The 72,089-nt window shown below is 39.9% G+C and overlaps 1 long non-coding RNA gene across 1 annotated transcript; it reads left to right on the forward strand.

Annotated features, from left to right (window-relative positions):
* Positions 1 to 15,931: 15,931 nt before the first annotated feature.
* Positions 15,932 to 33,334, forward strand: LOC142170746 (uncharacterized). The gene is made up of 3 exons (XR_012700193.1): positions 15,932 to 16,581; positions 31,785 to 31,910; positions 32,994 to 33,334. It is a non-coding gene; the product is annotated as an uncharacterized LOC142170746 (long non-coding RNA).
* Positions 33,335 to 72,089: the final 38,755 nt, after the last annotated feature.

A 72,089-nucleotide genomic window follows, 5' to 3' on the forward strand; every position in this document is an offset into this window, starting at 1 on the left:
CTAAGACCCTTTTCACATGATTTTTATCACTTGATGGAAGATCCTCCCACCAATCTATCAATAATGGTGGTATGTTACGGACCATGCCGAACCTAGGACTTCGTGCCTCATTTTCTAGAAAACAAATATGGTTAGGCCTTTTACTCCTCCAGATTTGACTATTTATACAACAATGATTAGTGTACTGACACTTATTTTCTACAAAATTAATGCACAAAATCGTGGTTGCGTCCGTTGGGATTATGGAAAACCCAATGGACTTTGGACGAGGCTTGTCTTAAAGGGTTATTATGTGGATAAAATATTAACTCGGCTAGGTTTGACCATGATGCATGTACAATTATTCAGAGTAAGGTTTCTATAAAGGTCTAGACTGGTATCCTCAAGTGGACAACTTGAGGGGAAAAGGCACGGAACCATCGACTGCACTATTGATCAACTAGTTTTACCACAAATAAGCCTTTCCCAATTTAAAGGGTGATATATAGGAAGGGCGCAAACACTCATCAAACGTTTCTATAGGATTGATTACGCACGAGTGGAATATGATGTTGAGCATGATTTATGCAACAATAAATAGCATGTTGTCACGTATTTGCATGTTAAAAAAAATAAAAATGATATATGCAGCATTTAATAATTGAAAGATGTTTAAGCAAGAAAACAAGGAGACAAGTCAGTTTATGTAGTAAGGAAATCATAAATGCTTGAAAATAGACAATTAAATCTAGATAAAAGAGGAAGGGGAAAGGGTGCACACGTATTAACAGAATAAAGCATGCTTAAGACTAATTCACAAAAAGCAAGTTTGTTATGGTTAGAGCCTAATTATCCCCAGCAGAGTCGCCATGCTATCGCGCCCCCATTTTCCTCGCGGAGTCTGGTTTTCGACATTTTTGGGACAACTCCTTTCGTTTTGGAATTGGGTATGAGATTTGAAGAGTCGCCACCTAGCGGATTAAGGTACCTAGAGCAAATAACTCAAGTACTAGTTTACATCACCAGAGATTAAGTAAGGGCTCAAAATTACCTTGAAGGGAAAGTGTTAGGCACCCCTCGAGGTCCACAATGGTGGGTCCCGACCAAACTCAATTTAAGCGAATTAGTCTTTAAGGAAATAAAGCAGTTTAAACAAGTAGAGATTATTTTAAAACGGGAATTAAAGAGGTCCTAAGTTTATTAGACTATAGGATCACTTCCATGCAATACTCGGTAACCTTCCCCAAATTGAGATGTTACACGTAGCATTAGCGCACTGGTCATTATCTCCTTTGCTACCCAATTACCCTCCCCTTTTCCAATTATTACCTAAGCGTTCTAATAACATCCAGTACGTTCCCTATGCATGCACTGCCCGTCCCTTACCTCTGGCATTGGAGGTGTTTAGGACCTCTATTTAATGTGGTTCTAGACCTACCTATGTTGTTTAAAGGGAGAAAACTAAGCGACAAACAAAAGACAAGTAGGACTGTCACATCAGGGGCAATTAAGTCGGCTCATGTTAACCTTCACAAATAGCCAAACAAATGCACGCTGTTCAAACAAGCAATTTTAAATGAGTTTAGGATCCTATAGGAAAGATATATAAATGAGCACAAATAGAATATACAACAGTTTTATTAAAGCGAGCATATTTCAAACAAGCAATCACAATTTTTAGACCCAGAATACAGGCTTGCCTAAGTGATAGTCGGGCAGAACCCTATAGACATGGTATCTAAGCTATAAACTAGTTACTGATTTTAATTGGCAGATTTTATCTTTAAATCCTATAGGCATGATTTCTAAGTGCTGAAACGGGTTACAAACATTATTCCCTATAGGCATGATATTTAAGTATTAAGACTAATTTTATACATGTATTTCCTATAGGCATGATATCTAAGTGTTGAAACTGATTTTGCACATTCCCTATAGGGATGATATCTAAGTGGGTAAGGCATCAAAAAGTTTCCCAACAAGTTCAATAAAGCAGATCCTATAGAAATGATATCTAATACACATATGGAGATTTGAAAATATGGTTCTTGATGCAGAAATGACTAACTAGAAGCAGGATTTCTAGGATGCAAAGTATGAAAATTCAGGATTACAAATAATGAAATAGGTCCTATAGGCATGATTTCTAATGGTATGCACATGTGGTGTCACAACAATCTACAGGCATGATTTCTACCCAAATTTGATAAAATATATATAAAACTCCCTTATAAGCTTTTACTAATAGCCCCATATCTGTTTTACAAAGATTATTACATTATTACAGACTAATATGAATGAATTACACAAAGTTATCTATAACACTATAGAAAGCTTTGTCAGGGAAGCCAAGCCTTCAAGCAAATCTGATGTCCACAGGTAGTTCATAACATAAAATAGGCTTCTAGAGTGTCAAAGTTCCCAAGGGCCTTAGAGACCCCAAACAATGCTCATACCAGAACCTTTTCAAAGAAAAAGTTTTGTAAAGAGTTTGGAAGGCTAGACCTAGTATGTCAAAGTTCGGAAAAGTCTCATGAACCCTAAGTAGTGCTCACACTGGGGGTTGCAGGACATGCGTGTTGGCCCAAGAACAGGTGAAGTTTTGAAGAATGACAAATAAACTCAGTCATGGACCAGGTCCATCATGTGAAGCACAGTCATGATTAGTATATACATGTGAGATGCACGTGAAGGAGATAAGTCCCACTAATCAAGCAGCAATATCTCTTGATCTGATCAAAAAGGTTGCATATTGGATAAGGGAGAAAGTCTCCTTATGTGAAGAGAACACAATCTGGATAAAAGATAGTGTTGGAGTTTGTCTTGTTCAAGGACTCAACTTTGATGGAAGATCAACAATTAAGTCTAAATCAAACTCTAATCACTAACTCATTAAATAATAGTGATTGTTCTTTTTTACAGGTATTGCACAAACGCAGAAGTTAAACTAAATTGATAGTAAAAGAGCAAGGCGATTTTGCGAGCAATTTAAGTTAGATTTGAGTGTGCACTCCTGAAGCTACTTGAACGAGATAGAAGAACCAGTTCCATTGTATTTTTTCTTATTCTAGTTCAATTGTAGTAGGTGGTTGAAAGTTGTACCTTTCCAGCTTTCATAGAAGCAATTGTATTAGGTACTTTGAGAGTTCAAGTTATAGGCTAACTTGAAGTTGTCGCAACAGTTAGAGGCTTGTTGCTACAACGGGATTAGAGGTAATCCTTAGGTTTAGAAAGAGTTTTGTAAATGCTATTTTGGCTCAGTGATTTAGTGAAGTGTTGGGGAAAATCCTACTAAGTAGTAGGCCGTGGTTTTTTCACCTTTTGAGCTGGGTGTTTTCCATGTAAAAATCTCTGTGTTCTTTATTTTATGTGCTTTTAATTCTGCAAACAGTAGTATTTAGAACACCTAGAAGACCCTAGTTCTTCTAGATTGAAAATTGGGTACCACACAAATCACCCCCCCCCCTCTTGTGTGGTATTGACGCTTAAAACATCAATTGGTATCAGAGCAGGTTATCCTTGAAGAGGCTAACACCTTAGGAAAAGATCAACATGAGTGCACCACCTGGGAACTGGGAAGGGAAATTCACTGCTAGGCCTCCACTTTTCAATGGTCCGTACTATTCTTGGTGGAAGAACAAGATTAGAGGAAAGGGTTCTTCAAGAGGTACAACTTTCAACAAACCAAGGGCTCCTGAGAAATAGACCAATAAGGGCTGCTACAAATATGGTAAGGCTGATCACATGATCAAGAACTGCCTTCAATGGAAAATTGAGTGGAAGAAGGAAAGGGCTGAACGAAGGAGCAGGAAAAAGGAACAGGTTCAACCAAAAAGGAACAAAGGATTAACAAAGGCTATGGTTGCTGTCTGGGGAGAAACATCAGATGAGGAATCAGAAGATGAAGTTGGAGATGAAAGGTTAAATTCCTGTCTAAAGAAAGGTTGTATGAGCTATTGCGGGATTTCATTGATGAGTTTGAGATAATTAACAATGAAAAGGAAGAGCTGTCTTGGGAATGTATGATCCTAAAAGCCAAGTGCGAAAATCTAGAGTCTAGGGCTAATGAGAGTGAAAGTGAAAATACTGAGTTGAAGAACCAGGTTCTTGAACTTGACACTAGTATCCTAGAACTTAGGTCTGAGAACTTAAAACTAAAACTAGGAATAGGAAAGAAGAAAGCTGATTACACTCAGCTCACCCTAGAAGAAAACTTAGGAAAAATGAAGGATGAGTTATACAGGAAAGATGAGCAGATAAGAGTACTAAACGAAGATCCAGGGAAGGTAAAACATGAACTAGACAGAACTTGCAAATGGAACAAGGCTTCTAATGCACTCTCCTGGCTACACGAACATCACAGTAGCAACAAAAGAGGACTTGGTTATAGAACTCAAGCACCTAAGTGGGACCCTAAAAGCAAGTACCTCACTCTTCTTGAAAACAAAATTTGCACACATTGTGGCAAGACTGGACATTACAAAAATGAATGTAATGTAAAAGAAAAGGCCAGTCAAAAAAACAAAACCTTTGTTCAAGAAAAAAATAGGCTGCCTAGGTGGGCTAGAAGGAATCTGATTTATCCCTTTGACCATAGAAAGGGACCCAAACTAGTTTGGGTTCCTAAGACTAACCCCTGATTTTTGTTTGCAGGTCCAAGTGAAGGGAAGCAGCCAAATATGGTACCTGGATAGTGACTACTCAAAACATATGACTAGAAGCAAGAACCAGTTCCTTTCACTTAAGGACTTAAAGGGAGGCAATGTCTCCTTTGGAAACGGGAAGAAATGTGAGATCATTGGGGTTGGAAAGGTAGGTAAGACAGACTATCACTCCATTGAGAATGTCTACTTGATAGATGGCTTGAAATATAGGCTTATCAGTGCGTCACAACTGTGTGACAGAGATAACCTTGTAGCATTCACTTCTACTAAATGCTTTGTGATTAATCTTACCATTGACAAGATTGTTTTGCAGGGAAAAAGAGTTAACAATATTTACATTGTAGATTTGTCCACTCTCTCAGAAAATGAACTAACCTCCCTAAGTGTGCTGGATAATGATCCCCTCTTATGGCACAAAAGACTTGGTCATGCCAGTCTGAATCAGCTAAACAAATTGGTCTCTAAGGACTTGATGATAGGGTTACCTAACATCAAATTCAAGGAAGACAAAGTTTGTGAGGCTTGTGCAAGAGGGAAGCAGGTAAGATCATCCTTCAAAAGCAAGAAAATGATAAGTACAATCAAGTCGTTGCATCTGGTCCATTTAGATCTATGTGGTCCAATGAGAACCATGAGCAGAGGTGGAAAGAAGTAAATAATGGTACTTCTTGATGACTATTCTAGATTTACCTGGGTACAGTTTCTAACATCTAAAGATGAAGCATATGACATGTTTACTGCCTTTGTTCAAAAAACTTAGAAAAAAGAAATCAACTTGCATCAATTAGGTTTGATCATGGAACTTAATTTAAGAATGCTAAGTTTGCTGAATTTTGTGATGAAAATGGTATAGATCATAACTTCTCTGCCCCCAGGACACCTCAACAAAATGGAGTAGTTGAAAGAAAGAACAGGACTCTTGAAGACATGGCTAGGACTATGCTTCTTTCTAGTAAATTGCCCCATAACTTCTGGGCAGAGGCTGTAAACACTGCATGTTACATTATAAATAGATGCATGACTAGACCTCTTGTAGAGAAGACTCCCTATGAGTTACTTAAAGGGAGAAAACCAAATATATCCCATCTTAGGGCATTTGATGCAAGTGCTTTGTACACAACAATGGAAAAGACTCCCTAGGTAAGTTTTATCCCAAAAGTAATGAGGGAGTATTCTTGGGATATCCGTCACATAGCAAACCATATAAAATGTTCAATAAAAGAACTTTGTGTGTAGAAGAAAGTGTACATGTAGTATTTTATGAAACTAACATTCTTTCTGAGAGACAGGAACGTGAACATGAAGCCATTGGATTGGTAAAGGATATAACTGAAGCCTCAGCACAAGTCTAAGTGGCACCAAAAGAAGGAACTGGTGATGGAACAGGTGCTTCCATCCAGGGCAACCTGATAAGGGGAACTAATCAAGGAGGAATTTAAATAAATCCCCTAAAAGAACTTATTCATGACCATGTTCCTCAGAAATAGAACATAGGAGAAACATATAGCAGAAACCAGTTGGTTGTGAAACCTCACAAGTATCAAAATTCTCATCTTATTGAGAACATTATCACTGATCCAACATCTGGAGTCAAAACTAGATCACAATTAAAGAATCTGTGTGCTTTTGATGCCTTTTTATCTCTTATTGAGCCTAAAATTTTTGTTGAGGCTTTGCAGGATGCAGATTGGGCGATTACCACGCAAGATGAACTCAATCAGTTTGAGAGAAGTCAAGTATGACATCTAGTTCCAAAACCCAAGGACAGATCAGTCATTGGTACAAAGTGGGTCTTCAGAAACAGACTCGGTGAAACAGTTACAAGAAACAAGATAAGACGGGTGGTCCAAGGTTACAACCAAGAGGAGGGCATAGACTATGATGAGACCTTTGCTCCAGTTGCAAGACTAGAGGTAATCAGACTCCTCATAGCCTTTGCAGCACACATGGAATTCACTCTTCATCAAATGGATGTCAAAAGTGCCTTCCTGAATGGCTACTTGAAAGAAGAGTGTTTGTGAAACAACCTCCAGGGTTTGATAGAAAGGAATATCCTAAGCATGTGTACAAGTTAGACAAGGCTCTCTATGGACTCAAGCAGGCCCCAAGAACATGATATGAACGATTGTCCAAATTCTTGCTGGAGCATGGTTACAAAAGAGGTAAAATTGATAGTACCTTATTCTTAAGGGAAAAAGGTAAGGATCTCCTAGTTGTACAAATATATGTTGATAACATAATCTTTGGGGCCACTACTGATAAGCTAAGTAAGGACTTTGCAAAATTAATGGGGAGTGAGTTTGAAATGAGCATGATGGGTGAGCTTAACTTCTTCTTAGGCTTACAGATCAAACAAAGTCCAAATGGAACCATGATCCATCAGCAGAAGTATGCAAAAGAGCTAATAAAAAAGTTTAAATTAAAGGAATCTAAAGAAATAGACACACCCATTGCAACTGCCACTAAATTGGATGTTGATGAACCTGGTTCATCAGTTGATCAAAAGTTGTATAGGGGTATGATTGGTTCACTCTAGTATCTTACTGCTAGCAGACCTGACATTGTTTTCAGTGTAGGGCTTTGTGCTCACTTTTAGGCAAATCCTAAAGAGTCTCACCTGACTGCTGTCAAAAAGATACTAAGATACTTGAAAGGCACCACTGACCTATGTGTTTGGTATCCAAAGGTAGCAATTTTAATCTAGTAGGATATGCTGATACTGATTATGCAAGTTTTCTAGTGGATAGGAAGAGCACCTCAGGTGTGGCACACTTCCATGGTTCATGTCTTGTGTCATGGGCTACTAAAAAGCAAAATTTTGTGGCCTTGTCAGCTGCTAAAGTTGAATATGTTGTTGCTGCTTCTTGTTGTGCTCAATTGCTATGGATCAAATAGCAGCTGGTAGATTTTGGTATAGAAGTAGGTTGCATTCCTATATTCTGTGATAACACTAGTGCTATAAGTATGACAAAGAACCTGTTCATCATAAAAGGACTAAGCACATAGATGTTAGGCACCATTTCATAAGAGACAACTATGAGAAAGGTCTGATCTCCATAGAATTTTGTGCTACTGATAAGCAAATTGCTGACATCTTCACTAAAGAACTGAATAGAGAAAACATTGAGAGGAACAGGTTGGAATTAGGGATGATTAAGATCACGTAATAGGTCCAGCTCAGAATACAAAAAAAATTATTGAGAAAAAATATTTTGGCTAGGAATTCTAACTTTGTGTAAATATCTATATTAATTCTTACTCAATATCATACTTTAATTAGTATACTCCTATAACATGTGTATATATGACTCATTGATCTCTTACAAAGTTTTTTCTATTATGGCATTTGAGGCATGTTCAAGAGAATTCTAAATGAAGAACCTGGTTCATCAATATGAGTTCATATGAAAGCTCAGGTATGGTTTCAATACTTTGCACAATTAGAAAGATTAACAATTCAATCATGAGCAGAAGTCATATACTTGCCAAATTCCTAGAAAATTCTATCCGTTGAAGCATTGAACCAGTTTCGTCCATTTAGAACTCTAAAACCGTGATTTTTGCCAAATATCTAGGAAAGCCAAATAATCATTAAAACTACGGAATTACAGTTTGATTAGACTTCTATTTGATCCTTGAAAAGTTGCAGTTACTGAATTAATGTCTAATTCTTTTTAAATAAACACCACATCTCTAATCTTCTTCATTATTCTAAAATCGTCAAAAATTCTCTTCTTCAACTCTAATTGCTCTCTTCCCCAAAATTCCAAAATTAAATCAAGAAACGAACAAAAATGTCTAACCCACAAGATCATACCGGTTCTCCTCCACCAACATTACCCTCAAATTCATCCTCATCTACTCCTCCTAGTGAATCCCCAAAATCCAGGTTTCGAAGACAGAAAATGTTGGCTCGAAAAACTGTAGCTTCTGGGGCTCTAAGAAAGGTTTTAAATGAATGGTTGAAAGCTAGCCAAGTGAAAGAAAGCCCAGCTCCAAATTTTGATTCCAGTTCTGAGTCTGAATCCTTTCAATCTGCAACAGAGGGGGAAGGACACAGGTCTTCTAACTCTAAAAAGACTCAAGAATTCCCTACTGAGGTAAGTTCATCTGTTGTTGACATCTTTGAAACTATGTTTGTTTTAATTGGACCCATTAGGGATGTTAAGTTGGCTGAGACGAGTAGGAGTGGAGGTAAAAAGAAGTCTGAAAAAGAAAATAAGAGAGAGAGTGCATGTGGTAAAGAGAGGGGATATGGGAAGGGAGCAATTCTTGCTATATATGGGGTTGCACAAGAGAGGTTAGAAGAGAGTGGCATGAAGTCAGGGGAAGTGGGTTTGGGGAGGCTGCTGAGGGGTTGGTTCATCTAAGCAAAAGGAGAGATGAACCCATTTCATCTACCGAAGAGACCTTAGCTGATCTACTGAGAATGATTGGGACAAGTTATGACCCAATGAAACACAAAGCTTCCAAACCAAAAGCCCCAAATGTACCCAAGATATCCAAGAAAAGAAAAACTTCATCCCCAAAACCTACTGCCTCTTCAATGCCTAAGGTAAGAGCCACAAGAAGCAGGGTAAAACAAAGTGAAGCTGACTTACAAAAGGCTCTAGAAGAAAGCAAGAAAAAGAAAATGGAGAAGGGAAAGGGAAAGGTTGCAGAATCCTCTGAGGTTGTACAGGAAGAGGAGATGGAACTGGTCCATCAAGAAAGGGGTACAACAGTGGAGGTTCCTACAGTAAAACCTAAAAGGTCCAAGACTTCTTCTAAGAAGTCTTCTTCTGTAAATGTGTCTAATGAACTCTCACTAGCCAAGAGGACAAGATTTGCAGTGAAAACTAAACAAGCAAAAGTTCCAGATGATGAAAAATGGAGTGGAGAAGAAGAAGAAGAAGAGGAATCTGAGAAGGAACAGGACAAGTTTGTCATTTTTGGCATGAGAAAATTTTTTAAAGGTAGATTGTTGAAGGACCTGGTGGAACCAGGGATGATGAAGTTGGTTGACACTTTAACTGCTCAAGGTTGGAAGGACATAGTCCTACAGATGGATGGGAGACTAGCCAGAAATGAACTAATTGAGTTCATGGCTAATGCTGATGTTAAGGATGGGGTTGTGAGTAGCTTGGTAAAGAGAGTCCTAGTGCAATTTTATGCTGCGAAACTGGGAGAAATTTTGGATATATCCTCGGAAAGGTTTGATGACTACACTAGGAAAAGGTGGCCATGCCTGGACTCCCTACCTACTGCTTTTCATATCACTAAGAGGTTCTGTGATTCAGAGGATGTGAATGAAGCCAGGGCTGTGCAGAAAAGTGAGATGAGGGCTGAGCACAAGGTTGTGTTTGAGTTTGTCAACAAGTGCCTACTTCCCAGACAAGAGAGAAGACATACTGCAAATTACATGGACCTAGTTCTTATGGAGTGCCTTGAGAGCTAAAAACAGATCAACTGGCCTGCTCTCATTGTAAAATTGTTGGACAGGGTCATCAATGGCTCCAAGGCTCATGCTAGTCCATATGGCTTCATACTGACCACTGTTCTGGACAAACTGAAGTACCTTTGAAGAAATAGGAAATGGCATCAAGTAAGGAACATTTTGGCATTAAGACTCTTCTGGCTTGTGACTATCCAGTAAATGCCATCTCAGTTGAACTTGGTTCATCTCTGAAGACACCCATCAACAACAAGGTTAGGACTTTGGTTTAGGATTGTCGAACTAAGGATGCTGAAATTTCTAGGCTCAAGGCTCGTGTGGCTGAAGTGGAAACTGAGAGGGATGACCTTAGAACTGAGCTAGCAAAAGAAAAGGAGAAGAGTGATGGAATCCTTCAGAATATGCTGAACCTTCTCCAGACTCAACCCTCTAGTTCCTCCATGCCGTAGGTCTCCTAGTACTTGTCTTCTGAACCTATCTAGTAACCCCAGTGAACCCCAATGCCCCGAATTAGGGATTTTTCTGTTTTTGCTCATGTTTCGAAAGTTTTTCTTTCTTTTTGTGGACTGTTAATGGCAACATATCATGATCAATGACAACACCTGTTTTCTCTTGTTCTATGATGATTCTGACCTTAATAGTTTAAATATGTCTGTTGATTATTTATAATTGCACCATGTATTCACTTGTAGTTGCCCCAGTGGCCATGAGTACTTATTAAAATATGGAATTCACACTGTGTATGCAACTTTTTGATGATAACAAAAGGGGGAAGAGATATTGTGCTTTATACATTATTCTGAATAAGTGATATTTATAACCTAATTAACTTGGTCCTTGATGAGAAGTAAATTTTTTAAGTCTAGTGTTGATGGTTAATCTAAGTTTACAGGTCTTTTAATCAGTAAAAAGCACAGAGTTTGTCATCATCAAAAAGGGAGAATTTGATGGCCCAAGAACAAGTGAAGTTTTGAAGAATGACAAATGAACTCAGTCATGGACCAGGTCCATCATGTGAAGCACAGTCATGATCAATCTATACATGTGAGATGCACGTGAAGGAGATAAGTCCCACTGATCAAGCAGCAATATCTCCTGATCTGATCGAAAAGTTTACATATTGGATAAGGGGAGAAAGTTTCCTTATGTGAAGAGAACACAATCTGGATAAAAGATAGTGTTGTAGTTTGTGTTGTTCAAGGACTCAGCTTCGATGGAAGATCAACAATTGAGTCTCAATAGAACTCTAATTACTAACTCATTAAATAATAGTGATTGTTCTCTTTTACAGGTATTGCACAAATGCAGAAGTTAAAAGAAGTTGAAAGCAAAAGAACAAGGCGATTTTGCAAGCAATTTAAGTGAGATTTGAGTGTGCACTCCTGAAGCTACTTGAATGAGATAGAAGAACCAGTTCCATTGTGTTTTTTCTTATTCTAGTTCAATTGTAGTAGGTGGTTCAAAGTTGTACCTTTCCAGCTTTCATAGAAGCAATTGTATTAGGTACTTTGAGAGATCAAGTTATAGGCTAACTTGAAGTTGTCGCAACAGTTAGAGGCTGGTTGCTACAACGGGATTAGAGGTAATCCTTAGGTATACAAAGAGTTTTGTAAATGCTATTTTGGCTCAGTGATTTAGTGAAGTATTAGGGAAAATCCTACTGAGTAGTAGGTCGTGGTTTTTTTACCTTTTGAGCCGGGTGTTTTCCATGTAAAAATCTTTGTGTTCTTTATTTTATGTACTTTTAATTCTGCAAACATTAGTAGTTAGAACACCTAGAAGAACCTAGTTCTTCTAGGTTGAAAATTGGGTACCACACAAATCACCCCCTCCCCGATCTTGTGTGGTATTGACGCTAAATACATCACCTAGATAGCTAAGAGTAAGAGTTTAAAAACACTATATAAGGGTAGGGGTAGTTTTATGAAAAGTAGTTTATTTCCAGAAGTGAATAGAAACGAGTTGCAAGCAGAACAAAACCATATTTCAGCAGATTGATTCAGATATAGTTACCAAAAATTAAATAATCAAAACAGGAAAACTGGAATAATATACAGAACATAGTCACAATTAAGTCAAACAAGGTTTCACATTGCCGGAGTTGACTTAGTCTAGTAACTATTACTAAGTGGAGTTACATAGACATGTATTTAACAGAGTGAAACATGCTGAAGTCAAATGACTAATCATACAACCATACAGAAAAGGTAGCATATAATTATTGAAAGAAGTACACAGAAACCATGAATTGATCAGGAACATGCTAAGGTAAATTATCAGCACAAAAAAAAAACAGGACAGGAATTGGGGCATGCTAGTTGAGAAACAGGTGAACAAGTGTCATGCATCAAACAGGAATATGCTCAAGTATACTAACCATACTAACATTTAAAATAGGACAAGTTAACTGGAAGTAAGTCATGCTAGATAAGAGAGCAATAAACAGGAAAACATGGGGGCAAAAAGAAGCATGCTGAAGTTTAACTACATAGAATATAGAACGATAATAGAAATGGAGGCATACAAGTTAAGGAGATAGCAAATTGGAAGGTGAAGACGAATGAAATCCAAGAGTCTATCCTTGGATTTTAGCCGGCTAGACAGTGCAGCAATTCAAAGAAACTTAAGTTGTGCAAGTGTGTAAGTAAGAGTTGTGTGTGGATGTTTTTCTTTGTTATTCCGCGTGTTTAAAAATCAGAATGGTGAGGTTTATATAACATTCAGCAGAGTAGAACAAATAAGGCAAAGAAAATTAAGAGTTCGCAAATATTGTATGCAAATCATCCAACCAGTTGACTAAGGATAAACCCAATCAATTAATACGACAATATCCGGGAAATATCACTTAGATTAACAAATAAAAAATCTCAGAAAGATACCAATTTTAAAAAGAAAATATAATTTCAAACCCTAATTAGGCAAATAAATCAATTAATCAATTTATTTAACTGGGCCAAAGTGAACGGGCAAGAATAGTGAGACAAATAATCGAATAATGGAAAACTTTAAGCATATCAAAACACAGAGATGAAACATCAAGCAAAGAAATTAGTCGAACAGTAAAAAAGAAAGGCCAGAGTTGAACCTTTAAGCATTTTAAAACATTTGCAAAATCTTAGAAGATGAAACCCTAGTTTTAGAGGAATACTAAAATTGGTTAAATAATAAGAAAACACAGAATATTTTAAAGAGAAATATCAGATAAACTTAAAATCATCTCAGATCTACAAAGATCTGAACAAACTCGAGTGGAAAGAGACTAGGATTTTGAAATTTGAACCAAGGTAAGAAAAATCCATTCTAGAACCAAAGGTTTAATAAACATGAAGATAACCACAGTGACAAAGATAGAGATGAACACATGCAGGTTCATCGAGAAAATGAAGAGTTGAAGCCAAGTCTGTGTTGAATCTCTTCGAGATTCCATTAAACAACATAGAAATTGAATAGCCAGTAGAGATATGAGGCTGGATGGGGCCTAAAATCAAAGGGAAACCCCATGGATTGAAGGGCTTCTAGTGATGTCAGGCTAGTGTTAGGGGAGAGTTTGAGAGAGAAGAGAGGAGGGGGGATTCAAGGGCGGAGGGGCGGAAGAAATGATTTTTTAATCAATCCACTAGGCAGTGCCTTGGGCTAGTTTTTATTTATATAATAAAACGAAAACAAATTGTCATAATGTCCTACAAAATGAAAGGAATATACTTTGTACTCTACATGTAGCCTATTATCAATATCGAGCATTATAGTCAAAATTGATATCACATTAATGCTATTAAACTTTTTAAAGCAAAAAACTAGCCCAAAGATGTTCATTTTTGCATTGTATCTCTGATCCATTGAGGCCTCATTCAAATGTGTAGCATGGTGATTGCATTTGTAGCCATAATCTACATCAATTTCTGCCCAGTTCTGTGAATTGCAGAAATAGCCACTTTCCTTGTGTATCACTATCATCGTCCATCTGTTGTTGTAACTTGATCCATTGCCTTGTTTCTTTGATGTTTTGATTCTTGCCATTCCATCTCTGTAGTCCCTTATCACATGCCTATAGTCGTTTCCAAGATTATGCACTTCCCAGCACTTACCTTTATAGCCCATTTTTGCACTAACTTTACTTCGATTTTTGAATGTCCTCCATTGCTTGTTTCTTATAGCCTTTGATTTAATACCTTCCTTATGTGTCCTAGTATGTTGGCATAGCATGGTGTTAGCCTAGTTTATGTTAAATAGTCCTGTATCTAGATGCCAACTGAACCATGTTGTCTTTGAGTCCATTCCAGCTCTTGTGTTATTGCCCTCAAGTTCTAATGATGTTTCTTTGAATGCTGTTTAGACCTTTGTCACTTTTGCTAATTAGGGTTAGGGTGTTAGGGGTTATTTAAAAAAGGAAAATGATCCTAGATCGTTGATCTTTTGAGATCAATAGCTAGGATTTGATCTGAGGGGTTGGGCGAGTTTAAAAATTGGGTCATATTGGGCTATGATTTTAATTGGGCTGGGGGTAATAATTTAGGCTAAGGTCCGAAATTAAACAAAATTAAAGAGGCTATTTGTTAAATACCCAATTAATTGATAAAATAATTTGTAAAAATAGTTAAAATAAGATAAAAAATGATTTTTATGCATAAAAATGATTTAAAATACTTACTTAACAATATAACAATATACAAAGTCATTTTCTGTATAGATAATATAATTATGCATATACACATGCTATTGTTGCAAAAATGTGGAATTCTAGCTTAAAAATACAAATGTAATTATAAAAAATGCGATTAAAATATTTAAGTATTATTTGAGAATAAATGATGAATTTAGATGATTAAATCATCATAAAAATAATATGAGGGATAATTATTGGATATTTGTATAATAAAAATGCAGAAATAAATTGGTTGAAATCCTTTAAAATTATAGGAATACTTGTGCATATTTGTAAATGCATATGCACTATTTTTGAAAATATATATGCATGTTAAAAATATATGAGAGAAAAATTGGGTATCAACACCCAACATTTGAGGGTTGGATGACAGCGGCTGAGGGAGGAGAAGCTTTATGCCAAGATTCAGAGCTTTCTCCACTTGGACGGTTATTATCGTTGCTTCGTGTAGGGTTTCTCATCTATTGCATCGCCTTTGACCAAATTGATCCAGAAGGGTTCTCCTTTCAGGTGGTCGAATGAGTGTGAGGAGAGCTTTCAAAAGCTCAAGACTGCCTTGACCACAACTCTAGTTCTAGTTTTGTCTTCAGTGTCAGGCTCTTATACAATTTATTGTGATGATTTTTGGATTTATATTGGGTGTGCCTTGATGTAGGAAGGTAGAGTGGTTGCTTATGCTTTGCACCAGTTGAAGCCTCATGAGAAGAACTACCATGTCCATGATTTGGAGTTGGCAGCTGTAGACATGTGATTTTTGACCCTCCCCAAGATTTTCATATTTTAGCACATAAATATTTAATCTAGGCCTAATATCACTATTTCAACTAATTTTGACTGTTTTACTTTATTTTATTACAAGAAAATGAAAATTTAAAAAAAAATAGTTTCATTAATGTTTTGTAGTCATTTTTAATATTGAAAAATACCAAAAAAAAGGTTTATTCTAATAGTTAGTCATATTTTAACAGTTATTTTACTTAAGTATGACTAATTAATAAATGAGGTCGGATTTTAATCTCGTTTGCGGAGAAAGAATAAAAATTGGGCTCGAGCAACCCATTTTTAAGCCTAATTTTGGACCCAACCCATAATTTTCAAGCCCATAATTACTAGGCCCATACCCTTAACCTAATCTCTATCCCTATATAATAGTACCTAACCCCTAAATTGACCCAACACCAAAATGAGATGAAAAGGACATACAAAAAGACACCTAAAATAACGCCTAATATAGGGGGATCATCAGCAGCGCCGTTTTCATCAATAATAGCCCCCCACCCCTGTCGACCTTCTTCTTCAGAAGGAAATAAAGCAGCCTTCGACGGCTTCTTTCTGAACAAATTCCAACACCCCATTCCCGCTGCTTCTCCTTTACCACCAACCCTACCCAAATTCGACCACACACATAATAAAACACACATGGATACACACACAAACATACACCTAAAAGAAGGAACGGACAGAAGCAACTGAGAACGAAGTTCTGCCATTCTAAAACCTCGATTGAGATCTGTAAGTTAAAAACAAAATGAAAACTAAGGGTTTCAAGAAAAACGGTGTTTGAATTGATTGCTGGTGCTTTGTAAAACCCAAATACTTCTTCCTGGTTTTCAAAAAAAAAAAAATGTTGAGGCCCGGGTTGGATTTCAATTTACTGTTGTTGATCATTGAACTTATTGTTGAGTTCAGTCCGATCCGGTTTTAGTCACCATTGAAAGATAGTCGAGGTTCGTTCGAGATTTTGTTGCAATTCGAGATCTCTGTTCAATTTTCCGGTGAGCCTCGAAGTCGAAGTTCCGTGGTCCTGGTCAATTACCATATGATTTTGGAGCTGCAAATCAGTTAAGCTATGATTCATATTAATATTTTCATTCCTCATCTTTTATTTCTTATATTTAATGGATCATAATTAATTTTATTTTACATGTGTTTATATGGTGATATATATAATTGTTATGGTGTGTTTGTGAGTTAATGTTTAGTTGTTTGATTCTCTGAATTTGATTTCCCTTTGGGCTGAACTGGTTTTATATTCTGGTGTTCCTCCTTTGTATTTGATTTCTCTGCCTACCACATAGGGCATGGGTGAGTGTTTTGTGTTTGTTCATGCAAAGCTTATTCGAGGAAGCGTAAATTTCATTCAGTCATTTCGTCGAACAAGATTCCATTGTAGAGATGGTAACAATAGATGTTTGTTTCCATTCAAAAATTCTGCTTCCTTTCCTCTATTAATATCGTTAAGAAATTGAGCAGCTTCATTTATGATGCTAATTAGAAGAAAAAGCAGTAGCATTATTAGTATTGTTCTACTTTGACGTTTCATGTTTGGTTCTGATGGAATGAGTGTATTAGGAAGGATGTGTCTTATTTTGTTTCGAAGGGATAACGATTTAGTTGATTTGGTTAGGAAGAGAGCATATAAGGGATATTTAAAACAAAATTTGTGTATGCGTTCGCGCAACTTCGATCAAACTTTCTTAGTAATAAAAATTGTTTAATAGGTCACTAATTAAATTTGGTTCATATAGTTTGAGGCATGCCGTGCCAAATAAAATCTCAAAATGCATGGCCCTCATTTAATTGATATTTGATTCCTTAGAATTCGAGGCGTGCCACCTAGTGGAATTTCCATGGCCCTCGCAAAGTTAAAAACGCGTAGTTGCTTTAGGCGCGTTGTTTTAATAATATTGCCTTCCTAAACTCAAGTGTGCATTTCATGTGACACAAATCCAAATCTTAACAACGTCAAATAGAATATGTCTCAGACTGCGGGTGCATTTCATGTGGCGCGGTCAAAAGGTGTATTTTGGCTGACGTTGAAATCTTCCTTAAAATGAATAAAAACGGTTAAAAAGTTAAAATTAACATAGGTTCAAAATATTCTAAAATTAGATTAAAGGCCAATTGTAATAGTTTAAGCGAACATGCTAGAACCACGGAATCCGGAGGTGCCTAACACCTTCCCCCGGGTTAACAAAATTCCTTATTCAGAATTTCTGTTCGCGGACTGTAAAACAGAGTCAATCTTTTCCTCGATTCGGGATTTGTACCGGTGACTTGGGACACCATAAAATTATCCCAAGTAGCGACTCTGAATCTCTAATAAATAAATCCCGTTTTGATTGTCACTTAAATTGGAAAAACTCCCTTATACCCTTCCAAGGTGTAGGAAAAAGGAGGTGTGACAGCAGCCATCATTCATGCATTGATGATTTGGAGGCACTATCTCTATGGTATGTCTTGTGAGGTATTTACAGATCATGGGAGTCTCTAGCAATAGTTAAAACAAAAGGATCCAAATTTGAGACAATGGAGATGGTTAGAGCTGCTAAAGGACTATGATATTACTATTCTGTATCATCTCGGGAAGGCCAATATGGTGGTCGACACATTGAGTAGAAAGGTTGTGAGTATGGGTAGCCTTGCATTTACTCATGTTGGTGAGAGACCGTTTGTAGTTGATGTTAGGGCATTAGCAAAGCAGTTCGTGAGATTAGATGTTTCAGAGCCTAGGTGTGTTCTAACTTGTGTTGTTTCTCGGTCTTCCTTACTTAATCGCATCAGAAAGTGCCAATATGACGATCCCCATTTGCCTGTCCTTAAGGACATGGTTCAGCATAGTGATGCCAAGGATGTTACTTTTGGGGATTATGGGGTGTTAAGGATGCAGGGTCGGATTTGTGTGCCTAATGAAGACTGGCTACATGAGTTGATTCTTAAGGAGGCCTACGGTTTGGGGTATTCCATTTATTCGGGTGCCGGGAATATGTACTTGAGTCAGCACTATTGGTGGAGGAGGATGAAGAAGGATATAGTGGGGTTTGTAGCTTGGTGCCTAAACTGCCAGCAGGTGAAGTATGAGCATTAGAGACGGGGCAAATTGCTTAAGAGGCTTGAGATTCCTGAGTGGAAATAGCAGCGTATCACCATGGATTTTGTATTTGGACTTCCATGGACTTCGAGGAAGTTTGATGATATTTGGGTGATTGTGGATCGGTTGACCAAGTGTGCACATTTCATTCCAGTTGTAACTACTTATTCTTTGTTGCGGTTAGCTGAGATACACATCGGTGAGATTGTTCGCCTTCACGATGTGCCGGTGTCCATCATTATAGATCAGTTTACATCGCAAGTTTTGAGAGCTGTGCAGTGTGAGTTGGTTACATAGCTTGAGTTTAGTATAGAATTTCACCCTCAGACGGATGGGCAGTCTGAGTGCACTATTCAGATATTAGAGGATATGCTACACGCTTGTGTCATAAATTTGGGTGGTTCCTGGTATCAGTTTCTACCACTCCTAGAGTTTTCCTGCAACAATAGCTACCAATCGAGCATTCATATGGCTCCGTATGAGGCTTTGTATGGGAGATGGTGTCGGTCTCCAGTGGATAGGTTTGAGCCAGGTGAGGCTAGGCTATTGGGTACTGACTTGGTCCAAGATGCTTTGAACAAGGTTAAATTGATTCAAGATCAACTTCGCATAGTGCACTCTAGACATAAGAGTTAAGCCGGCCAAAAGGTTTGCGATATTGCTTACATGGTTAGGGAGAAGGTACTGCTCAAGGTTTCACCCATGAAGGGTGCTATGAGATTTGGGGAGAAGGGCAAGTTGAGCCCTCGGTATATTGGGCCGTTTGAGGTGCTTCGGAGGATTAAAGAGGTAGCTTACAAGCTTGTCTTGCCGCCTAGTGATAGGTGGGGATTTTGACTACTTATTAACGCCTTTTTTACTTTCATTTTAGTCCAAAAGTTCTTAATCGTATTCCCAAAAACTAACGAAATGTGCTTAAATGCAGGAGCATTTGGAAATAAGCCAAAAGATGAAATTCAACTTAAAAAAGATAAAAATGAACTCAAGGACAAAAAGCAGGCAAAAGGCTAAATGTGCGGACCGCGGAATTTCTTCTGCAGTTGCAAAATACAAAGAGAAACCAAGAGAGGTCTAATGCAATGCGCGGACCGCACAATTATTGTGCGTCCGCAGAAGACATCAAAGAGTTCAAGTTCAGAGAAGTCCTAGTTCAAGCTTCAAGGATATGTGGACCGCACATTTATTGTGCGGTCGCAGAAAGGGCATGTGTGTTCGCACTTGTTACCTTGAAAATGGTAATTATAATTAGATTTGATTTTGTGGTTCTAAAAATATGTGATTACCAGAACCAATCCCCGTGGATGTGGGCTCACTCAATGCCCAACACGTCGATATAAGCTTCCACACTAATGGGAGTATACGCCAATAAAACCAACATGAAGTTCGGAAAACTCCAGCCCAGGAGAAAAGAGAGGAAGACGGAAGGACCGGAACGGGAAAACCTCAGCACATCATTCATATGATCATTGGGGGGACCAACATTTATCAAGGACCCGTGATCAAGCGGACAAAAGTTTCCGCTGCAAGAGATGGGCAAATTCGGGGCGGCGTGCCCGAGGACATCCTTGTATTTAGGGAAAAGAAATTTGAGACCCTCAGGGTTTCGCAGTGGTACAGTGGCGCCTGGAACACCTACACCATTCCCTCCATGGTCCTCAGGACCGTTGTTTTCAGGTGCATTCACTGAGTCAAACATTTTGACCTGAAATCAAAGATTCTTGGACAAGGAAAAGGGTGAAGAATAACTTGTATTTTTGGTAAACCAGCACCAAAACGATCACTATTATTTTTAGCACCACGGTGGGCACCAAACTGTTTATCTTGAAAATGGTAATTGCAATTAGATTTGATTTTGTGGTTCTAAAAATACGTGATTTACTTTTATGCTAGTTGATAGGCAATAGATGCTAAGTATGATCTTGGAAATGAGATAAGAGCTTGGGAATAGCAGGTTATTCAAACCAAATAGCCGTGAATCGGGGTCTCGAACTGGCCTAGGACGAGCCTCGAGGTCGAGCTAAAGCGCCTGATTTGGGGCGGTCGATGAAGGACTAACAATTCTAAGAGCTTCAATAACAACTCTTCATGATCAATGATGAGTAATAAATTAAGAACAATCAATTAAACACAATAAACATATGCAATAAATCAAAGAAAAGACAATGAAGAATGTTTAAGTTAGAGAGCGGAGAATGTTCTTGTTCTTGTATTGAATATCATGTGTTCCATGAATGACAAGGGTTCCCTTTATATAGGAGGGGGAAATCCAAACGTGGTACATGTATAATTATTACAAAGAAACGTAGCTGGTACAACTACTTAATAGTCTGGTACAGAATCATACTATTTTGGCAGGCATTGTCAGCTTTGACCACGTGCCTGGAGAATTTTCCGCTTGTCCATGATATTCACCAATTTATGCTGCCCCTGAGATCGAGCAAAGAGATCCCTCGGCGTTGAACCTCGAGCTGTGTCGTGAGCCTTCTAAGCTACGGAATGTCATAACGATCACAAAATTGGATTCTCCAATTTTAGCCTTGTACAACACTCACTATTGTACGGACCGTAGAAGAAGCAACATGCGGCCGCCATCCAGGATTATGCAATCACAGAGCAAGCTCCTACCAAGACTAATGAAGAAGTGCGGACCGCACACGGAATTGTGCGGTCGGAGAACCTCCGGAAGGGCATTTTTCTCTGAAATTTCTAGTTGTGTATAGATAGTCATTTTTGACGAATTCAGGTCAAGTTTTGAATATCCAAACATCTGTAGCCGTTTTATTTACTAGTTTTAGTTAATTTTGCTAACTTTAGCAATTAAATATCAGATTTTTGTCTTTTAATCTTGCAATATGAGTTTAATTATCATTTCTTCTTTAATTTCTTCATTTTCATCTTCGTTTTTCTTCATTTTCATCTATGGGTGAGGGAGAGACCCCGACCGCAACCTCTCAGCCTCGAGATCTCGAGATGACTTCCCAAAATACCTTAATGACGAGGAATTGGGCCCTCCGATTTCACTCTATACAGATACTCTCCGCATTTCCTGGAACGAGGTAATAGGAAACGATTTTGATGGCAGACCCTTTGGGCTTCCCGTGATGACATCATACCGATGATGCAACCTATGACGTGAGTCTTCATGATAACCGGGACATCCCATGGACTTGTCTTTTCGACACCATTCAATTCACTGTCGATTCCCGCTCTTCAAAGTGACAGTATCGCCGCCGATTCTATTTTCGAGAATGCATTGATTGTGCCTGCCGATACGTCTTTCAAAGGAATTGATGGTCATGCCATTATCACCCCTAAAAATGGGGGTATTCTTGATGTATGCTTCTGCTGATGATTGGCAACATCTAACTCGGATGCAAGTATTCTCTTCGGTCTTTGGTTGATAGAAATGGCTCCTTTCTGAGACCATCGTTGTTCCTCGGATCAAGTCTGAATTGGTCTGGTAGATTCGGTCCATCAGGAGCCTCGAGTCACATGAAGATAGTGCATCGAACCTTGAAATTTTTGAGAGTGGTCTCTAAGTGAAGGTCAATTTCAGGCACCTGTACATTTACTTTGAACTTGATGTAGATAACGTTTTAAAGCATTGTAGATATGTCCCCGAGGAGGGGTCACCCATATTTAGGCGATGTCCTGAGGTCGGATGCCCTCTCAGACTCTATAACGTTGCTGAAGGTTCTCTGGAGCCCAACTTCCCTCCTTTGAGGAGGTTCGCGAGATCAGGTATCATCTTCAGGTCGGGTACCACCTTGGGACTGGAGATGATGTTGTTGGCCTTTTAAAGCCCAACTTCCTTTTGATGGAGGTACTCGAGGTTGGGTACCACCTCAAGACTAGAGATAACGTTGTTGTCCTTTTAAAGCACAACTTTCTTTTGATGGAGGTCCTCGAGGTCGGGTACCACCCAGGTATTGGAGACAATTTTGTTGGCCTTTTGAAGCCTAACTTCCTTTTGATGGAGGCCATCGAGGTCGGGTACCACCTCGGGATTCGCATGTAAGTTATTGGCTTCCCGGGTCCTGTCTGGGTCAGGCGGACTGTTGCTGTATCCCCACATATATATGGGGTCTCTTCAGCTTCTTGGAAGATCCCATTGTTTTAGATATCTATCCTTCCATTTCGATGTTGAGTCCTTCATTATCGGCGTTGATTCCTTCGTTACCTTAGCATTAGAGTGTTTGTGTAGGTTCTCGCTTTAGCTCTCTAGTCTTGCCATAGCCATGACTGCTACTTCATGGTCAACCTGGCAGAGAGGCGAGAGTTCCACTCCCAGCGCTTAGGATCCACAGGAGTTTACCTTGAAGACTATGTCTTTGATAAGAAAGAAGCACCTTAAGTTGGTGAGGAGAGACTGCAGATGCGGTGAGTGGGTAGTGTTACAGGTGCTTCCCCCGGATGAGGGTATCACGGACCTTGCCAATGGATTCCTGAATGCGTACTTATACCCTTTCGCACTTGGCCTCCTAGACAGGGTCGTGCTCGATTTCTATTTAAAGTATCAGGTAACTTTGGCGCAGATACATCCATCGTTTTGGCGAACAATGCTGCTGATGATGTTCTTTGCAGAGAAGGCAGGGCTTGAATTCACGCTTAGTCATCTTGTCAGGCTGTACCAGCCTTTTCATTATCGCGGTCTGCTAACCTTGTCGTGTCGTTCCTCCGCGCCCTTTGTTTTTTACGATGAGGAAGATGGAGATCGAGAGTGGATAAGTCGGTTCGTCCGGGTCCGGACGACTAACGTTATTCCCGTGGAGCTTATGCCATTCCCCGAGGAATGGAATTATACGCGTGAGTGGAGAGTCTTGTGCTTTCTCTGATTTTCTCATGGTGTAAGCTAGTTTAGTAATTGTGTTTCCTCCTTTTCTGCAACAATTTCATGGGCGCCGGGCGAAGTTCCTGATCTGCCTGGTTGTGTTCGGAAGCTGGCGACCCATTCGACTTGTGACAAGCGTAGGTAGCGAGCTGTGTCCTCTGGTAGATGGGAAGCAAAATATCATGGTGTGTGTCTATACTACTTTTTCCTTCTCCCTCGTACATTTGGGAAGACATTTTTTTCCCTTTTCATTTATTAATTTTGCCATCGTAGGTATTGGAGGGTATCTAAGGGCGAGGCTGTGCTCCTCCGGAGAGGGGGGGGGGTTGTCAGCTTCTGAGCTAAAGGACGACAATAATAAACAGGATTTGCATTTGCAATGCGATGACGCTTACAGCAGGGAGAAACGAGGTCGAGTCTTTGAGAAAAAACATAGTCTAAGCCTGCTGCACCCGAAGTTTCTGGTTTTGGAGAGGTGGTTCCTTCGAGCAATCGTGCTTTGACCAGGGTTGATTCTTCCAGGGCCGAGGGGACTAGATTAACAGAGGTGTGTTCGACCTTCAAGGAAGTCCACCGACTTTATTTTGCGGTGAGCTTTGGTACATGCCTTCCGAATCTCGCGTCTTCCCTTCCTTATCTAGTTTTTCTTTTGTAGGCCTTTGACAGGCTTAGGTGTGAGCTGCTCTGTCATGGGGCTATGCTTCGGAAAGCTCTGGATGAGGGTAGGTCCCTTGGGTTCCTTTCCGAGGAGAAGGAAGTTGAGTTGGCACACTAGCGATATGAGGCGTACGGAGCTCGAATTACGAGAGCTATTTGATAGAGCAGGTAGCTTCCCGTTCCAGGCGAGTACGTGTTTCTCTTTTTAATTTCTCAGGTTAACTCTTTGCCTAACCCAATTGCAGAAAAAAGGTGGAGGCCCTGGAATGCCTTAGGGGCGAAGTCAACTGGATCAGTAACGACTGTGGCAAGCTAAGAGCTCGTACGCATGCTCAAGCTTCAGAGGAGAAAGTGCCTTGGCTAATGTTCCTAACTTCGAGGTCCAACTCTGCTTAGCTCATGATAATGCTTCAGTTCAAGCGGATATGATCACAAAGCTTGAATCCGAACTTTCGAAGGTTAGGGTTGAGATCGTTGATGCTCGGACTGAAGCAACACTGAGCCGAACTAAGGTTGATTAGGAGATGGCAATTTATTTGAAGGATGCTACTGATGCCCAAGCCGAGTTGAAGAGGTTCCTCGATCGTGAAGAGAGGATAAAAGAATACGCTCGTTGTAGATCCCGAAGGAAGGGTTCTCGAGGAGATCGGTGCCAGGGATTTTGTTCTCCCGGAAGAGTTGGCGCGAGCAAGGGGCGGATGAGCGTGGTGCTCAGTCACTCCTGTCCGACTCTAAGGAGAGTGAATATGAGGCTGATAGGCCATATCCCTCAGGGGAGGGGCGTAGACTTTGTCATTTTGTATGCGATATCTTCAGATCGTGTTTGTAGATGGAGAATGCACTGTTTTACGTATGTAAATAAAAGAAAATTTGAGGCTTTATTTCTTTTTCTCCCCTTTATGATTTTCTTTTGACTAGGTGGACTGGTTTCAGAGTTGGTGAGAATCCTTATATTCGTGATATGGCTCTAGGGATCATTAGGCAGGTCCGGAGGCTCTTACGCGCTCGATCGATGCGACTTTTAGTGTAAGCTGGTATTTGAGCTCTTACGCTTTTGCTCAATTGTTTTGGGTTTAGTATTCGAGTCGGGCTTCGACTCGAGCTCACTCGACCCTTAAGATTTTGTGTTTGCATGGGCGGGTGACAATGGTTCTTATGCTTTGCCCTTGGGCATTTGTATTTTAACTATTTTGGGTTCAGTATCCGAGTCGGGTTTCGAATCAAGCACAATTGACCCTTAAGTTTTGTATTTGCGTGGGCTGGCAACAACGGCTCTTACGCATTGGGTTGAAGCGACCTTTTATATGCACAACCCTGAGGCTCATTAAGCTGGCGACAATGGCTCTTATGCCTTGGGTCGAAGAGACCTTTTATATGCACATCCCTGAGGCTTATTAAGGAGGCAACAATGGCTCTTATGCCTTGGGTCGAAGTGACCTTTTATATGCACGGCCCTGAGGCTCATTAAGCCGGAGACAATGTCTCTTATGGCTTGACTCGAGCACAATTGACCCTCATGTTCTGTATTTGCGTGGGCTGGCGACAATGGCTCTTATGCCTTGGGTCGAAGCGACCTTTTATATGCACGGCCCTGAGGCTCATTAAGCTGGTCATAATGGCTCTTACGTTTTGCCCTTAAGTATATATAGTTAACTATTTTGGGTCCGGTATCTGAATACAATGGCTCTTATACCTTGGGTCGAAGCGACCTTTTATATGCACGACCCTAAGGCTCATTAAGCTGGCAACAATGGCTCTTACGCTTTTCCCTTAGGCATGTATAGTAAACTATTTTTGGTCCAGTATCCAAATCGAGTTACGAGTCGAGCTCATTTTGACCTTCAAGCTTTCAAATTTTAAGCTGGCGATAGTGGCTCTTACGCTTTTGGTCATTGCGACCTTTTAGTGTGCATGACCCTGGGGCTCATTAGGCTGGCGACAATGGCTCTTACGTGCTTGATCGATGTGACCTTTTATGTACGCTTTATTTTCCTTTTGCTAAGGACTTTTGAAATGATTTTGTCTGACCCATTATTGGTTCGGGAAGAACTTCGTTTTCAAGTCATTTGCGGCGATGTTCGAGCACCGCGGAAGGTTTGGCTCATAGGCTAAGTAGCTTGAAGCCTTGTGATTTGGAGCTGACATGGTCGAAGATCTTTTTCTTGTTGAGGGTAGCCTGTTTAACCAGTTCTTTTAGAAGTAATGGCCTATAATTTTGTAGCGACGGTCGGGCGTCCCCGAGTCGCATTGATTCGGCTGGTACAGCCGTATGACCATAGTTATTTGTGTTTGGCTGGAGCTATTTTCTATCCCGAGTGTAGTATTTTAGGCATCTATATCGAGGGTATGTCCTTTCGGGAGTATTACAAATGCGATATATAGCCTAAACTTCGGGATTGAGTTTATGCCTATAGTATGGTCTTACAAAATTTTCATGCCTTTTAAGGTCTTGTAGTTATGTTGATACTTGGTACAAGTATGATTCATGCATTGCTTGAGGTTCTTATAGTTTTCGTTGATACTTGGTAAAAGTATGATTCATGCCTTGCTTGAGGTCTTACAATTATCGTAGTTGCCTTATGTTGGCCTTACAAGACCGAGTCTGCCCGCTCAGGGTCTTACAGCCTCGGGGATTTTAATGAATGGCAATTTGCGACAGTCTCTGAGTCACCGATTTTATTTAGGCTCAGGAACCATTACTTGTAAGCTCGGAATTGCCTCGTTGAGGTCTTACGATTTTGGAGATTCTGACCCTGAGGTCATGACGCTAGTCTCCGAGTGTTCAGGAGATTTTTCTTTCCTAGAGATGTTTTGTGATTTTTGTGCTGCCTCATTGAGGGCTTATGAGTTTGGGGTTCCGACCCTGAGGTCATGCATGTGTCGAGTTGATGATGCCAGTCTCCGAGTATTTCGAGGCATGTTTGATCAACTACAAGGTGCTACATGTTTCTCAAAGATTGACTTGCGGTCCGAGTATCATCAATTGAAGATAAGGGAGCATGATATTCCAAAGACGACTTTCAGAACTCAGTATGGGCACTTTGAATTTATGGTGATGTCCTTTGGGCTAACAAATTCCCTAGCAGCTTTCATGGATCTTATGAATCGAGTCTTCAAGACTTTTCTAGACTCCTTTGTGATAGTATTCATTGATGATATTCTTGTGTATTCCCGAAGTCGGGAGGACCATGTTGACCATCTCAGGGCAGTTTTCCAGACTCTTCAGCAACATCAATTGTATGCAAATTTTTCACAATATGAATTTTGGCTTGAATCTGTCGCGTTTTTGGGTCATGTTATTTCTGGGGAAGGAATTATGGTTGATCCACAAAAGATTGCAGCAGTGAAGAATTGGCTTAGACCTACCACTCCAATGGAGATTCGCAGTTTCTTGGGTTTGGCTGGGTACTACAAGAGATTGGTGGAGGGGTTTTCTACTCTTGCCTCTCCATTGACTAAATTGATCCAGAAAGTGGTTAAGTTCCAAAAGGTCAAACGCTTGTGAGAAGAGCTTCCAAGAATTGAAATCGAGAATGACTACAGCACCGGAACCAACCCTGCTAGAGGGTACAAAGGGATTTGTGGTGCATTGCGATGCTTCCAGGATCGGGCGCGGGTGCGTGTTAATGCAGCACAGCAAGGTAATAGCCTACGCTTCTAGGCAACTCAAGAATCATGAAAAGAACTATCCAACTCATGACTTAGAGCTTGCGACAGTGGTGTTTGCGCTAAAGGTTTGGCGAATTTATCTATATGGGGTCCATGTGGATATATTCACGGACCACAAGAGCCTTCAATATATTTTCAAGCAGAAGGAGTTGAATCTGAGGAAAAAAAGATGGCTAGAGTTACTCAAGGGCTATGACATTGATATTCTTTATCACCCGGGAAGGACTAATGTTGTGGCAAACACTCTTAATCAAAAATCTATGGGAAGTTTGGCTCATTTGGAGGTATATCAGAGGCCGTTAGCTAGGGAGGTTTACCAGTTGGCTAGTATAGGAGTTCGCGACTCTAATGAAGGAGGGGTAATTGTGCAGAATAGGGTTGAATCATCGCTTGTGGCGGAGGTGAAAGAAAAGCAATTCAATGATCCATTATTAGCACAATTGAAAGAGGGAATTCACAAACACAAGAGCACAGTTTTTTCCCTTGACATGGATAATGGTACCCTACAATACCGAGACCGCCTATGTGTTCATGATATTGACGATATTTGGGGAAGGATCATGGCAGAAGCTCACACTTCCAGGTATTTCGTGCACCCAGGTTCTACGAAAATGTAACATGATCTCAAGGAAATTTATTGGTGGAACAACATGAAGAAGGACGTGGCGGACTTTGTGGCAAAATGTTCGAATTGTCAGCAAGTGAAGGCCGAACATCAAAGGGCCGGTGGGTTGGCTCAAAGCATAGAAATTCCAATGTGGAAATGGGATATGATTAACATGGATTTTGTGGTAGGTTTTCTCTCACTCCACGCAAGTTCGACGGTAAAAATAGCACGGTATAGCCAATTTTCGGAGTGGTCATTCTTGCCAGTTAAAGCTACTGACACAGCGGAAAAGTATGCCCAATTGTATATCAAGGAAATAGTCAGGTTGCATGGTACTATAGTCTCAATCATTTCCGATCGAGGGGCTCAGTTTGCAGTCAACTTTTGGAAGATAAATCTTAGCACAACCTTTCACCCTCAAACCGACGGGCAAGCAGAGCGGACCATTCAGACGCTTGAGGACATGTTGCGTGCTCGTACTCTTTATTTCAAGGGTAGTTAGGATGACCATTTGCCTCTCATAGAATTTGCTTACAACAACAGCTTCCATGCTAGTATCCAAATGGCACCATTTGAGGCATTGTATGGTAGGAGATGTAGGTCTCCCATTGGGTGGTTCGAGGTTGGAGAAGCGAAATTGATAGGGCCAGACCTCGTGCATCAGGCCATGGAGAAAGTCAAGATTATTAAGGAGAGGTTGAAAACTGAAGTCTTACTCGGATGTTCGTCGCAGAGATTTAGAGTTCAAGGAAGATGATTGGGTATTTTTGAAGGTTTCCCCTATGAAGGGCATCATGCGGTTTGGGAAGAAGGGAAAATTGAGTCCGAGGTATGTCGGACCATACAAAATCATTCAGAGGATTAGTCAGGTGGCATACAAGCTCGAGCTACCACCCAAGCTATCATTGGTACATCCGGTCTTCTATGTGTCTATGTTGAGAAAGGTATTAGGAGATCCGTCAACTATTGTGCTTGTTGAAACTATTGATGTTAATGAAGAGTTGTCGTATGAAGAAGTTCCAGTTGCCATTCTTGTTAGGAAAGTTCGGAAGTTGAGAAATAAGGAAATTGCGTCCGTGAAGGTGTTATGGAGGAACCAACAAGTTGAGGAAGCCACTTGGGAAGCCGAGGATGAAATGAAAAAGAAGTACCCACATTTGTTTGAATAGTTATGAAATAGCTTTTATACACTCAGCTCCTATGAACTATTATCTTTTGAATTAATCTATGCAAAACTATCCTGTTTTGGTTATATATATATGTTGCATATGCGGCCATGGTTAGTATTGTACGAGTTATGTTATGCCTATGGAATGTGTACCTGCTGTTAGGATGTGTTTCTGAGGCTCTCTGACAGGTGGATAAGGCCCAGATACAAAGGAAACTCTGGTGAAATTTTTGGCAATTCAAGGAGTTAGCCGAATTTGCAGACTAATAGTATGTTTAGGTTGAGAAAGAAATCGGAAGGTTGCATAAGAGATTGCTAATAAGTGAACCTTGATCCTCATTCGAGGACAAATGATCTTAAGTGGGGGAGGATGTGAGGCCCCATGAAAATTTCCACTCTAAACCCGAAAGCTCGTAGTGGCAATTAGGAATATGTGTTAAAGATGCGTAAAGCTCGTCGCGGTTCGGACCCTTTAGCACTGGTCTATGCATTAAAAAGTCAAAGAACAATGTTTTCCAGAAAAATACCATTATTGTGGTCCACTATGCGGTCGCATAGTCGTTGCAGAGTGAAGCAGTATGTTGGCCAAATTGATGTCAACTATGCGGCCGATTATGCGATCACATAATCGATATGCAGGCCACAAAGACGTCGCATAATTCCCTTGGGATTTTGAAAGGGGCAGTTTTGCGGTGCATTATGCTTCCGCAGAACGGGTATGCGGACCACATTTCTGCCGCATACCCATGTAGTGTGTTCAGGTCTTGGGGAGCATTTTTGCAGTCCATTATGCGGGCCGCATGTCCACTTTTGCGATCATAGATCCGAGTCGGAGCTCAAGTTTTCTAAATTTTAAACCCGACCTCCCTGTAGTTATATCCTGTGCAATAGCTCATTTGATCCTATTTCCTGACACTTTTAGAGTGAGAGAGAGAGGGGTCTAAGAGAGGGGAAGTGCTTCCCATCAAAATTACTCCATGAATCCTTGGTAAATCATTGAAGATAATCAAATGAGGGACCTAAACCCTCATCCCAAGAGGTAAGGCTTCATCACCTCAGCTCTTATTTTTACACATAGCTACAAAGGGTCATTGGTGAGGTAATTCATGGGGATAAGGAGGTTTGCATTGCATGCATGTGTTCTTGAAGAATATGAGGAATTATAAAAGAGGAGGCATGGGTAATGGGCTAGTGTAATCTTGCATAAAAGAACCATAAGGCCTTAATGAACACTAAATGCTCGGTAAAATGCTCAAGAGAGCTTAAATTATGATCTTTTCTTGATTATGAGTTAGATTGTGCTATATTGCTTAAATAGATTGAAGTGTGAACATTCCGGAGCGTTATAGGATTAAGGAAAGCTCGGTTGAGATATGTATGACTAAAACCCCGACTTTTAGAAATTGAGCTTCATCGGCGTTTGTGTGAATATGGTAAGATTAGAGTTGAATTGTTGCATTGCTTATTATTTGACATGAATTGATGTTGTAACCGTATATGAGTGAAAAATGTCTCTCAACATGATCAACGTGTTGTCTTGATAATTTGAAGAGGGCAAGGATATGAATTATGTATTGAAATTCTTGGACTTTAAAATGAAATTGAAGTTGCGTATGTTGCACCATCCATGTGAAGTCTCCTCTATGCCTACAATTTTAATTGCTCTTGTGTGCGCTTATTATCCTAAATTACAAAGATAACATTGAATGTGGGAACGATGTAAATATGCGGCCTAGTGTCAAGGATAATGTGATAAGTTGTGGCCCCAAGTGCCTATGAAATGATATATGTGAAACAGACTGATTAATGCGAAGGAAACAATGCCTTGGAAAGGCAACCTAGACGATCGGGCCGAGGGCGGACTCCGCTCAAGATAGCAATGGTATTGTGAATGAATTCCGGAAAGGAAAATGAGATTGTGATTGATATATATGCCTCAAATGAAGCGACCTAGCCGATCAGGTCGAGATCGGACTCCGCTCAAGATAGCGGTGGTATTGTGAACAATGATGAATAGTGTGAAATGCCCAAACTAAAAGCTATGTAAAAATGATGTGGAAGTTGTATGATTATTTTATTTGATAATGTTGTGATCGTTTAAAGCTTGAGTTATACTTGTAATTTCTTATTCTTGCATGAAAGTTCTTTCTAACTAGATGGTGTTTAGTTATACATACTAGTACTATTCCATGGTACTAACATCCCTTTTGCCGGGGGCGCTACATTTTTAAATGAATGTAGGTGGCTCCATTGTAGATAGTGCAGATCGCACATTGCGGAGTACCTTCTTCTTGAAGTCTTGGTGAGCCCCTTTCTCATTCAAGGGGTTATATTGCACATCTTTTGTTGTAGACTTCTACTTTTGAGGTATAGTCGGGGCCTTGTTGCCGGCATTGTCATAACTTGTCTTTTCATCCTTAGAGGCTCCGTAGACATTGTAGACATGTGATTTTTGACCTTACCCAAGATTTTTATATTTTAGAATGTAAATTTTTAATGTAGGCCTAATATAGCTATTTCAACTATTTTTGACTTCTTTACTTTATTTTCGTCATAAAAATGAAAGATTACAAAAAAATATTTTAGCTTACGTATCTTTCATAAATTTAAATAAATATATACAAAAATAGTACCTTATTTTTATATTTACATAATCTTGAAAATACAAAAAAATATGTTGCATTCGCATCTAGGATTTAATTTTTGCATTTTTAAATCAGTAAGTAATTTTTCTGCTTTACAAAATTGAAAAAATCACAAAAAAATGTATTTTGCATTTTTATTGTTTAATTTCGAATTTTTGTAATTTTATTTAATTAGGTGTGATAATTATTATTCAGAGATAATTAAATTAATTTGGTAGAATAATTTGGTTTAGGGGTTGTTCAATAAGGGTAATATTTACCTAACTTTAGTAAGCTTCTACAATGGTAGGGTCTAGGAAATGCACTACTAAATTAAATAAAAGCACTAAACTAGTGTAGATAATTGAAAAATGGGAATGGGTAATGGAAATGGCACTCACTTAATGCCCATTTAAGGGCTGAAAATCATGGTCAGAGGGGGAGAGCATTCAAAGAGGGTAGAAGGCTAGGAAATTCGGAGAGGAAAAAAAAGAGAAGGGGGCGGAGAGAGAGGTATACACTCGATATACACTCTGGATACACTGGATATACAGGGGCAGAGAGCTAACAAAACTTGGAAGAGATTCTGAGAGAGGGAGACAAGAAAACATTCCGAAAATACTGGAAAAAAAACTAGAATTTACTGTTTCATTGATTTCTATTTTCTGGTTTTCAATTTCGAATTGGCTGAAACCATTTTCCATATACTGTTTCATTGAACCATCTGGGGTTAATAGCTGGATTAAAACTGGGACTGTTTTGTTGCTGCTGGTGATTGCTATTGTTTTTACTTTTGATCTCACCCCTTTTTGACTTTCATTTACAGGTATTCCTTCATACCATTTGCTAACAAATGAAGTGCCACAAGTTGGAACCAGATTGAATTTGTATACAGATTTCGATGTTCGAATTGGAATTTGAATAAGAGTCTTGTTTGAATGTTAAATTCTATTAGCTTCTGTTGTTTATACTTTTGTTTTCTTGTTATGATTCATGTGTTAAGTTGTCCAACTGTGCTCAAGGTATAGATTGTATACAACAATAGCTTCTGCTGAAATTTTGGCTATGTATGTATAGATTGCCTGGTCTTAACTGTAACCAATTGATGTTTCCATATAGTTTATGCCTTAGTTTAAAAGGGGATTATTGTTGATTGATATATATAAAGTTCTTATTCATGCACCGACTCGTTTTTCTCCCCTCCTCAACGGTTAAAAAGATTATGAGAGATCACTGGAAGGTATGGCTTCAGGGATTTGATCCTGAAAGTCCTTGCTTGCAGTCGGCGTTGCCAAAATATTCAGGCCCTTCCTCTAATAAAATGGTTTAATAAAGCCTTGTTATTTGGAAGGGACTTCTCAAGTACTTTAGTGTTACATAATTAGGGTCTTAAAAATGGAAATTTGAGGCAAGCCATAGTTAGACACTTAGTAACAAATGGCTCTTGTGTTAATTTCATAATGTAGAGGTAAAATAATAAATATTCCTAGAGAAACCTTTAGGGTTGTTTAAAATATTATCATGATTGTGGACATGTTCGCGTGACATAATTACGAATTTTCAAAAATAAATTAAGGTCCGCGTCCGTGCGACTTTGACTAAGTTTTTTTTGTTAAATAAATTAAGTGTTGTGAATTGTTTACACGTACGCGTGACATGACTCTTGACACGCCAAACCACACGAGTATACGTATGCGTAATTCGATAATTCTTTAAGTACGAGTAAATCACGTAATTAAAAGCGGTAAAGGTAAAAATGCATGTAGTTTCTAAAAACATAATTAAATAATTTAAGCCAAGTATAAATGGTTAAGCGACCGTGCTAGAACCACGAAATTCGGGAGTGCCTAACACCTTCTTCCGGGTTAACAGAATTCCTTACCCGGATTTCTGGTTCACAGGCTACAATACAGAGTCAATCTTTTCCTCGATTTGGGATTCGAACCGGTGACTTGGGACACCATAAATTTTCCCAAGTGGCGACTCTAAATCTTTAAATAAACGAATCCCATTTTGATTGTCCTTTGATTGGAAAAACTCACTTATAAACTCCATCGAGTGTAGGTAAAAAGGATGTGTGACAGACATATGTGCGGGTTATGTACGGGCGTTGGATGGGTCTATGAAATATGATGTAATTCAAATTCTCGCTTTGCTAAAGTGTATTTGTATGGAATCTTGGAACTTATCGACGGTTTAATGTTGTGACTTAAAATGAGCTAACATTGTAGAATGCACCCTCTTTCCTCGTCTAAATAAATCAATGAAAGCATGGTTTCCTTATTCGTATCGAGTTGGGTAGGAAGTGTTTTATAAGGCTTGCTCAGTTGGGGGCTACTCGATTGAGCACCGGTCGCGCCTCCCGAGGTTGGGGCGTGACATATAAAGTGTTCAATAAAAGAACATTGTGTGTAGAAAAAAGTGTACATGTAGTATTTGATGAAACTAACATTCTTTCTGAGAGACAGGAACATGAAGATGAAGTTATTGGGCTGGTGAAAGATTTGAGTGAAGTCTCAGCTCAAACCAAAGTTGCTCCAAAAGAAGGAACATGTGATGGAACAGGTTCTTCCATCCAGGGCAACCTGACAGGGGGAACTGATCAAAGAGGAACTGAAACCAGTCCCCTAAAGGAACCTATTCATGACCCTGTTCCTCAGCAACAGAGCATGGGAGAAACATCGAGCAGAAATCAGTTGGTTGTGAAACCTCAAAAATATCAAAGTTCTCATCCCATTGAGAACATAATTGCTGATCCAACCTCTGGAGTTAAAACTAGATCACAATTAAAGAATCTGTGTGCTTTTGATGCTTTCCTATCTCTTATTGAACCTAAAAATGTTGGTGAGGCTTTGCAGGATGCAGATTGGGTAAATGCAATGCAAGATGAACTCAATCAGTTCGAGAGAAGTCAAGTTTGGCATCTTGTTCCAAGACCCAAGGACAGATCAATAATTGGCACAAAATGGGTCTTCAGAAACATGCATGACGAAGATTGAACAATGACAAGAAACAAGGCAAGACTGGTGGTCCAAGTTTATAGCCAAGAGGAGGGTATAGATTATGATGAGACCTTTGCTCCAGTTGCAAGACTTAAGGCAATAAGACTCATCATAGCTTTTGCAGAACACATGGAATTCACTCTTCATCAGATGGATGTCAAAAGTGCCTTCCTGAATGACTACCTAAAAGAAGAAGTGTTTGTTAAACAACCTCCAGGGTTTGAGAGCAAGAAATGTCCTGAACATGTGTACAAATTAGACAAGGCTCTCTATAGACTCAAGCAGGCTCCTAAAGCATGGTATGAACGATTTTCCAAATTCCTGCTTGAACATGGCAACAAAAGAGGTAAAATTGACAGTACTTTATTCTTGAGGGAAAAAGGTAAGGATTTTCTTGTGGTACAAATATATGTTGATGACATAATTTTTTGGGCAACCACTGACAAACTAATTAAGGATTTTGCCAAATTAATGGGGAGTGAGTTTGAAATGAGTATGATGGGTGAGCTAAACTTTTTCTTAGGCTTACAAATTAAACAAAACCCAAATGGAACCATGATCCATCAGCAGAAATATGCAAAAGAGTTGATCAAAAAGTTTAAAATGGATGAATTAAAGGAAATAGACACCCCCATTGCAACTGCCACTAAATTAGACATAGATGAACCTAGTTTATTTGTTGATCAAAAATTATATAGGGGTATGATTGGTTCACTTTTATATATTACTACCATCAGACCTGACATAGTGTTTAGTGTAGGGCTTTGTGCTCATTTTCAGGCTAATCCAAAGGAATCTCACTTGATTGCTGTAAAGAGGATACTGAGATATTTGAAAGGCACTACTGATTTGTGTCTTTTGTACTCTAAAGGTAGTAATTTCAATCTAGTAGTGTATGCTGATGTTGATTATGCAGGTTTCCTTGTGGAAAGGAAAAGCACCTCAGGTATGGCTCATTTTCTTCGTTCATGTCTGGTATCACGGGCTAATAAAAAATAGAATTTAGTGGCCCTATCCACTGCTGAGGCTGAATATGTTGCTACTGCCTCTTGTCGTGCTCAATTGTTGTGGATCAAACAACAGCTGATAGATTTTGGCATTGAAGTTGGTCGTATTCCTATCTTCTGTGATAACACTAGTGCTATAAGTATGACAAATAACCATGTTCATCATAAGAGGACTAAGCACATAGATGTTAGACACCACTTCTTAAGAGATAACTATGAGAAAGGATTGATATCCATAGAATTTTGTGCTACTGATAAATAAATTGCTGACATCACTACTAAAGCACTGAGTAGAGAAAACTTTGAGAGGAACAGGTTGAAATTAGGGATGATTAAGATTACCTAATAGGACTAGATCAGAATGAACAATGAAAAAATATTGAAAAAAATGAAAAATGGTTTTTTTTGCTAGGAAATCTTAACTTGTGTAAATATCTAGATTAATATTTACTCAAGTTCATAGTGTAATTAGTATACTCCTTTGACATGTGTTAATATGACTCACTGATCTCTTACAAAATTTTCTCTATTATGGTAAATTGAGGCATGGTCAAGAGAATTCTAAATGAAGAACCTGGTTCATCAGTATTGGTTCATCTGAATGGTAAGGTATGTTTTCTATACTCTGCACAATTAGAAATATAAATATTTAAATCATGAGCATAAGTCCTACAATTGTTCAAATTCTTAGAAAATTCTATCAGTTAGTTTTTGAACCAGTTCCGTTAGCCTTAGAACTCTAAATCACGAAATTTGCCTAAAATTTACGGAAGCTTAACCGTTCATTCAAACCTGAAATTTCAGGTTGATTAGACCTCTAATTGACCACTGCTAAAGCTTCTGTTATACATTAAATGTGTATTTCTTTTTTAAATACACATCATTACCTCCTGCCATCTTCATAATTCTAAACCGTCAAAAACCCCTCTTCACTTTCACTTGCTTTCTTCTCCAAAGGTCTAACTCACCAATTCTCTGAAGAAATCAGCGATAATGAAAAACCCACAAGACAACCCTAGAACTCCTCCACCATCCACTCCCTCAAATTCATCTACCCCTCCTCCACCTAGCACATCCCCCAAATCCAGGCTGAGAAAGGTAAAAATGCTTGCTCGAAAATCAGTAGCTTCTGGGGCTCTTTTAAAGAAATTGAATGAGAAATTACAGGAAAGCCAGGTCCAAGACTCTGACTCTACCTCTGATTCTAAGTCGTACAAATCTGCTAGTGCGGGGGAAGGACTTGGGTCTTCTAACTCAGAGAAGGCTCAAGAATCCCCTTCTAAAGTAAGTTCTTCTTTGACTGAGAATTTAGAAACTAGGTTTGTTCTGGTTGGGCCTATCAGGGATATGGAATTATCTGAGTTACAAAGGAGTGGAGGTAAAAAGAAATCTAAAAAAGAAAAAAAGAGAGAGGGTGCATGTGGTGACAAGAGAGGAAAAGGGAAAAGAGTGGTTGATCATTCACCCACTGCTGATTTGTCAGTACCTGCTATCTGTGGGGTTAAATAAGAGAATGTTGAAGAAAGTGGCATGAAGTCAAGGGTAAGTGGTTCTGATGAAGCTGCTGAAGGGTTAGTAAATCTAAGCACACAAGGAGATGAACCTGGTTCATCAACTGAAGAGACCCTAGTAGACCTGTTGAAAAAGGTTGGGGCTAGTTATAATCTAAAGAAAAGAAGAACTCCCACACCAAAAGCCCCCAGTGCTCGTAAACCCTCCAAGAAAAGAAAGGCTTCATCCCCAACAACTACTAAAACTTACTTGCCAAAGGGAAGAGCCACATGAAGTAGGGTGAAATAGAGTGAGAGTGATCTACAAAAGGCTCTGGCTGAGAGTAAGAAGAAAAGGATGGATAAAAGAAAAGGGAAAGTTGTAGAGTCCTCAGAAGCTGTGGAAGTTAAGGAGATAGAAAAGGTCCATCAGGAGACAATTACAACAGTGGAGGTTCAAACCACCTAGCCCAAAAATCCCAAGACTTCTTTCAAGAAGTCTTCCTCTATGTCTGAAACTGCTGAACCCTCATTGGCCAAAAGGACAAGGTCTGCAGTAAAAGTAAACAAGTAAGAATTTTTGAAGATGAGCAATGGATTGGAGAAGAAGAAGAAAATGAGTCTGATGATGAACATGACAAGCTTGCCATGTTTGGCAAAAGAAAACTTTTGAAGGGTAGATTGCTGAAAGACCTGGTGTAACCAGAAATGATGAGACTGGTGGATACCTTAGCTGCTCAGGGTTGGAAGGACATGGCCCTTCAGATGGATGGAAGGCTAGCTAGGAATGAGATCATTGAGTTCATGGAAAATGTAGAGGTGAAGGATGGTCGAGTTAGCAGCCTGGTGAAAGGAGGTCAAGTGACATTTGATGCAGAGAAACTGGGAGAGATCCTTGACATACCCTCTAAAGGGTTTGATGACTATACAAGGCAAAGGTGGCCATGTCTGGACTCCCTTCCTACTGCACTTGAAATTACTAGGAGGTTCTGTGATGCTGCAGATGTGAATGAGGCTTGGGCTATTCAGAAGAGTGAAATGAGGCCACAACACAAAGTCTTGTTTGAATTTGTCAACAAATGGCTATTGCCCAGGCAGGAGAGAAGGCATATTGCAAATTATATGGATTTAGTTTTGATGGAGTGCCTGGAAAGTGTAAGGCAAACTAATTGGCCTGCATTCATCATCAAGCTACTTGATAGGGTCATCAATGGATCCAACACTCATACTACCCCATATGGCTTTATTCTGACTACGGTTTTGGATAGGTGCAATGTGCCTCTGAAGAAATGGGAAATGGCCTCAAGCAAGGACCACTTTGGCATTAATACTCTGCTCTCTTATGACTATTTTGTCAATGCCATCCCAAATGAACCTGGTTCATCAAAGAAGACTCCTATCAACAATAAAGTCAGAGCTCTTGTTCAGGAATGTGAAGCCAAGGATGCCAAGATAGCTAGGATAAATGCTCGTATGGCAGAGGTGAAATCTGAGAGGGATGCTCTCAGAACTGAGCTTACCAAAGAATAGGATAAGAATGATAGAATTCTTCACAACATGCTGAATCTTCTCCAAGCCCAAAACCAACCCTCTAGCTCCCCCCAAGCCTTAGGAATTCTAGCCTTTGTATCCTAAACCTGTATAGTACCTTCAGTGACACAGATTAGGGATTTTTCTTTCTTTTTGCTCATGTTTTAAATGTTTTTTGCTTTCTGGTTGTGGATTGTGGTAGCAGCATATCTTCTATCAATGATATCTACTGTTTTTGCTCTTGTTCAATGTTAATCTTTCATTGATAGTTTAAATATGTTTGCTTGATTAGTGGTGATTGATCCATGATTGCACTTGCATTTGCCCCAGTGGCCATGAGTATTTACTAAAATCTGGGACTCACACTTTGTATGCAACTTTTCGATGATGCCAAAAGGGAGAAGAGATATTGTGCTTCACACATTCTGAATAAGTGATACTTATAACCTAATTAGCCTGATCCTTGAAGATAAGTGAATTTTCTAAACTTTGTATTGATGGTTAAGCTGAATTCTTACAGGATCCAAGTAAGTCAAAAGTACAGAGTTTGTCATCATCAAAAAGGGGGAATTTGTTGGCCAAGAACAGGTGAAATTTTGAAGACTAACAAAAGAACTCAAACATGGACCAGGTCCAACTTGCGAAGCACAATCATGATCAACTTGTACATGTGAGATGCATGTGATGGAGATAAATCTAACTGATCAAGAAGCAATATCTCTTGATCTGATCGAGAAGGTTGCATATTGGATAAGGAGAGGAAGACTCCTTACATGAAGAGAACACAGTTTAGGAAGAAGATAGTGTTAGAGTTTGAGATCAACTTAACCTCTTCTACGATAGAAGAGTAGCATTTTGAATCCCAGTCAATCTCTAATTACTAACCCATTAAATATCAGTGTTGTTCTCTTTTACAGGTAATGCACATAAGCTGAAGTTAAACTTAAATTGAGAGCAAAAGAGCAAGGCGATTTTGCAAGTAATCTATGTGTGATTCAAGTGTGCAATCCTGAAGCTACTTGAACGAGATAGAAGAACCAGTTCCAAGTGTCTATCTTTTATTCTAGTTCAATTGTAGTAGGTGATTTTACATTGTACCTTTCAACTTTCATAGAAGCAATTGTATTTGGTACCTAGAGTGTTCAAGCTAGAGTTAACTTGAAATTGTCGCAATAGTTGAGGTTGTGTGCCACAACGGGATTAGAGTTAATCCTTAGGTTTACAAAGAGTTTTGTAATGTTTTGGATTAGTTTTTTAGTGGAAGTTTGGGAAAATCCTACTGAATAGTAGGTCGTGGTTTTTTCACCTTTTGAGCCAGATATTTTCCACGTAAAAATCTCAGTGTTCTTTATTTTCTCTACTTATTATTCCGCAAATAGTAGTAGTTGGAACACATAGAAGAATTAGGTCCTTCTATAGTTTAGTTAAGCGGAAATTGGGTACCACACAAATCACCCCCCCTATTGTCTGGTATTGATGCTTAAAACAACATCCCTCCACAATACAACTCGGAGTGAACCAAGCCGACTCGAGTTAGAACACATATCCATATTGGCCTACCAATGAACACCTTATCAAGAAGTCTCTGAAACTGCTCCTTCAACTCCTATAGCTCCGCCGGTGCCATACGATACGATGCCCGACACCTAATCAATACCGAGATCAACAACCCCGTCTGGCGAAATGCCTGGCAGCAGGAAACACATCGGAAAAATCCCTCACAACCGGAACTGAATCAATGGTAGAAGTCTCTGCACTGACATCCATCACGAAGGACACATAAGAAAGACAACCCTTCCCAGCCATCCGCTAGGTCTTCAAAAGGAAACCATCCTACTGGGAACATAATCCGTTGAACCTCGCCAATCAATCCATGGCATTCCCGGCATGGCCAACGTTGCCGTCTTAGTGCAATAGCCCAGAATAACACGACACGTAGACAACCAGTCCATACCCAATATCACAGCACACTCTAGCATACTAAGCAACAAGGATCCACTCGGGTCTCCAAACCTCTAATAGTTTCCACACAAGACCAGTGTATGCGGTCTACAACCACGACCTAACCTGTTTATGAGAACTCCCAGTATCGAAATCCATACAGCACGTGAATCACCATATCCGATCCCAACTCCACCGTCTGAATATACAACACACCTCTAATACCCAATCATCCCACCAGAGATACTCCTAAAGTTCTTCTGTTCCACCAAGCAAACTCGAATATCAGTAGTCGATCCAACAAGAGAGTGTCGCAATACTAATTAAGTATCATCAACTCACTCACATTGCCCTTTTCTGAGAATTTTATGACCTTCCTTTCAAAACTGAATCGTGACCTTACACATGCAAATCTCAATCCTACACAACATACCGCATATACCATACCATCCTAGGATAAACATGAGAACTTCATATCACTTCCGAGCCACACGCAACTACGTACTCAACGAGCCAAGAATTTCCTTTGATCCCATCTAGAAGAAAATCACTATACATCCCCTGCTCCTCACGCTCGTATAAAATATACATCTTTAACCGTGGTGGAAGCCATCAATAATTCTCCGAATTCCATTTGCACAAAACTAAACCGTCAGGACTGAATCCTTCTAACTCAACCAAACTATGCAGGCCACTAAAACCCAAGCGCATTGCTGCGAAACACCTACAAAAACTCATTACCTTGTAAGCATCCAAAGAACTAATCATATCCTTACTATGTCGATCCGACCTACTACCAAGTTGTCCCATCCATCCAAGTTCGTTCTTATTTACGCTCAACTTGATACTTCTTCTCGCTATAACGCCACAATTCTTTAATCTAGACTCACCACGTGAGACCCAAGCATAAAATCACACCGTCAAAGGCTCATAAGCCGCTGGGTACTCTCTTAAATATTCCCAAATGTAGCACATTCAAAATACCTACCCTGAAGTGATTCCCTGCGAACTCAAAGCCATTACCTTCACCTTCCTAATACTGATATATATAGAATCCCATAATGCAGACCTCAGTTTCTAGCCAAATATACAACTAAAAAATCTCCAATTATTACATGTAAAAGCTTGAACCCACTAGGACCATTCTCGAGAGTCATCCACTCTACTCAACTCGCAATTAGACAGATCAACGAACCAGATGACCTGTGCTCCATTAGCACTCCGACACCGCAGAATGTAACCTCACCTTAATGCAACCAAGCAACTTCCAGTTCCATGCACCGTACATCCTTCACCAGTACCAACTCAAGTCATTCCATGATTCTCATGCACCCATAAAGCATAACATAACCTTTATAGAAATTTCTTTTACTTGAGCCATCCTCGGTCTCAACCTCCGTAAGCCATAACTGATTTACCAGTATGCCTCAAATTGGAACCAACATAGCACATAACCGTACCATCAACTAACCAATAGCAGACTCCCCCACTTGGCTCAAAGCCATAGATCTAAACACATAATAACTCACAATGTATATACTCTATCACTGCCATAATACCATAGTGATAATAAACTCAATCCTTCAAAAGCTCGTGCAACATAGACCATCTAGTACTTTAAACCTTCTACAAATCTCGTGTTCACCCTAGTAACAGTCAAGCCTACTCTCTTAAGTGACCCCAAATTTAAATTGCAACACATATATTTCACTAGTAAAGGAGATCTTCCAACAATAGCATAAGGATCACACAAACTTCAGAACACTCCGCAGGAGATAACCCACCTGCTTCGCCTCAAACTAACATCTCTTTATACCCTTGCACCGTCATAAACCTTACGTAGTCACTTAATCTTCCTAAGTCTTAACTCGTATCAAAACGTGAAATCTACTTCACTTCCCAACTAGGCAACATGAAAAGGTCCTTCAACTCGCCCACAACTCGGGCTATAAATCAAATCACGATGGAAATCAAGCAACGAATAGTTCTTACTACCCCCAAGCAGATTCATCTTGTCTCGTTCAAATAATACTCATCACATAGCTATACAGTCATCACTCCCACGAATAGGGACGCTATCGGACGTACAAATCCAAAAGCATATGCTCACACAATCAACGCCTAAGTGCTCAAGCTATAGGCAAACCCCGACCTCATGTCCTCCAGACTGGACCAATATCAACACACAAAGATCACACCTTGCCCCTCGATCAGGGAATCACAAGCCATTGATGCTAATATGATACTGACGCTCATGCGTGCATACAAATGCGTGGAAGGAATTCAAAGAGTTACATTTCAAGCTAAATCAAGGACTCACGATAAGAATTCGAGAATGTGAAGTTTTTCCTAAAGGTTCTGCAGCCTCCCGAGAATAAGTACAGATGTCTCCCTACAGATCCGCGAGACTCCACTAAACTTCCTCATGACTGGTGAGACCTATGTAACCTGGCTCTGATACCAACTTATCACAACCCTAAAATCGGCCCGGTCGTGATGGCGCCTATCATGAAACTAGGCAAGTCGACACAACTCCCGAATTAACCATTTATCAATAAAAGTCATTTTTAAATCTTTACTTAATCAAATATTTCATAATGAAAGTCTAAATGAATAGTGCAGAATAAATACACAAGCCCGACATCGGGGTATCACAAGTCACGAGCATCTACTATGGTCTGAATACAACGAAGAGTCTAAAAATGTACTAAATATAGTGTAAGGAAGACAAGAGGGAGAAAAACAGTGCTGCAAACGTCGGGCAGCTACCTTGCTAACTCCGATGACTATGCCACTGAGCAATCAACACCTGCTACGGGGTCCAGAAACACCTAAATCTGCACACAAGGTGCAGGGAGTAATGTGAGTACGCCAACTTAGTAAGTATTAAAAGTAAATGAAAGCTGAGCAGTAAGAAAACATGTAAGCCACGTCATAACGCTACGTCAAATGCAGTACATTTCCAAAACAGTACAGAAATCATTTAATTCATAAATCAAGCTGAGTTTCAGTAAAACCTTTTAAAATAACTTTAAATAGTTTCAAATTAGTAATAAAACAGTGAGTAAAAATGATGGAAACATAAACAGCATCTCGGGAAAAACATGTACCATAAACCGCCCCTCGGGCATAATATTAACAGAACCAGCCCCTCGGGCGAACATGGATCAAGAACAGCCCCACGGGCTTCAATATGAAACAACAACAGCCCCTCGGGCTACAACATATCACTCACATTGTTACCCGCGCTCACTAGGGGTGTACAGACTCCGGGAGGGGCCCCTTACGGCCCAAGCGCAATAATAAGCCATCTCATGGCATAATCAAACAAGCACTCAGGCTTATAACAAGCCACCTTGTGGCATAACAAATCAGGCCCTTAGCCTCAAAAACATGAATAAGTATAATACCGTTGCGGTGCATAGCCCGATCCCCTAATAACCTCAGAACACAGGCCTCAGCCTCACTTAGTCAAAAATCTCTCATGCCACTCGGGCAACAGTAAAACATGATGTTCAGCCCAAAATATCATTTGAAATATCAAAACGGAGTAAATATAGCTAAGTTATGAAAACAGTATAATATAGCATGACTGAGTACAAATATGAAGTCAAAACAGTGAGGACTAGTAGTAAAAATCCCCTAAGGGTCCAAAACAATTGGCACGAGGGCCAAATATGGCATTCAGCCCAAAACATGATGATAGCAAACAGTTTTCAATAAAATAAGCAGTTAAACAGTCATACGGTACATACTAAGTCACAATCCCCAATGGTGCACGAGCCCGTGCTCGTCATCTAGCATGCGCATCACCTCAAAATAGCACAACGATATGAAATCCGGGGTTTCATATCCTCAGGACAGACATTTACAATCATTACTTACCTCAATCCGGTCCAAACTCTAGCCTGCGATGCCCTTGCCTCTCAACTTGGTCTCTAAATGCTCCAAATCTAACCAAATACAGATTTATACAATCAAAATATGCTAAGGGAAGAAAGCCCACTCGAAAATAACCAATTTACATCAAAAATCCCGAAATTGGTCAAACTTGACCCCCGGGCCCACGTCTCGGATTCCGATAAAAATCACAAAACTAGAATCCATACACTCTCATGAGTTCATACATATCAAATACATCAAAATCTGACCACAAATGACCCCTCAAATACCTAGATTTAGGTCTCAAATTTCTAAGCCCTAACTTCCAATTTGCTACTGATTTTCCCATATAATTCAAGCTTACAACCTTAAAAATCATCTTAAAAACGAGTTTAGGGACCAAGGACCTTACCTCTAAGAAACCTTCTTGAATCCACCCTTCAATTAGCTCTCCAAAGCTTTCTCCCGAATGAAATATGGTGAAAACCCACTCAAAATCGCGAAGGCTAAAAGTTATATGTTTTGACCCAGCAAAACCGCATCTGCGGTCTAATTATCTCACCTGCGGACCCACACATGTGGTCCCAAGTGTGCATCTGCGGATTCCACTTATCCTTCCCGCCATCGCACCTACGATCTTATACTCGCACCTCTGCCATCGCAGGTGCGCCCAAAGTTCCGCTTCTGCGTTTCCAGCCTTTCCCTCTCTTGGAACATCTGCGACTTCACTTTCGCTTCTGCGGGCTCGCACCTACGGTCCCCAAGCCGCAGGTGTGGTTATAACAGAAAACTCAACAGCTTTGGCTGCTACTTCACACTCCAAATCTCCCGTCAACCATCCGAAATCACCCCGAGACCCCCGGGACCTCAACCAAAAGCACGAACAAGTCATACACCACCAAACAAACTTACACCAATCTCCAAAATACCTCAAACAACATCGAATGAACCAAATAACATCGGACCCAAGCCTAAGATTCCAAAAATCTTTCGAATTTCGGTTTTGATCAAGAAGTCTATCAAACCACCTCCGAATGACTTGAAATTTTGCACACACATCACAAATGACACAAAGGACCTACTCCAACTTTCGAAATTCCATTTTGACCCCTATATCAAAATCTCACCTATCAACCGAAAAATGCCAAAATTTCAATTTCGCCAATTCAAGCCTAAATCTACTCCAGACCTCTAAAACACATTCCGATCACACTCCTAAGTCCTAAATCACCTAACGGAGCTAACCAAATCATAAAATTTCAAATCCGAGATCAAATACTAAAAAGCCAAAACTCGATCAAACCTTTCAAATTTTAAGTTTAAAACTGAGAACTGTACTTCCAAATCCATTTTGATTACCCTGAAAATCCAAACCGACGATTTTCATAAGTCATAATACATCACACGGGACTAATCATGCCCGAGAACTTGCAAGCATAATGCAAAAGCTCAAAACGACCGGTCAGGTCGTTACATCCTCCCCCACTTAAACATACGTTCGCTGTGAAACCTTACCATGCACATACTCGGGGGTAATCCCATGTCACCCTATCTCATATAGGTCCGATAACACATGTAACTAAAATTTCACAATCCAACCTAGCCCATAAACTTTAGAACCACATTCCTACTTCTGAATCGTCCACAAGATTAGAATCTCACATCTATACTCTCAATAAGGCCGAACAAGCTATAACAAACCATATCTACAACCTCAGATGTAATTACATGATATACCACATAACTCAAACACTCGTAACGATAACTTCTAATGACAATAATTGCTCAAAATAATCGAATATCGATAATAAGCCTCTTATCAAGTAAAGTCTCATCCCAACACTTCCGTATACTGCCAGTCACGCCCCTCTTTTTCTCGCGAAATCGGATTTAGGACATTTGGTGTGGGACAACTCGTTCTGTTTGGGAACTGGGTTTTGCAATTGAAGAGTCGCCACCTAATGATTAAGGTTCATTAGGACACCACAAGAAATTAAATTCTAAGTTTGTTTGAACAACCAGAGATTGGGTAAGGTCTTGAAATTATCTCAAGAGGAAGGTGTTAGGCACCCCTCAAGATCCACTAGTGTGGTTCCCGGCCAGAAAGTTATTGTGAATTTGGGGTGCAATTAACATATAAGCAGATAAGGCTCAAAAAAGAGGGGATTTAAATACACAATGGTCGGAAAGTAAACCAAGTTTGAAAGAGCAATTACAAGAGCTAATTTTAAATAAGGAGTTACAATGCCCATAAAAAGGGGGAAATAAAGAAAGGGGGTCCTAGGTATGATAAAAATATGGATCACATCAATGAAATACCCGGTAATCACTCCTCAAAAGAGGGGTTACGCGTGGCATTAGCGCACCAGTTATCATATCCATATCTACCCTTTCCCACCCCGTTTAAGGTACTAAAGAGCGGATTGGTCTCGAATACTATTGCTTGCTATTACACGTCCTGTTCTTATCAGTCCCGAAGGCACTTAGGACTACTAATCCTAAAGGGGAGGGATATTAAGCTGTCTTGAAGTTTCAATGGTAGAAGTCTAAAGCGACATACAAAACATATAAAAGACTGCACAGTAAAGAGGAAACACATAAACACATAAGGCTCAAGTATAACTCCTCAAACAAAACACATAACTAGCATGACTTGCACATACTTTTTGGGTCTGATTAATACAGATAAAGACGAGGGAAGTTGATTATCGAGACAGATTAGTTTATTACATAACTCAGATAAGAAGTCCGAATCAGGCCTGCCTGCTGGTTGTAGCATTTAACAAAAAACAGATTCAATTTTACAGTTATTACTCTAAGGTTTGCCTAAGTGTTTAGACGAGGTCCTATAGGCATGATATCTACTTAATTTAGAATGAGGCAAAACAATACTAACTCAAAACAAATAGTTTGAGATCTTATATGCATGCTTGCTAAACTTCGTTAAAATAAAGACGGAAAGTTGTTTAATACTGGTTCAGAATCAAACTGATTTTAAATTGAACTAGTTTCAGATTCTGTAAGCGATGATATCTAATATTGCTGATTTTAATCCTTATAGGCATGATATCTAACATTGAATATGAATAGAAACGAACCAGAATTTTACTTGGGAATTCCTATAGGCATGATTTATATATTTTACTAATTTTAGACTCTTATAGACATGATACCTAAACGGTGACAAATGTGCAGAATTTCAGATAATCTCTATAGGCATGTTATCTAAATGTGAATTGAACAAGCGAGTCCTATAGACATGGTTTCTAAATGTAGTGTGAATATGAAAAATTAGAGCAGTCCTATAGGCATGTATTCTAAATGTGAATTGAACAAGTAGATAATGCAGCCCTATAGGCATGTTTTCTACCCTTGAGCATGCATAATTTCCCAACCCTTTTCACTAACCAAAGCCCCAATGTTTATTACAAATTATTACAAACCCAAATAATGAATTACATCAGAAAAGTGTAAAAGAAGAGGTTACAATCTGAGAAAGCCTGATTCTTGACTTCCTCGCTGAGTTATGAGATAAACCAACTCAAAATACCATTGATCCAAAGCCTTTCTCAGCCTTGAAAGTGTCAAAGTTCCCTAAGGGCCTCAATAGGACCCCGGGCAGTGCTCACACCCAATTTTCATAACCAGAATAGGGACACGTGCAGTGTGGAAATGCCAACCCTCATGTGTCCAAGTTCAGTGGGAGCTCATGGGTCCTAAGGCAAGGCTCGCATGAGGGGGGCAGAACTTAAGTCTAAGAAGAGAGTGAGAAGTGCAGAAACTGAGTTCTAAGAACTGAAGGAATAAAGGAGAGGGAAAGGGTGATAGGAGTCAATCATTAACACTTCACAGAATTGATAAATTCACACAAAGGGGTAGGGGATTGGGAATCCATTGCAAGTAGCCTATATACTTAGGCAAGAGTTAATTCTGGTCATGCACAATAATAGGGAGTGCTGTCATTCTTGCAAATCAACCAGAGCACACAACATATAAGTGAAACATAGGGGGTTATGATCCTAGGAGGATCAAGTTTGGGTAATGCTCAGTAATGTTCAATGTTGTCATGCCCCAAACTAACCATAAGTGTTAATCCATTGGGGTAGGGATTTGGGATTCATAATATATTGATTTAGAATAGGAGAAAGGAAATTACAACATGTTGAGTAATGGTGCTGAATTAAATACAAGCAGTGGGCAGACAAGAATGCAAAATCAGTAAGTAAGCATGTTGTTGTTAGTGATGAAAAACTTAATTAGAACATACCAGTAAAAGAAGCAAAGTGCAGTAAAGAAAAGTAGCAGGAATTTGAAATATAGCCTTGGCTTTCAACCGGCTGAACAGGCCACAGTACAAGTAATAAACCAATAGATAGTGTTTGAGTGTAAGTGTGAGTTTAGAACTAAAATGTTCGTGTGTTTGTGTTAATGAGAGAATATGTATATATATAGTAGTTCGAAACTATGTAAAATAAGGCATGAATTACAATTGTATAGTAATTTTGGAACTCAAAACCAATTAGAACCAAAATCAGTGCAAGTACTCCCTTAATTTAAGGGAATCAGTTCAAACAGTAAGAATGAGTAACAAATAAGGAAAAAAATCAATGTGTAGACAAGGAGATAATTCGAACATATTAGGCATAGAGTAAACTATTAGGGCTAGGTTCAGAAAAACTCTAATTAGGGAAATAGACAGTAAGAATCAAGCAACCAAGGTAACGGAATCAATCATATTGAGTAGAAAAGTAGGGATCGAAGGTCTCAAGGTAAGTGTTCAAATTAGACCAAGAAACGGGGGAATTAGAATCAATCAAACAGAAAGTCATGTGTCAATATTTTGCATATAAATAAAGACACAGATGATCAAGAGTCAACATACAAACCTAGAAAACATGAGAGTCAAATAATACTGATTCGACAAGAAAGAGGCAAGTTTTGAACAGTCAAGATGAACACAAGCACGTAGAATCCGTGTAAGTCAAGAGTCAGACGCGAATAGCCATGGCTGGCAAAAGGTTAGAGACGACCGGAGAACAACCATAAACTGAAATCGACCAAGGTTTGGACCAAGATCTTTAAAAATCTAGCCTTGAAACCATAACAATCGAACACGTAGAAGCCATTGGAGGTGGATACAGGCCTCCGATGACCTTGGTAGCCTTGGATTTGGGAGGTTTTAGGGTTGTAGTTGAGGGTGGCGGCTTGGGTTTGAGAGAGGATTGAGAGAGAAGGGGATTCAGAGGTGGTGGAGTGTGAATAATGAAAGGGATTTTTTTTTGGGGGGGGGGGGGTTTTGGGTTTAATTAGGAAAGGAGGGACGGGAGCAGTTGATCTAAGTGATCAACGGCTGGGATTAAAAAGGTTAAGTGGGGATCCGGGTATGGGTTGGTTTACTTGGGTTAGGGGGTCGGGTATTAATGGATTTGGGCCGGGGTAATCGGGTTTGAATTGGGACTAATTGGGGTCAGAATTTGCCTATAATTGAAATGAAATTGGGCTAACATTTAAATAGCCAATTTTCCCTATTCGATTTATAAAAAATAATAAATTAATTTCTGGAAATAAATTAAGGGTACAAAAATAATTTATAATACATAGTTAACTATTTAAAAATACCATACCTAATTTTTATGAATATAAACGTAATTAATCCTAAAAGAGGCTAAAATTACAATTATATGCAATTTAGCGTTAAAAATACCAAATAAATTTGTAAATATTATACTAGCTATATTTTAGCATAAATATGAGAATACAATAAATGAATCACCAAAAAGACAATTTTGGGAATAACTATTGGGTTTTTATGGATAAAATAGGGCAATAAATTGATTTAAAAATCTTTAAAAATTAAGAAAAAATAATAAAACATTTGGACATATTTATATATGTATACATATGTTATTTTAAAAGTATTTTTCATATAAAAATATACAGGAAAAAATTGGGTATCAACAACTGCCCCTCTTTACCCGGGAAGGATAAAAGAGTTGTTAGGTAAAGATATGATGGCCAATTTTGATCGAGCGAACGGTTCGAAAAGGTTTAGGCCATGACCTGGCTTCTGAGCTGCCTCTATGTCCCCGATTTTACAGGAATCAGGCCATATGTAGTTCAGAATCTATCGCCGAAGTATGCCAATAGGGACTTTCAAGGACGGACGCGATATCTAGGACGGGGTGAATGGTTAAGGTCTAATAGTGTCGCAGGAATTGGAGCGGGATCGCTCCTGCCGAGATGGTTGTTGCTTGCAGGTTTACCTGCAAATAAGCAATACATGCATATCTTTTGCGCAAATTTAAACATGATGCAAATTCCCGTCGGACCATGAAGGTTTTCTTTGGACGGTTAGGATGACGTCCTGGGACTTGAAGCGTACAATAAAGGATTCGCAGGCCATGAAATGATGTTCTCAGGCTATGAGGGTGGTGCCTCTGAACCATGATGACCTTGAATAATGATATGCAAAAGATTAAAAAGGATCCTCAGCCCATGACATGGCGTTCTCGGGCTATGAAAATGGTGCCTCCGAACAATGATGCCTTTGGATAATTTGGCGATCTTTCAACCCATGAGATGCAATAGATGGCGATCTTTTTTGCCATGCAGAATGTAAATAAGGTGGCGATCTTTCAGCTATGCAGAATGTAAATAAGGTAGCGATCTTTCAGCCATGCAAATGTAAATAAGGTGGCGATCATTCAGCCATGCAAATGTAAATAAGGTGGCGATCTTTCAGCCATGCAATGCAGAGGTGGCGATCTTTCAGCCATGCAATGCAGAGGTGGCGATCTTTCAGCCATGCAAATGTAGAGGTGGCGATCTTTCAGCCAGGCAATGCAGTAGATGGCAATCTTTCAGGCTTGCAAATGTAGATGAAGTGGTGATCTTTCAGCCATGCAAATGTAGTAGGTTACATTTAACCTCGGAAGGCACAATGGTAGCCTTATGTAATGCAGAAATGTAGATGGAGACAGCGTTTAGTCTTGGAAGGCAGAATGGTAGCCTTATGCAATGCAGAAATGCAGAGGGAGACAATGTTTAGTCTCGAAAGGCAGAATGGTAGCCTTATGCAATGCATAAATGCAGATGGAGATAGCGTTTAGTCTCTGAAGGCAGAATGGTAGCCTTATGCAAGAAATAAAAATGGTAATAGAGCTTTCTTAGCTGACAACAGATTGCGATATTGTGACTGCTGGGGAAATTATGCCATACAGAATATCACCAGCGTGCATGGATAGCAAATGTTGGTAAGTGCAATAGTTCCGAGAATTGTATTCCTAAACAGTGTTTGTCTCGTGAGTGTATAGCATGTAATTTTGGTGTCTACATTCAAAGAAAAATCGTGAGTTTTGTAAGGAGGTTAGTTTGTATCCCCGCTGGCTCTGCTTGACCTGTTCGGCTTTGATCTAGTGATACTGTATGTATCATTGGAGTAGCGTTGCTAAACAAGGAGATTTTGATAATAAACAAGCATGAATTTGTAAAAATATGACATAAGTATACAATTAAGAAACAACTTTTAGATGAACCGACGACTGTGACATGGCTCAAGACATTGCGACCCCTCTCGCTACATAATTTTGAGGGTCCTCCTCAATATTCTGCCCCAGTTTAATGGGTTGATGTTTCTGATTGTTGCCTACGATGATTGGCTAAAATTACTTTGGAATTTTGAGGGTCCTCCTCAAAATTCTGCCCCGGTTTCCAATTGCGGGGGGAAATGAAAATTTTATTGAATTGTGACCGAACCCATAGGGCTGCCTACGTATCCCCTCTTAAATGGGAATCATGTCAGGTGTAGTTCAATTTATACCATATAAGGAAAGCATGAAAATTACACATAGTAAAGCTTGATTGTATCTCAATTAATTTGTTTTGGCCAGACTTCTCCGTCCATTTCTGCAAGTATGAGGGCTCCTCCTGTCAATACCCGATGAACCATGTATGGACCCTGCCAATTGGGAGAGAACTTCCCTATGGCTTCATCTTGATGCGGGAAAATTTTCTTTAACACCAGCTTCCCCGGCGTGAACTGTCTCGACTTGACTCTTTTGTTGAAAGCTCTAGACATTCTGTTCTGATAAAATTTACCATGGCAAACTGCATTCATTCTCTTTCCATATATAAGAGCTAGCTAATTGTAATGACTCTTCACCTATTCTGCATCGTCGAGCTCAGCGTCCTGTATGATCCTTAAGGAAGGAATTTCCACTTCGGCGGGAATGACATCTTCTGTACCATAAACTAGCATATAAGGGGTTTCCTAGTTGATGTGCGGACTGTGGTGCGATACCCCAATAAAGCAAATGATAGCTTCTCGTGCCACTGCTTATGCTTCTCTATCATTTTCCTTAGTATCTTCTCGATATTCTTATTGGTGGCTTCTGCAACTCCATTCATCTGAGGTTTGTAGAATTCTTATGTCTGATCTTGAAATTTTCACATATAGTTTCATCAAGTCACTGTTGAAGTTGGAGCCATTATCAGTAATGATTGATTCTAGAATCCCAAATCGACAAACGATGCGGTCAAGGACAAAGTCTGCCACGACTTTCTTAGTTACTACTCTAAAAGATGTTGCTTCAACCTATTTGGTAAAATAGTCTATTGCTACTAGGATAAACTTGTGCCCGTTGGAGGAAGCAAGCTCGATTGGACCAATGGCATCCATTCCCCAAGCGGCGAACGGCCACGATGAGCTTGTTGTATTAAGCTCATTTGGGGGTTCCTTTATCATGTCTGCATGTATCTGGCAGCGATGGCATTTCCGGACATACTGGATGTAGTCCATCTTCATAGTCATCCAAAAGTAACCAGTTCGGAGTATCTTCTTTGCTAAGACAAAACCGTTCATATGTGGACCACAGGTCCTAGCGTGAATTTCCTCTAGTAGCTTGGATGCTTCCTTTGCGTCGGCACACCTTAGTAATCCCAAATCAGGAGTCCTTCTATATAGGATTCCTTCCATGTGAAAGAAATTGTTGGACAACCTTCAAAGTGTGCGTTTCTGAGTAGGATTTGCAAGTTCTGGGTATTCACCTTTTTCCAAATATTCCTTGATATCATGAAACCAAGGCTTTCCATCTGCTTCTTCTTCGACGTAGTCACAATAAGCTGGATGATCGTGGATCTTTACTTGAATGGGATCAATTAAGTTTTTGTCTGGATGTTGTATCATGGATGATAGGGTAGCCAATGCATCAGCGAACTCATTCTGGACTCTGGGAACATGTTGGAATTCTGTCTTTGTGAACCTCTTCTCAATTCCTGTACATGATACAGATACGGGAGTATCTTGGAGTTCTTCATTGCCCATTCTTCTACGACCTGGAGTATAAGTAGGTTCGAATATCTGATCACTAGCAACTCTTGAATGTTCTTGTCAATGGCCATCTTGAGCCCTAAGAAGCAGGCTTTGTACTCGGCCATGTTGTTGGTGCACGGGAACCTGAGTTTGGCAGACACCGGATAATGTTGACCGATTTTTGATACTAGGACTGCTCTTATGCCAACTCCTTTGAAATTTGCTGCTCCATCGAAAAACATTCTCCAACCGTCATAGGTTTCTGCAATGTCTTCTCCTATGAACGATACCTCTTAGTCAGGAAAATACGTTTTCAGGGGTTCATATTCTCCATCCACAGGATTCTCAACAAGGTGATCCGCTAGTGCCTGTCCCTTGATTGCCTTCTGGATTACTTAGACAATGTCAAATTCACTCAACAAGATTTGCCACTTGGCTAGCATTCCAGTGGGCATGAGCTTCTGAAAGATGTACTTTAGAGGATCCATCCTTGATATGAGATATGTAGTATAGGCACATAAGTAGTGCCTCAGCTTCTGAGCTACCCAAGTTAAAGTACAGCAGGTGCGCTCTAACAGAGAATACTAGGCCTCGTACGGGGTGAACTTCTTACTGAGGTAATAAATAGCCTGCTCTTTCCTCCCCGTTTCGTCATACTACCCCAGAACACAACCGAAAGCTACATTCAATACTGCAAGGTAGAGTAATAAGGGTCTACCTGGCTCAGGCAGGACTAAGACAGGTGGTGTTGACAGGTATTCCATTATGTCGAAAACATCTTGAAGATTGGCTCACAGATAACTATAGATTGTGCTATGAACCGGAAGCCTCCCCAAGAAGCTCATCACATCCTTCTTATTCTTTGGCGGTGGAAATTCTTGAATATCTTTGACTTTTGATGGATCAAGTTCTATTCCTCGGCGACTCAGAGTAAACCCAAGTTATTTTCCAGTAGGAACCCCGAATGCACACTTTGCAGGATTCAGTTTCAGGTTGTACCTTCGCAGTTTATTGAAGAACTTCCTCAAATCTTCCATATGATCAGTGGCCTTCTTGGACCTGATGATAACATCATCTACGTACACCTCTATCTCTTTGTGTATCATATTGTGAAAAATGGTGGTCATAGCCCTCATGTAGGTGGCCCCAGCATTCTTCAGGTCGAATGACATCATCTTGTAACAGTACATTCCCCACGACGTAATGAAAGTCGTTTTCTCAGCATCTTCTTCATCCATCCAGATCTGATGATAACCGACAAAATAATCCACAAATGACTGCAACTCATGCTTGGCGCAATTGTCAATCAGGATGTGTATAGTTGACAAAGGGAAGTCGTCTTTCAGACTTGGAACATTGGAGATCTTATTGCGGAAATTAAAAATGCGAAAAGAAAATCATTTAATAAATAAAAATAGTGCATGATTCTTGTTTTATCCTTGCTACCCCGAGGCTTGTCGGGCTTTGGTTGTCTTGATAGTCCAGTTATTAAGGTGTGCTCCTCTGCTTATAGCCTGTATAAAAGGACCTTCCTCCCCCTCATCCTCGAGAAAAACACAACATTCCATGTCATTGTCTTCTAGGAACAAGTTCTTCACTGCTGCGAGTGCTTCCTCTTCATCTGACCCATAAATAATATTGGCCGGTTGGAAAGTCTACTCTAAATGCGGTATTGGCTGCTCCAGCGGATAGTAAGGATCGTGCCATAGTGGTGACCAGTTGTTGAATTCCTCCCAGGTGTACTCATATCCCAAACCGAAAGTGGTGCCATGTTTCTTAAGTTTTATGGGCTTAGTGATTCCTTGGAGGTTCTTCCCGAGCCCTATGCCAGGTTCGTACCCACTCCAATTCAGTATGTTCTCGATCTTATTATCTCACAATTTGTTTCTGTTAACAGCATTTACCCGTTCAATGTGATGGTAAGTCTTTCCTCGTAGCTTATTTCTCACCTCGATTGATGGAATAGTCTGGCAACTGTATACAAGGTGGCTACCGTCGCCGTGAATGATCACATCCTATTGGCTCCACTCGAACTTTACTGCCTGATGTATTGTTTATGCTACGGCTCCGGTAGCATGAATCCATGGCCATCCCAACAGCAAATTGTAAGATGCTGTCACGTCTATCACTTGGAAATCAACATCGAACCAAGTTGGCCCCATTTGCAAACACAGACTAATCTCTTCAATGGTGGACCTTTGGGAACCGTCGAAGGCTTTCACGTTGATGGCTCCACCCTTTATTTCCAGCAATCCCTTTCCCAATTTCTTGAGTGTTACTATTGGACAAATGTTGAGACTGGAACTCCCATCAATTAGGATCCTGGTGATGAAGAGTCCTCGTATTGCATAGTGACATGCCGTGCTTTGTTGTGTTCCAACCCTTTAGGCGGCAGCTCATTCTCATGAAAAGTAATTTTGCGACTTTCCAATATCTGTCCTACCATGTTGTCCATTTCCCCTCTAGTGGTGTTGCTTGGCACGTATGCTTCACTCAACACCTTCAACAGAGCATTCTTGTGTGCCTCAGAATTTTGTAGCAAAGCAACGATCAAAATTTGCGCCGGTATTTTGTTCAATTGGTCGATGACCGAGTATTACCTGGCTTGTATCTTTCTCCAAAGATCATCTGGACCTGTCTCAATAATGGGTGACCGATTGGAGGCGTGTTTGCTTGACTCAGCTAGGTGTTCCGGGGTATAGACCCTACTAGTTCTCATCATACCCTGTGCGGAGATAGTTTCCTCGAACCTAACCTTGCCCTTCCTCCTTGCCTCGGCTGTATAGTCCTATGGTATGTCCTTTGTATGGTATGGCGTCATGGTAAACATCGCCACTGGGATCGGCGTGGCTATCTTTACTCCAAACGGAGCATGTGCCTTAAGTGGTAGAACTGCAACTTCAAATGGTGGGGGTGCATTTGCTGGAGACACGAATTTGACCTCAATTGGTGCTGGTGTCTTTGCTGATGTCGTTTCTTCAAAATCAAGTGGCACGGACATATTTACCTCGGCATCCCCAAAGGGCTTAATCTGGACCATGATCGGATTAAGAGTAACTGTTGGTTTCTTTGGGTTATCACCTTTTGTGATCAAACCGATTGATCCCTCGGGATCCCAATCATCCTCTACCGCAATCATGTGAACGTCTCCACCCTTATGGTCTAGCAGAGGGTTATTGGGACATTCAGAGCAGGTTTCTTTGCCACAATAATCTTGTTGTCAATTAAAGTCTAGATATTGTGTGTTCCTTTATGCCAGAATGGTATGCACAGGATTTGTTTGGGTTAACCCACTGAGAAGGGTTCTCATGGTTTGCAGCAGGGATGGGGGTGACGTAACCAGCAGCTTTGAGTCTTTCATACAACTGGTCAATGAGTTCAGCAATGGCTGTGTATTGTATCGGAGGCCTGCGGTCAAAATTTGGTCGAGGTCTAGGGAAGTTTTGGCATGCAGGAGGGAATTGATAGTGGTATGGTTGAGCATTGTAGGTTTGTAAACATGTGCGGGTTGGGAATATCTGGGTGATGTAGGCTAATATGTGGGAGGTGGAGGTGATTGATAAGCAGGTGACAGAGTTTGGTAAGAGGGTGAGGGTGTTTGGTAGTTTGGGGTAGGCTGATATGTGAGTGATTCATTGGGTAGGTTTGGTATTTGATGGGATATTTGGTTCTCTGTGCAACCATTACGGCTCCTACGTCCCTTTTCTTGGACACACCACCAGACTGCAAAGACTTATTTGTAGCTTGCAAGGCCTCGAAGTTCGTAACCATATCACTTTTGATGCCCTCTTCGATCCTTTCACCCACCATGATAATGTCAGAAAATTTATGGCTCTCAATCAACATTGGTCATTCATAATAATGCGGGTCTTGAGCCCGAACAAAAAATTTGTTCATATGTTCCTCCTCTAAGGCAGGTCCGACCTTAGCAGCTTCGGACCTCCAGCGAGTAGCATACTCGTGAAATGTTTCTGTGGGCTTCTTCTTTAGATTCTGAATGTAAAACACATCCGGCACATTCTCTGTGTTTAACCTGAACCTGTCCATGAAGTCGGACGCCATGCCTACCAAGTTCGACCACTTTTTTGGATCTTGGCTAATGTACCAAAACAAAGCATCTCCCTTCAAACTCCTCATGAATTGCTTCATGCGGATTTTCTCGTCTTTCCCTACTCCAACAAGCTTGTCACAATAAGTTCTCAAATGGACCCTTGGATCCCCTGTACCTTCAAACATTTCAAACTTTGGAGGTTTGTACCCCTCGGGTAGTTCGACATCGGGTTGTATGCAAAGATCTTCATAGTTCAGCCCTTCAATTCCATTGCTTCCTTCAACGCCTTGAACTCGGCTAGTTAGTTTCTTAAGTTCTTCACCCAGGTTCTTGATGAGCGAGTCTTTATCATCAGACTCGGGCGTGCTTGATATGGGTTGAGTGGAGTGTGGCATAACTCCACATAGATGGGGGTGTTATGGTTGGTGTGGAAGTGGTCATTTGTGGAGTTTTGGGGTTCTGGGATGAGCAGCGGGGTGTTGTTTGAGGTATGGAAAGTGTTGTAATGGTGGTGAGGAGAGGGATGGTTTTGTTGCTTTGGGATGTTATATGGAGGTGTAAGGTTCTGAGCGTTTGGGAAATTGATATTTGTAATGAGGGAAAATGACAAATTTTCCAAATTCCAGACCTGATCAACTTCTTCCTGGAATTTCAGTAACTTTTGTTCGAGTTGGGATGCATTTTCTTTGGAAACCTGAGTACTGTGACCATGAGTAGCCTCTACCCGTTCAGTTGAGTTCTCTTTTCTAACATTATTCAAATCTTCCATCTTCCCTTTGTTTTTGTTTTTGACAGGACTAAGAGGAGGAGTGGGTGGAGGGCCCCTAAATCTCGTGGAATAAGAGGATGTTGCTAGAGTGCAAGAGCTAACCTTTGGGGAGGGGAGTAATAAAGTTAAAACAAAAGGTAACAAGTTAGTGAGGATCATAAAAAATGTTGCAATATTTAAACACATAGTGCGGAATGTAAAACGTGTCATAATTTGGGAACCTCTTTGTGCCCGAGGTAGGCCTAATGACAAATTAATTTGGAGAACTTAGAACGCTAAATGACTCATTTTGTTGATAGAAAATAAGACGAATCCCAAATTGACACTAAATAAACAGGAAATGAAAATCACTAATGGCCATTGGCGTTATTACATTTGATAAAGCGAAAAGATAAACTCTTATCTATTTGGTCCCAGAAGGACCTTCCTCAGGTTGAATACTCTCATTGATCAAATCCTCCAGTTTGCGTAGGTTCACCAGTAAAAATGCCTTTGCTTGGTTTTCTCCTTCGTTTCCCTCGGCGTTCTGGTAGTTGGTGACTCTCTTCCTCACTTTCCCTTCCAATTCCAGTACATTGTACTCCAGATATTCCAAATTTTCGCTAGCTTTGGCGGCCCACTCTCTCCACTCGTTGATTTGGTCATTTGATGGAACACTCCTCCACCAGTCTAGTAAGAGTGGGGGCATGCTAATCATACCAAAACTAGGGACCTCGTGCCTCATTTTCTGCAAAACAAAAGGGTTAGGCCCTTACCCCCACCAGACTCGACTATTTAATATCAACAATTAGCATAAAGCATTTAGTTCTCCAAATAAATGCACAGAACGTGGTGGTGTCTGTTTAGGTTCAGGGAAACACGATGGACTTTGGACAATGCTATCTTAAAGGATCATTATGTGGACAACATAATTAACCCGGCTAGGTTTGACCATGATGCATGGACAATTTAAACATAGTAAGGTTTCTATGGGGTTTTAGACTGGTACCCTTGAGCGGACAACTCAAGGGGGAAAGGTACAGAACCGTCGACTACACCGTTGATCGACTGATTTTACCGCAAATATGCCTTTTTCAGATTTAGGGGGTGATAATATCGGAAGAGCGCAACCACTCATTATAAGCGTTGCTATAGGATTTGTTTGGCACGAGTGGTATATGATGTTGAACATTATTATGCAATAATTAGAAACATGTTGTCATGTATTTGCACGTTTAAGAATGTAGTAAAATACAACAGTTTCATAATTTAAAGTAGTAGTAAAGGAAAGTAAAAAAGACAAGTCAGTTTTTGCAGTTGAAAAGGGAATTGAATCCTTAAAGGAATTAGACAAGTAATTGCACACAAAGATGTGTAAATTCACAGTAATAGTCTAAAATGGTAAAAGCCTAAAAATTCCCAGTAGAGTCACCATGCTGTCGCGCCCCCCTTTTTCTCGCGAAATCGGGTTTAGGACATTTGGTGTGGGACAACTCGTTCCGTTTGGGAACTGGGCTTTGCAATTGAAGAGTCATCACCTAATGATTAAGGTGCATTAGGACACCACTATAAATTCAATTCTAAGTTTGGTAAGGGCTTGAAATTATCCCAAGGGGAAGGTGTTAGGCACCCCTTAGAATCTACTAGTGTGGTTCCCGGCCATACAGTTATTGTGAATTTGGGGAGCAATTAACATATAAGCAGATACGGCTAAAAAAAGGGGATTTCAATACACAATGGATGGAAAGTAAACCAAGTTTGAAAGAACAATTACAAGAGCTGATTTTAAATAATGAGATACAATGCCCCAAAAAAGGGGAAATAAAGAAAGGGGGTCCTAGGTTTGATAAAAATATGGATCACATCAATGCAATACCCGGTAATCACTCCTCAACAGAGGGGTTACACGTGGCATTAGCGCACCGGTCGTCATATCCATATCTATCCTTTCCCACCCCATTTAAGGTACTAAAGCGCGGATTGGTCTCGAACACTATTGCATGCTATTACCCGTCCCGTTCTTATCAGTCCCGGAGGCACTTAGGACTACTAATCCTAAAGGGGAGGGATATTAGGATGACTTGAAGTTTCAAAGATAAAAAACTAAGGCGACATACAAAACATATAAAAGACTGCATATTACAGGGGAAATACATAAACACATAAGGCTCAACTATACCTCCTCAAACAAAATACATAACTAGCATGACTTGCACATACTTTTTGGGTCTGATTAAAGCACATAGAGATGAGGTAAGTTGATTATTGAGGCAGATTAGTTTATTACATAACTCAGATAAGAAGTTCGAATCAGGCCTGCCTGCTGGATGTAGCATTTAACAAAAAACGGATTCAATTTTACAGTTATTACTTTAAGGTTTGCCTAAGTGTTTAGACGAGGTCCTCCTATAAGCATGATATCTACTTAATTCATAATGAGGCAAAACAATACTAACTCAAAACAAATTGTTTGAGATCCTATAGGCATACTTGCTAAACTTCGTTAAATAAAAATGGAAAGTTGTTTAAAACTGGTTCAGAATCGAACTGATTTTAAATTGAACTAGTTTCAGATTCTGTAAGCGATGGTATCTAATATTGCTGATTTTAATCCCTATAGGCATGATATCTAACATTGAATGTGAATAGAAATGAACTAGAATTTTACTTGGGAATCCTTATAGGCATGATTTCTATATGTTACTGATTTTAGACCCTTATAGACATGATACCTAAATGGTGACAAATGTGTAGAATTTCAAATAATCCCTATAGGCATGTTATCTAGATGTGAATTGAACAAGCGAGTCCTATAGACATGGTTTCTAAATGTAGTGTAAATATGCAGAATTAGAGCAGTCCTATAGGCATGTCTTCTAAATGTGAATTGAACAAGTAGAGAATGTAGTCCTATAGGCATGTTTTCTACCCTTGAGCATGCATAATTTAACAACCCTTTTCACTAACTAAAGCCCCAATATTTATTACAAATTATTACAAACCGAATAATGAATTACAATAGAAAAGTGTAAAAGAAGAGGTTACAACCAGAGGAAGCCTGATTCTTGACTTCCTATCTGAGTTATGAGATAAACCAACTCAAAATACCATCGATCCAAAGCCTTTCTCAGCCTTGAGTGTGACAGAGTTCCCTAAGGGCCTCAATAGGACCCCGGGCAGTGCTCACACCCAAGTTTCAGAACCAGAATAGGGACACGTGCAGTGTGGAAATGCCAGCCCTCATGTGTCCAAGTTCAGAGGGAACTCATGGGTCCCAAGGCAAGGCTCACTTGAGGGGGGGCAGAACATAAGTCTAAGAAGAAGGTGAGAAGTGCAGAAACTGAGTTCTAAGAACCGAAGGAATAAAGTAGAGGGAAATGGTGATAAGAGTCAATCATTAACACTTCACAGAATTGATAAATTCACACAAAGGGGCAGGGGATTGGGAATCCATTGCAAGGAGCCTATATACTTAGGCAAGAGTTTATTCTGGGCATGCATTGAAATAGGGAGTGTTGTCATGCTTGTAAATCAACTAGAGCACACAACATATAAGGGAAACATGGGGGGTTAGGATCCTAGGAGGATCAAGTTTGGGTCATGCTCAGTAATGTTCAATGTTATCATGCCCCAAACTAACCATAAGTATTAATCACATTGGGGTAGGGATTTGGGATTCATAATACATTGATTCAAAACAGGATAAAGGAAATTACAGCATACTTAGTAATGGTGATGAATTAAATACAAGCAGTGGGCAGACAAGAATGCAAAATTAGTAAGTAAGCATGTTGTTGTTGGTGCTGAAAAACTTAATTAGAATATACCAGTCAAAGAAGCAAAGTGCAGTAAAGAAAAGTAGCAGGAATTCGAAATATAGGCTTGTCTTCAGCCGGCTGAACAGGCAACAGTACAAGTAATAAAGCAAGAGAGAGTGTTTTGAGTGTAAGTGTGAGTTCAGAACTAAAGTGTTCGTGTGTTTGTGTTAATGAGAGAATATGTATATATAGTAGTTCGAAACTATGTAAAATAAGGAAAGAATTATAATTGTATAGCAATTATAGAACTCAAAACCAATTAGAACCAAAATCAGTACAAGTACTCCCTTAATTTAAGGGAATCAGTTCAACCGGTAATAATGAGTAACAAATAAGGAAAGAAATCAATGTGTAGACAAGGAGATAATTCGAACATATTAGGCATAGAGTAAACTATTAGGGCTAGGTTCACAAAAACTCTAATTAGGGAAATAAACAGTAAGAATCAAGCAGCCAAGCTAATGGAATCAATCAGATTGAGTAGAAAAGCAGGGATCGAAGGTCTAAAAAGTGTTCAAATTAGACCAAGAAATGGGGGAATCAGAATCAATCAAAGAGAAAGTCATGTGTCGATATTTTGCATATAAATAAAGACACAGACGGTCAAGAGTCGACATACAAACCTAACAAACATTAGATTCAAATTATACTGATTCGATGAGAAAGAGGCAAGTTTCGAACAGTCAAGATGAACACAAGCACGTAGAATCAATGTATGTTTTTTTAGGCTAAGAAACTGAGTAGAAACAAATCAAGGCAAGATAGTCACGAAAAATCATAGAAACTCTAAAACGAGAACCGGCCAGTCATGCTGATACACAAAACCAAATAAAGAACCCTCTAAAAACTAGGGCTTTCAACATAGGCGAGTTAAAGAGAAGATAGAAACCCAGAATCAGAAGAATCATACAAAGGGAACAAGATATTTCGAAAAGAACTTCTCCACTTAAACGAACAGTCTCAGACCCGAAACCATAAGATTTTCAACAATAGAATGGTTTTAAAAAGAGGATAAATAGACAGATCGGACAAAACTCAGGAAAACAATCATTCATTTAATAAACAGTTAAAAGAAATTAGGGGTTTTAACATGCAAACTCAGGCAGAAGGATAATAGGAGCAAACACAGCAAAACATATCAAAAATCAAAGAAAGGTTTCAAAATAACTTAACAGAACCTTAATCAGAAGGATAAGGAGTTTTGAAAGCGGAGTTTTAAAAGAAACTTCGAGAAAAATGCTTAAAAGTTCAGAGCAGACAAGATCTGAAACAGATCTAAGAGAAACCGAGAGAACCTTAAAGGTTAGGGTTTCAGAAGAACCCCAAGTGGTGAGAAAGGCTTTGAAAACCATAGATCTAAGCAGGAGAGTCTAGTGTCTGACTCGAATAGCCATGGTTGGCCGGAGAAAGGTCAGAGACGACTGGAGAGCAGCCATAAACTGAAATCGACCAAGGTTTGGACAAAGCTCGTTCAAGATCTAGCCTTGAAACCATAACAATCGAACACGTAGAAGCCATGGGAGGTGGATACAGGCCTCCGATGACCTTGGAAGCCATGAATTTGGGAGGTTTTAGGGTTGTAGCTGAGGACAGCGGCTAGGGTTTGAGAGAGAATTGAGAGAGAAGGGGATTCATAAGTGGCAGAGTGTGAGTAATGAAAGGGTTTGAGGGGAGGGGGTCTTTTGGGTTTAATTAGGAAAGGAGGGACGAGAGCCGTTGATCTAAGTGATCAATGACTGAGATTAAAGAGGTTAGGTGGGGATCCGGGTATGGGTTGGTTTACTTGGGTTAGGGGGTCGGGTATGAATGGATTTGGGCCGGGGTAATCGGGTTTGAATTGGGTCTAATTGGGGTCAGAATTTGGCTATAATTGAAATGAAATTGGGCTAACATTTAAATAGCTAATTTTCTTTATTCGATTTATAAAAAATAATAAATTAATTTCTGGAAATAAATTAAGGGTACTAAAATAATTTATAACACATAGTTAACTATTTAAAAATACCAGACTTAGTTTTTATGAATATAAACGTAATTAATCCTAAAAGAGGCTAAAATTACAATTATATGCAATTTAGGTTTAAAAATACCAAATAAATTTGTAAAAGTATGCAAAAATTATCTAAGCTATATTTTAGCATAAATATGAGAATCCAATAAATGAATCACCAAAATGATAATTTTGGGAATAATTATTGGGGGTTTTATGGATAAAATAGGGCAATAAATTGATTTAAAAATAAGGAAAAGTAATAAAACATTTGGACATACTTATATATGTATACATATGTTATTTTGAAAGTATTTTGCATATAAAAATATACAGGGAAAAATTGGGTATCAACACTGCCAATGATGAAAGAAACATGTAGAATCATAATCATTCTTCAGACCAACCATTCATGAAGCTACTTATCCCTTGGCAAGGACCATGGCAAATTTCTGAGCCGAAAATCGGCATTATCCTCCCAACACACTGAAACCGAATCTGTTTGTATTCATTATGGATCCCCACGATCTCATCTAATCCAACACAACTACTCTGGTGACATGACACATCAATACAATCTAAAGCCAAAACTCGTGCAATCCATGCACCAATAAGCAACAATCCGAACATACTAAAATCATGAAAATGACTCAAATGAGAGAGTCATACATCAAGTTCACCAGTACCACCATTACACAATGCTAGGAACCCGCCACACATCGTAGAAACAGAACACACGAATCTAACCTGAAGGGTCATACCTCCACATAACTTCGCTGCAATACGCGACCCTATCCAATCACTGGTCCACATGAAACACCTCAAGTCACTATGCTCAAAATCGACAACCACGCATAATTTGATGTCTAGAACCAAAGCAAATTATCATAACCACGGCGAAGCAATTGACATAACATTACACAAATCTAAAAGGACACAACCGATATGCCATCCGCCGAGCAATACCCAATACTCCTCCCGCTCGAATTCCACTGAGAGACCCCAATAAAACCGCACCACATGTGCCTATGACCAACAAATCCCAATGCCTCGCAACACGGAAAGGTAGCTCATAAAACACCCCAAATCACTAATAAACTCAATAACAATTGAATCAACACATGCCTCAACAATACAACTCGGAGTTAACAAAGCTGACTCGAGTTAGAACACACATCCATATTGGCCTACCAATGAACCCCTTATCAAGAAGTCCCTGAAACTACTCCTTTAACTCATCTAACTCCACCGGTGCCATACGATACAGTGCTAGGCACCAAATCAATACCGAGATCAACAACCTCGTCTGGCGACATGCCCGGAAGCAGGAAACACATCCGAAAAAAAAGCTCACTACTGGAACTCAATCAATGGTAGAAGTCTCTGCACTAACATCCATCACGAAGGCCATATAAGAAAGACAACCCTTCCTATCCATCCGTTGGGTCTTCAAAAGGAAACCACCCTACTAGGAACATAATCCGTCGAACCTCGCCTCTCAATCCGTGGCATTACCGGCATGGCCAACATCGCCATCTTAGCGCAACAGCCCAGAATAACATGACATGGAGACAACCAGTCCATAACCAATATCACACCACACTATAGCATACCAAGCAACAAGGATCCACTCGGGTCTCCAAACCTCCAATAGTTACCACACAAGACTGGTATACGCGGTCCACAACCATGACCTAACCTATTTATGAGAACTCTTAGTTTCCAAATCCATACAGCACGTGAATCACCATATCCGTTCCCAACTCCACCGTCTGAATATACAACACACCTCTAATACCCAAACATCCCACAAGAGATACTCCTAAAATTTTTCTGTGCCACAAGAGAGTGCCGCAATACTGACGAAGTATCATTAACTCAATCACATTGCCCTTTTCTGAAACATATACCCTCATCAATCCATACCAATTAGTAATACCATTTCCCTAATCATCTGAAGTTGCATGTGCTGCATAAGAATTTTATGACCTTCCTGTCAGAACTGAATCATGACCTTACACATGCAAATCTCAATGCTACACAACATACCGCATATACCATACTATCCTAGGATAAACATGAGAACTTCATATCCCTTCCGAGCCACACGCAACTACTTACTCAACTAGCCAAGAATTTTACTTAGATCCTATCTAGAAGAAAATCACTATAGATTGCACTATACATCTCTAACCGTGGTGGAAGCCATCAAAAATTCTTCGAATTCCATTTGCACAAAACTAAATCGTCAGGACTGAATCCTTCTAACTCAACCAAGATACGCAGGCCACTAATACCCAAGAGCATTGCCGCGAAACACCTGTAGAAACTCATTACCTCGTAAGCATCCAAAGAACTAATCATATCCTTACTATGCCGATCCGCCCTACTACCAAGCTATCCCATCCATCGAAGTTCCTTCTGATTTACCCTCAACTTGATACTTCTTCTTACTATAATGCCACAATTCCTCAACCCAGACTTACCACGCGAGACCCAGGCATAAAATCACACTGTCAAAGGCTCATAAGCCGCTAGGTACTCTCTTAAATATTCCCATATGCACCACATTCAAAATACCTACCCTCAAGTGATTCCCTGCGAACCCAAATCCATTAACTTCAACTTCTTAATACTCATATATATAGAATCCCATAATGATATAGAAATACCACGAGTCTTGACACCCTCCAATGCAGACCTCAGTTTCTAGCCAAATATACAACTCGAAAATATCCAATTATTACATGTAAAATCTTGAACCCACTAGGACCATTCTCAAAAGTCATCAACTCTACTCAACTTGCAATTAGACCGATCAACGGACCGGACGACCTGTGCTCCATTAGCACTCCAACACCGCAGAATGTAACCTCACCTTAATGAAACCAAGCAACTTCCTGTTCCATGCACCGTACTTCCTTCACCAATACAAACTCAAGTCATTCCATGATTCTCATGCACCCATAAAGCATAACATAACCTTTATTGAAATTTCCTCTACTTGATCCATCATCGGTCTCAACCTCCGTAAGCCATAACTAATTCACCAGTATGCCTCAAACTTGAACCAACATAGCACATAACCGTGTCATCAACTAATCTATAGCAGACTCCCCCGCTTGGCTCAATGCTATAGATCAAAACACACAATAATTATCAATGCATAGACTTTATCACTGCCAAAATACTATAGTGAGATTAAACTCAATCCTTCATAAGCTCGTGCAACACAGACCATTTACTACTTCAAATCTTCTACAAATCTTGCGTTCACCCTCGTAACAATCAAGCCCACTCTCTTAAGCGACCCCAAATTTAAATTGCAACACATATATATTTCACTGTTAAAGGAGATCTTCCAACAATAGCATAAGGATCACACAAACTTCAGAACACTCCGCAGGAGATAACTCACCTGCTTCGCCTCAAACTAACATCTCTTTATACCCTTCCACCGTCATAAACATTACTCAGTCACTTAATCTTCCTGAGTCTGAACTCGTATCACAACATGAAATCTACTTCACTTCCCAACTAGGAAACATGAAAAGGTCATTGAACATGCCCACAACTCGGGCAATACATCAAATCACGATGGAAATCAAGCACTGGATAGTTCTTACTACCCCAAGCAGACCCTTCTTGTCTCGTTCAAATCATATGTACACATCTTGCAGTCATATCATACTCATCACATAGCTATCCAGTCATCACTCCCACTAATAGGGACGCTATGGGACATACAAATCCAAAAGCATATGCTCACACAATCAATGCCTAATTGCTCAAGCTATAGGCAAACCCCGACCTCAAGTCCTCCAGACTGGCCCAATATCCACACACAGAGATCACACATTGCCTCTCTATCAAGGAATCACAAGCCATCGATGCACATCTGATACTGAGCACTCATGCGTGCATATGCATGCGTGGAAGGAATTCAAAGAGTTATATTTCAAGATGAATCAAGGACACACGATAAGAATTTAAGAATGTGATGTTTTTCCTAAAGGTTCTACAGCCTCCCGAAGATAAGTACAGACGTCTCTGTACCGATCTGCGAGACTCTACTAAACCTTCTCATGACTCGTGAGACCTATGTAACCTTGCTCTAATACCAACTTGTCACGACCCTAAAATTGGCCCGGTCATGATGGTGCCTATCGTGAAAACTAGGCCAACCGACATAACTCCCGAATTAACCATTTATAAATAAAAGTCATTTTTAAGTCTTTACATAATCAAATATTTCATAATGAAAGTCTAAATGAACAATGCGGAAAAGATACACAAGCTCGACATCGGGGTGTCACAAGTCACGAGCATCTACTAAGGTCTCAATATAACGAAGAGTCTAAAAATGTACTAAATAAAGTCTAAGGAAGACAAGAAGGAGAAGAGAAGTGTTGCGAACGTCGGGCAGCTACCTTGCTAACTCTGATGACTCTGCCACTGAGCAATCAACATACACTACCGGGTATAGAAACACTTAAATCTTCATGCAAGGTGCAGGGAGTAATGTGAGTACGCCAACTCAGTATGTAATAAAAAAATGAAAGATAAGCAGTAAGAAAAGACGTAAGCCACGTCATAACACTATGGCAAATGCAGTACATTTCCAAAATAGTACAGAAATCATTTAATTCGTAAATTAAGCTCAGTTTCAGTAAAACCTTTTAAAACAACTTTCAATAGTTTCAAACGAGTGATAAAACAGTGAGTATAAATGATGGAAACATAAACAACCTCTCAGGCAAAACATGTACCATAAACAGCCCCTCGGGCATAATATCAACATAACCAACCCCTCAAGCTACCTCATAATCACTCGTAATCATCCCCTCGGGCATAACATGAAACAAGAACCGTCCCTCGGGTAAACATATATTAAAAACAGCCCCTCGGGCTACAACATATCACTCACACTGGGTACCTACGCTCACTAGGGGGTACAGACTCCGGGAGGGGCACCTTACAGCCCAAGCACAATAATAAGCCATCTCGTGGCATAATCAAACATGCACTTGGCCTTATAATAAGCCACCTTGTGGCATAACAAATCAGGTTGTTAGCCTCAAAATCATGAATCAGTATAATATTGTTGCGGCGCGTAGCCCAATCCTCAAATAACCTCACAACACAGGCCCTCGGCCTCACTTAGTTAGAAATCTCTCATGCCACCCGGGCAATAGTAAAACATGATGCTCGGCCCAAAATATCAGTAGAAATTTCAAAATGGAGTAAATATAGCTGAGTTATGAAAACAGTATAATACAACATGACTGAATATACATATGAAGTCAAAATAGTGAGGACTAGTAGTAAAAATCCCCTAAAGGTCCAAAACAGTTGGCACGAGGCCCAAATATGGCATTCAGCCTAAAACATGATGATAGCAAATAGTTTTAAATCAAATACACAATTAAACAGTCATACAGGACGGACTAAGCACAATCCTCAATGGTGCACGACCCCACGCTCGTCATATAACGTGTGCGTCACCTCAAAATAGCACAATGATGTGAAATCCGGGTTTTCACACCCTCGGGATAGACATTTACAATCATTATTTACCTCAATCCGGTCCAAACTCTAGCCCGTGATGCCCTTGCCTCTCAATTCGGCCTCCAAATACTTCAAATCTAACCAAATACAGATTTATACCATCAAAATATTCTAAGGGAACAAAGCTCACTCGAAAATAACCAATTTACATCAAAAATCCCGAAATTGGCCAAACCCGACCCCCGGGCCAACATTTCGAATTCCGATAAAAATTAGAAAAATAGAATCCTTACACTCTCACGAGTTCATACATATCAAATACATCAAAATCCAGCCATAAATGACCCCTCAAATCCCTAGATTTAGGTCTCAAATGTCCAAGCCCTAACTTCCAATTTGCTACTGATTTTACATATAATTCAAGCTTACAACCTTAAAAAATCATCAATGAGTTTAGGAACCAAGGACCTTACCTCTAAGAAACCTTCTTGAATTCCTCTTCAATTAGATCTCCAAAGCTTTCTCTCGAATGAAATATGGTGAAAACCCACTCAAAATCGTGAAGGGTGAAATTTATATGTCCGGACCCAGCAAAACTGCATTTGCGGTCCAATTATCGCACCTGCGGGCCTGCACCTGCGGACCCAAGTGCGCATCTACGGATTCCACTTATCCGCCCAGCCACCGCACCTACAATCTTATACTCGCACCTGCGCCATCGCAGGTGCACCCAAAGTACCGCTCCTACGTTTCCAGCCTTTCCCTCTCTTGGCAGCATCTGCGACTTCACTTTCGCTTCTACGGGATCGCACCTGCGGTCCCCAAGCCCCATGTGTGGTTATGACAGAAACCTCAGCAGCTTTGTCTTCAAATTCACACTCCAAATTTTCCGTCAACCATCCGAAATTACCCCGAGGCCCCCGGGACCTCCAACAAAAGCACTAACAAGTCATATACCACAAACAAACTTACACCAATCCCCAAAATACCTCAAACAACATCTAATCAACCAAATAACATCGGATTCAAGCCTAAGGTTCCAAAAAGCTTCCAAATTCCGCTTTTGATCAAAACGTCTATCAAACCACCTCTGAATGACTTGAAATTTTTTACACACATCACAAATGACACAATGGACCTACTCCAACTTCCAAAATACCATTCCGACCCCAATATCAAAATCTCACCTATCAACTGGAAAACGCCAAAATTTCAATTTCGCCAATTCAAGCCTAAATCTACTCTGGACCTCCAAAACACATTACGATCACACTCCTAAGTCCCAAATCACCTAACGGAGCTAACAAAATCATAAAATTTCAAATCCGAGATCAAATACTAAAAAGTCAAAACTCGGTCAAACCTTTCAAATTTTAAGCTTCAAATTGAGAACTGTTCTTTCAAATCCATCCGATTACCCTGAAAACCAAAACCGATTATTTGCATAAGTTATCATGTCCATGAATTGGCGAGCGAAGTGTAAAAGCTCAAAACGACCGGTTGGGTTGTTACATTTCGCCACTTATTTCACTTTAATTTACTGCACTTTAATTGTGTTGTGCTTTAATTGCTAGTGTTTTGCACTTATTGTGTGTTTTATGCCTTGTAGGAGTGATTCTGAGTGACTTAGATGGTACGAGCTAAT

This window comes from Nicotiana tabacum, chromosome 16 (genome assembly GCF_000715075.1).
Source record: "Nicotiana tabacum cultivar K326 chromosome 16, ASM71507v2, whole genome shotgun sequence".
NCBI lineage: Eukaryota > Viridiplantae > Streptophyta > Magnoliopsida > Solanales > Solanaceae > Nicotiana > Nicotiana tabacum.